Source organism: Triticum urartu, chromosome 6A (assembly GCF_056163025.1).
Source record: "Triticum urartu cultivar PI428250 chromosome 6A, HENAU_Tu73, whole genome shotgun sequence".
Classification (NCBI taxonomy): domain Eukaryota; kingdom Viridiplantae; phylum Streptophyta; class Magnoliopsida; order Poales; family Poaceae; genus Triticum; species Triticum urartu.
The window spans coordinates 197,278,443-197,350,531 of NC_141878.1; the positions used below are offsets into that span (position 1 = coordinate 197,278,443).

The 72,089-nt window shown below is 40.9% G+C and overlaps 2 protein-coding genes across 2 annotated transcripts; both read left to right on the plus strand.

Annotated features, from left to right (window-relative positions):
* The first annotated feature begins 4,152 nt into the window (after nucleotides 1-4,152).
* Nucleotides 4,153-51,226, plus strand: LOC147964732 (uncharacterized). Its single transcript, XM_087530134.1, has 5 exons — nucleotides 4,153-4,723; nucleotides 4,834-4,873; nucleotides 50,209-50,380; nucleotides 50,448-50,621; nucleotides 51,200-51,226. Exons 1-5 carry the CDS (start codon nucleotides 4,156-4,158, stop codon nucleotides 51,224-51,226), a joined length of 981 nt encoding a protein of 326 aa, XP_087386260.1. The 5' UTR covers nucleotides 4,153-4,155.
* Nucleotides 51,227-67,259: 16,033 nt separating this feature from the next.
* Nucleotides 67,260-71,041, plus strand: LOC125512326 (26S proteasome regulatory subunit 8 homolog A). Its single transcript, XM_048677414.2, has 9 exons — nucleotides 67,260-67,614; nucleotides 68,354-68,451; nucleotides 68,801-69,025; nucleotides 69,096-69,158; nucleotides 69,240-69,403; nucleotides 69,511-69,667; nucleotides 69,757-69,855; nucleotides 69,947-70,057; nucleotides 70,661-71,041. The coding sequence occupies exons 1-9, from the start codon at nucleotides 67,416-67,418 to the stop codon at nucleotides 70,799-70,801; spliced, it is 1,257 nt and encodes a 418-aa protein (XP_048533371.1). The 5' UTR covers nucleotides 67,260-67,415; the 3' UTR covers nucleotides 70,802-71,041.
* Nucleotides 71,042-72,089: the final 1,048 nt, after the last annotated feature.

Below are 72,089 nucleotides of genomic sequence, written 5' to 3' on the forward strand. Positions count from 1 at the left end.
GAGCATCCGTGGATTTTCCACCAGCCTTTGGCACTCGATGCGGAGCATGGCATTCTCGTCCTTAAGTTTCTTGACGATGACGTCGGTCCTCTACAACAAGGCAGTGGTCTCCTCGTGCTGCTTTGTTGTTCCGGCGATCTACGCCCTCAGCAGGTCGCGCTCGGTGCGGAGCTTCACCTTCTCCTCCCCTAGTCCCTGGATGACGCTGGTAGCACTTTCAAACGAGGCATTCATCTCGTCCTACTGCTTCATCCAGTCGGAGATTCGACCCATCGGGTCATCGAGAATAGCGTGCATGCGCCTATGAGAGTCCTCGCCTGCCCGTGGGCCATTTTACCAGGTTGCTGCTGCACGAGAGGACATCTCTGCTGCATTCGGGGCGCAGCGGTACATCTCAGCTACTTTCGCGGCGTGGCCGGACCAGTCTGCTGCATCGACGGCACGACGGGACCTCTGTGCTACTACAGCCGTGCGGCAGGACATGTCGGTTGCTTTCGCGGCGAGGCGGGACATCTCTCGTGCTTCCGCTTTCATGCTCGCCTCTCCCTGGTAGTAATATCTCGACCCAAAACTCACGCTGGCCATGGCAGACGCAAGGGAACGACGATGAATGACTTGTTTGCTTTTGTGGATGAGGATCGAGTTGAGGAGGAATGTGCAATCATCTTGTAGTAGTATTTATAACTGAGTACTAATATGCTCCTAAGTGGGAAACCATTTAGGTTTTGATCGGTGTGAACAGGTTTGCAATTAAATATAGCGTGGTAGTAATTTGGAATGTGACGGGACGCAGGCTCAAAATTTATTGACAGTTCTATAATTTCTAAGTGTGGCACTATTCTCGGACGACGTAACGTAGGCACGCTTTCTCAGGAGCGTACATGGCGATTGCACCATAGGATGCACCGCAATAAGCGATGTCAGCACACGTCTTGTTCTAACAATCGTGCGCGCTCGTTATTACCATTGCGCATGCTTCTTTTAATTAGAATGTGTGCCCGTCTAGCGCACACACGTTGATCTGTCTAACTGTTTCTATTTGTTGTGGTTAATCGCAAATAGCTCATCTGTGTGAAGTGTATGCCGTCAATCGCAAACATGTTGATCTGGCTGACCGTTTCTATTGTGTTGCCTAATCGCAAACAGTTCATCCGTTTGAAGTGTATGCCCTCAATCGCACACACCTTCATCTGGCTGCCCGTTTCTGTTGTCCCATCTCATCACAAACAGTTAATTCGACTGAACTGTATGCCATATATTGCAAACGCCTTCATTTGGCTGCCCGTTTATGTTCTTCTTCCTCATCAAAAACATTTCATTGAACTGAACCGTATGCCCCGCATCACACACGCAACTAAAATCTGAACCGTGTTTGATGTATCCGCCATCGCAAATGTTTTGCATCTTTTTTAGGTTTTTTTACATCACCGTTTTGCAATTAATGCATCACACATAGTTTCATCGAAGAATCTCTTATCGTAGTGTCGCGTTAGCAGCATCCTGCAGTAGTGTTAGCTCACCATATAAAATTCCATATAGATAGTACTCCCTCAGATGTATACTAGATGCCCCACCCACAAACGAGTCATCATGGTCTTTTGTTGTGAGACGATAGACACTTTTAACAGTGAAACTTCAGGATTTCTCTGGGAACCAAGCAAGGAAATCAACATGATTCCTCAGCGACGTACATATCCTCAAAATTTGTTGCACATCCACGTCCCAGAAATGTTGCCGGAGACACTCCAGATTCCATCCACCATGATCAAAAAGGAAATCTGAAACTCGATTAAACCGACGGTTTCTTTTCGGAGTGATCTGTCGTAGGTCGTTAACCCTAGGTATGCAAGGATCCCGTCACGTATGTACCATAGAGCCATCCACAATTCTCCAAATAATTCCTTCTTTCACTAGCTGAAGGCCATACTCAATGCCTTTCCAGAAGCCAAAGAACAACCAGAAAACATTGTATCCAGAATATTTCCGTTTGGATAATATTTTGCTCAAAGTAGTCGAGCACACAAACTATCCGGGGTTTCAATCATCCACCACGTCTGTCTAGCTAGCAGGGCTTGGTTGAAAGCGCGCATATCTCTGAACCCCGATGCCACCCTTTGATTTTGCAAGGCGCATTTTATCCCAACTGAGCCAAGCCATTTCTCTCTTTCCTTTGCCAACTCCCCATCAATATTGTCTCATCATGCGTGCTAAATTGCCACACACAGAAGCAGGCAATTTGAAGACGCTCATAAAATATGTGGGGATAGCTTGCGCAAAAGACTTAGTTAGAATCTCCTTATTACCCAAGTACATGAAATACTCGCTCCAATCTACTAGCTTCTTACTAATTCTTGCTTCAGTTGTTTCAAACCTACCTTTGTGCATCCTACCTTCTGGCACTATGGAAGGCCCAAATACTTTGGCTCAAAGACATCTTTTCTAATATCTAGGATTCTTTTAATGCCATTTGCCACTGTCTCCGAACAGTTATCAGAAAAAAGGATGGAACACTTTGAAGGGTTAAAAGTTGACCCGTGGCCGCTGCACAAGTGTTCAACAAACCTTTGACAATTGTAGTTTATTGTTCGGAAGCCCGGAAAAATAATTGAAAATCATCCAAAAATAATAAATGAGAGATCACCGGTGCACGTCCACATATCCTTACACCTTACATACTCCCGTCCATAATTGCTTTGTTGACAAGAACAGAGAAAGCATCGGCCACAAAAGAAACAAAAACAGAGATAATGGATCACCATGTCGAAGTCCTCGTGAAGGTGTGAAGGAATTTAAAATTTTACCATTAAACTGCTGGAATTTTTTCTATTTTGGGCCAGCCCAATAGCAGTTTTAGAAATTCCTAATAAATCCTAGAGGCCCACGCAGCCCATTCATGCAAGGCAAGAGGTGGAACTAAAGTTTAGTCCCACATTGCTAGTTTGGTGGGAGTTGGACCTCCTTATAAGGGAGGATGTTTCCCTACATGTATGAGCATGAAAACAAGAGGGACATTCACGCGCGCTCCTCCTTCACTGCCCACCTCGCCACAACACGATGCGCCGCGCCGCGGGTTGAGGGAATGAGCCGAGCCGATGTCTAAATTTTGCCACGCACAACTTGTATACGAAAGGTCACACGGAAGCTCAAAAGATTTTTTCCATAGTGGAGACTGAATGCGAATGGTGCAGCCGAAGTCTCTTCGTCTCACCTTCTGATGCTGCCCTCTCGCCTCTCTCTCCTGTGCCTATAAAAGGGAGGTCGCTCCTCGCCAGAGATACACACCAGAATAACACATTCCTTCTCGCCCCCATGTTTCTGAGCACTGAGCTACTGCTACGTTCTTCCCCATCCTGGCTTGCGGCATGCACCGCAGGTCAGGACAGTAGGCCTCCGAAACCGCACCTCTTTAATTCCTGTACGGGAGAAGGGTGATAAAGTTTTGGGGACGCGACTACTGACTTCTTCGTCACGGACGCCCCGGACTCCGACGAGTACTTCCCCAATGATGACTTCTTCCCTGATGTCGACAACCTCTTCGACGACATGGCTGGCAACGACACCGACCCCAAGACTAGTGCTTCCACTGCTGCTGCACCGTACGTTCTCATGCTCTTTCTGTTTGATGTTCTGCCACAGCTTCTTGCTATAGTGTCTGCTCTAGATATGCTCGATTCTAGTTCATATATTCAGATGCTATTTACCTTCTCTCTATCAGATTGCATGACTTGTTATATCTCTGCTACAATAGTCATTTTTTATCTACTATTTCCGTTAATAAAATCATATGGTAAATTTCTCATATTTCCAACAATTCAAAAACCTAATCAAAGGCAATTTACCTCGAGTGTTTTTGCTGCTTCCATGAGACCTCCTATGTTTGAGGGTATCCACTATAAGAGATGGCGTGTGAGAGCAGTCTTATGGTTTCAAACCATGAGTTGCTATGACACCACTCTTGGCAAACCTGAAGGAGATTATGATGCTCAACAGGAACAAGCTTTTCAGAAAATGGATACTCTGTTTAAGGCTGCTCTCTTGAGTGTTCTTGGTGAGAACATAGTTGATGCTTATGCGTCAATTGACAATGGAAAAGATATATGAGATGCACTCGAGGCCAAGTTTGGGGTCTTGGATGCCGGCACTGAGCTGTACATCATGGAACAATTCTATGACTGCAGGATGACTGAAGAGCGCTCCGTGGTTGAGCAAGCTCACGAGATACAATCATTTGCTAGAGAACTTCAGCACTTCAATTGTATGCTACCAGACAAGTTTGTTGCCGGAGGCATCATCACTAAGCTTCCTCCTTTGTGGAGGAACTTTGCTACCTTACTGAAACACAAGAGACATGAGTTTTCCGTTCCGGATCTTATTGGTACTCTTGATGTGGAAGAAAAGGCGAGAGCAAAAGACACACGTGCTCGAGGTATTGAGGGAGGATCTAGTGCCAATCTGATACAGAAGAAAAATTTCCAGCCCCACAAGTTCAAGAACAAGGGCAAGTTTGATGGTAAATCAAAGTTTGATGGGAAGAACAAGGTTGTACAACACACCAACTTCAAGAAGAAGAATGATAAGAAGAAAGGTGTTTGTCATGTGTCCGAAGATCCTGACCATTGGGCTTCTAGTTTCCCTAATCGTTATGACAAGCATCATCTTGGGAAAGGCGGCAAGACTGCTAATGTTGTCATTGGTGACACTGACATGAAGGATGTTGGGTATGGTATATTTTTATTTCCCACTATTCTTTCAGTATGTCATTCTCCTGATTGGTTGATTGACATGGGTCCTAATATGAATTGCAGTGATATTTCCATGTTTTCGTCTTATTAGACCGCAGGGTCTTCAACCGCGCCGATGAGCAACGGTTCAAGTGCTTCTGTTCATGGTGTTAGCATGGTCGATCTGAAGTTTACTTTGAGGAAGATCATGCGGCTGAAGAACGTGCATTATGTCCCCTCCGTCAATAAAAATCTTGTTAGCAGATCTCTTCTGTGTAGAGATGGCTACAAGCTTGTCTTTGAGTTGAATAAATTTGTAATATCCAAGTATGGAACTTTTGCCAGTAAAGGCTATGAGTCAGGAGGCCTCTTTCGTTTATCCTTGTCAGATGTTTGCAATAAAGTTGTTAATCATGTTTGCAATAATAGTGAATCAAATGTGTGGCATTTACGTCTTTGGCATGTTAACTTTGGTTGCATGTCGCGACTAGCGAAGTTGAACTTAATCCCCAGTTTCACCATTGTCAAGGGATCTAAGTGTCAAGTGTGTGTGCAATCTAAGCAACCTCGTAAGTCTCATATGACTGCGGAAACAAGAAATCTTGCACCACTAGAGCTCATACATTTAGATCTTTGTGCAATGAATGGTGTGTTGACAAAAGGTGGAAAGAAGTACTTTATGATGTTGATGACCCACAAGTATAGGAGATCTATCGTAGTCCTTTCGATAAGTAAGAGTGTCGAACCCAACGAGGAGCAGAAGGAAATGATAAGCGGTTTCCACCAAGGTATTTTCTGCAAGTACTGAAATAAGTGGTAACAGATAGTTTTGTGATAGGATAATTTGTAACGAGCAATAAGTAACAAAAGTAAATAAAGTGCAGCAAGGTGGCCCAATACTTTTGTAGTAAAGGACAAGCCTAGACAAACTCTTATATGATGTAAAGCGCTCCCGAGGACACATGGGAATATCGTCAAGCTAGTTTTCATCACGTTCATATGATTCGCGTTCGGTACTTTGATAATTTGGTATGTGGGTGGACCGGTGCTTGGGTGCTGCCCTTACTTGGACAAGAATCCCACTTATGATTAACCTCTATTGCAAGCATCCGCAAATACAACAAAAGTATTAAGGTAAACCTACCATAGCATGAAACATATGGATCCAAATCAGCCCCTTACGAAGCAACGCATAAACTAGGGTTTAAGCTTCTGTCACTCTAGCAACCCATCATCTACTTATTACTTCCCAATGCCTTCCTCTAGGCCCAAATAATGGTAAAGTGTCATGTAGTCGACGTTCACATAACACCACTAGAGGGGAGACAACATACATCTCATCAAAATATCGAACGAATACCAAATTCACATGACTACTAATAGCAAGACTTCTCCCATGTCCTCAGGAACAAAAGTAACTACTCACAAAGCATAAACATGTTCATAATCAGAGGGGTATTAATATGCGTATAGGATCTGAACATATGATCTTCCACCAATTAAACCAACTAGCATCAACTACAAGGAGTAATTAACACTACTAGCAACCTACTAGCACCAATCCCGGACTTGGAGACAAGAATTGGATACAAGACATGAACTAGGGTTTTGAGATGAGATGGTGCTGATGAAGATGTTGATGGAGATTGCCCTCTCCCGATGAGAGGAGCGTTGGTGATGATGATGGCGATGATTTCCCCCTCCGGGAGGGAAGTTTCCCCGGCAGAACAGCTCCGCCAGAGCCCTAGATTGGTTCCGCCAAGGTTCCGCCTCGTGGCGGCGGAGTTTCGTCCGAGAAGATGGCTTCTTAATTTTTTTCCCATCGAAAGACTCCATATAGCAGAAGATGGCCACCAAAGGGCCACCAGGGGGCCCACGAGGTAGGGGCGCGCCCAGGGGGGTAGGGCGCGCCCCCCACCCTAGTGGGAAGTGTGTGGGCCCCTGGTGAGGTTCTTGTGCTCAGTATTTTTTATATATTTGGAAAACATCATCCGTGAAGTTTCAGGACTTTTGGAGCTGTGCAGAATAGGTCTCTAATATTTTCTCCTTTTCCAGCCCAGAATCCCAGCTGCCGGCATTCTCCCTCTTTATGTAAACCTTGTAAAATAAGAGAGAATAGGCATAAGTATTGTGACATAATGTGTAATAACAGCCCATAATGCAATAAATATTGATATAAAAGCATGATGCAAAATGGACGTATCAACTCCCCCAAGCTTAGACCTCGCTTGTCCTCAAGCGAAAAGCCGAAATCGAAAAATATGTCCACATGTTTAGAGATAGAGGTGTTGATAAAAATAAAATATGGACATGAGGGCATCATGATCATTCTTAGAACATCAACTTATATAATTCTTGTCATATAATCTCTTATGCTAGAGTAATAATTCAATCACAATATCAAGTACGAATCGTAAACTTCATTGAAAACTAACAAACTACAATCTCAGTCGTTGAAGCAACTGCAATTTATCATAACATAGGAAAGAGTCAATGTATAAAAGCTTTTCATCAAGTCCACATACTCAACTATCATATAAACTTTCACAATTGCTGACACTCACGCAATACTTATGGGTATGGAGTTTTAATCGGACACAGAGAAAGATAGGGGCTTACAGCTTTGCCTCCCAACGTTTTACCTCAAGAGTAATGTCAACAGTAATAGTTCATGAAAACTCACATCCAATTAGCCATATATACCAGGATCTTTCCAACATATTGTGCTTGCCAAAGGACAAAATGTAAAAAGGAAGGGTGAAGATCACCATGACTCTTATGCAATGTAGGAGATAAAAGTAAAAGATAGGCCCTTCGCAGAGGGAAGCAGAGGTTGTCATGCGCTTTTATGGTTGGATGCACAAAATCCAAATGCGAAAGAACGTCGCTTTATATTGCCACTTGTGATATGGACCTTTATTATGCAGTCTGTCGCTTTTATTACTTCCATATCACACGATCGTATAAAGCTTATTTCCTCCACACTAATCAATCATACATATTTAGAGAGCAATTTTTATTGCTTTGCACCAATGACAACTTACTTGAAGGATCTTACTCAATCCATAGGTAGATATGGTGTACTCTAATGGCAAGACTGGTTTAAGGGTATTTGGAAGCACAAGTAGTATCTCTACTTGGTGCAATGAATTTGGCTAGCATGAGGGGGAAAAGCAAGCTCATCATGTTGGAAGATCCAAGATAATATAATTCATCTCAAATGTAAAAAAACATAACCCATTATGTTGTCTTCCTTGTCCAATATCAACTCTTTAGCGTGTCATATTTTAATGAGTGCTCACAATCATAAAGGGTGTCCAAGATAGTATATTTATATGTGAAGACCTCTATTTCTTTATTACTTCCTATTAATTGCAACGATGACCAAAACTGTGTTTGTCAACCCTCAACAACTTTTATTCATCATACTCTTTCTATGTGAGCTCCTTACTCTCCATAAGACTCACATGATCCCTTTGTTTCTTTTTATTTCTTTCTCTTTTCTTTTATTCACTTAGGATCATGGCAAAATAATCAAGCCCTTGACTCAACACCAATCTTTATTATATAGCTCACGGACTCGATTACATAGAAGGATAATAAAGCAAAACTCACAACTAGATCATACTAAGAACTTTTATTCTACTAGATCAAGATATTACCAAAAGGATCGAACTAAGAAAAACGGTAAAGATAAAAGTGATGGTGATACGATACCAGGGCACTCCCCCAAGCTTGGCAGTTGCCAACTGGAGTGCCCATACCAGAAACTCAATTCTTCTTTGTTGGTGGAGACGGTGGTGATTTTGTTGATGGCGTAGGCTTGTCATCCTTCTTCCAAGGCATAGGCTCACCATCATAGAAAGATGACCGAGTCTCCGGGATCCTCAAATCTGCAGCCAAACTCATCCTTTTGAATCTATATTCATACTCACAGTTTTGGTTTTGTAGGTCATAGATTTGAGCTTGAAGGTGCTCAATTTTCTCGTGAAGCTTGAAGATGGTCTCCCCGATGTTGTCGGCATCCAGCTTGTGTTTGTTGGTGAATTCTGCAATCATCATGTGGTTGGAGTTGAGTCCACGCTCCACCATCCCTTGACACTTGAAAACTTGTTGCTCCATTGCTTCGAGCCTCGTCTCCATGCTTCCAGTCCCCTTCGGTCCCTTGGCATCACGGATGTGTAGTAACCCATCATGCATCTCAATGGTTTGAGGGTGTCGCTGCACCTCCGCAAGGTAAGGGTTGATGACCTTCTCAAAGAACATGTCCTTGGGAGCACTTGGAGACGCCATGATAATCTAGATCTGTCAGAAAAATAGCTCGAAACAAAGACAGGAGATTTTTGCTTGATATGGGAGTCAAAACCCCCGGGAGATTATATAATGATTTTTTACCGACCAAAATATGTGTTGTGTATGAAAACAGAGTCCGGAGAGCACACGAGGTGCCCACAAGGTAGGGGGCGCGCCCAGTAGGGTAGGGCGCGCCCTCCACCCTCGTGGAGGCCTCGTGTCCTTCTCGGACTGCTTCTTATTTTTCTATTTTTCTAAATATTCCAAGACGGATAAATATTGCCTTAAAAACTGTTTTGGAGTCGGTTTACTTACTGTACCACATACCTATTCCTTCTCGGAGTCTGAAACGTTTCGGAAAGTGTCCCTTATGTATTCCTCCGGGGTTATGGTTTCAATAACATTGGTTTCAACATTTATGGGATTACCTGAGATATAATGTTTGATTCTTTGACCGTTTACCACCTTCGGATTTGTTCCTTCGAAGTTGTTGATTTTTATGGCACCGGAACGGTAGACCTCCTCGATAACGTAAGGACCTTCCCATTTAGAGAGAAGTTTTCCTCCAAAAAATCTTAAGCGAGAGTTGTATAGCAATACATAATCACCTACATTGAACTCACGCTTTTGTATCCTTTTGTCATGCCATCTTTTAACTTTTTATTTAAACAACTTGGGATTTTCGTAGGCTTGGGTTCTCCATTCATCAAGTGAGCTAATATCAAATAACCTCTTCTCACCGGCAAGTTTAAAATCATAATTAAGTTCTTTAATATCCCAATAAGCCTTGTGTTCTAGTTCGAGAGGTAAGTGACATGCTTTTCCATAGACCATTTTATATGGAGACATGCCCATAGGATTTTTATATGCAGTTCTATAGGCCCATAATGCATCATCTAGTTTCTTGGACCAATTCTTTCTAGACCTATTAACAGTCTTTTGCAAAATTAATTTGAGTTCTCTACTACTCAATTCTACTTGACCACTAGACTGAGGATGATAAGGAGATGCAATTCTATGATTAACATCATATTTAGCAAGCATTTTACGGAAGGCACCATGAATAAAATGTGAACCACCATCAGTCATTAAATATCTAGGGACTCCAAACCTTGGAAAAATAACTTCTTTAAGCATTTTAATAGAAGTGTTATGATCAGCACTACTAGTTGGAATAGCTTCTACCCACTTAGTAACGTAATCAACAGCAACTAAAATATGTGTATATCCATTACAGGAAGGAAAAGGTCCCATATAGTCAAATCCCCAAACATCAAATGGTTCAATAACAAGTGAATAGTTCATAGGCATTTCTTGACGTCTGCTAATATTACCAATTCTTTGACATTCATCACAAGATAAGACAAACTTACGGGCATCCTTGAAGAGAGTAGGTCAATAAAAACCAGATTGCAGTACGTTATGTGCAGTTCTATCTCCAGCATGGTGTCCTCCATAAGCTTCGGAGTGACACTTGCGTATGATATGTTCCTGTTCATGCTCAGGTACGCAACGTCTAATAACACCATCTACTCCTTCTTTATAAAGATGTGGGTCATCCCAAAAGTAATGCCTCAAATCATAGAAGAACTTTTTCTTTTGCTGGTATGTGAAACTAGGTGGTATGAACTTAGCAACAATGTAATTAGCATAATCAGCATACCATGGAGCAGTATGAGAAGCATTTATGACATTTAATTGCTCATCAGGAAAGCTATCATCAATAGGTAGTGGGTCATCAAGCACATTTTCTAGCCAAGACAAGTTGTCTGCGACGGGGTTCTCGACTCCTTTTCTATCAACAATATGCAAATCAAATTCCTGTAGCAAGAGAACCCATCTAATAAGTCTAGGTTTAGCATCTTTCTTTTCCATAAGATATTTAATAGCAGCATGATCAGTGTGAATAGTTACTTTAGAATCAACAATATAAGGTCTAAACTTATTGCAAGCAAATACAACTGCTAAGAATTATTTTCAGTAGTAGCATAGTTTCTTTGAGCATTGTCTAGAGTTTTACTAGCATATTGAATAACATTTAGTTTCTTATCAACTCTTTGTCCTAGAACAGCACCTACATCATAATCACTAGCATCACACATAATTTCAAAGGGTAAACTCCAATCAGGTGGCTGAACAATAGGTGCAGAGATCAATGCTTTCTTAAGTATTTCAAATGCTTCTACACAATCATCATCAAAAACAAATGGTATATCTTTTTGTAATAAATTAGTCAGGGGCCGAGAGATTTTTGAGAAGTCCTTAATGAACCTCCTATAAAAACCGGCATGACCAAGGAAACTTCTTATACCTTTGATGTCCTTGGGACATGGCATCTTTTCAATAGCATCAACCTTGGCTTTATCAACTTCAATACCTCTTTCAGAAACTTTATGCCCCAAGACAATACCTTCATTAACCATAAAGTGGCACTTTCCCAATTCAAGACAAGATTAGTTTCTTCACATCTCTGCAAAACTCGATCAAGGTTGCTCAAGCAATCATCAAAAGAAGATCCATAGACAAAAAAGTCGTCCATGAAAACCTCACAAATCTTTTCACAAAAGTCAGAGAATATAGCCATCATGCATCTTTTAAAGGTAGCAGGTGCATTACATAAACCAAAAGGCATACGTCTATAAGCGAAAGTACCAAAAGGGCGGAGTGCTATGTCCGGATCACTAGCGAGAGTGATGATCCCGTTAGGCGCGGGCATCTTGAGCTTCATGTACCCGTAATGGGGTATTGCTTGGAAGATTGTAAACGCTTCTCGCCCTAGCAGAGCGTGATAACCGCTGCTGAACGGAGCCACATGGAACGTGACCTCTTTGGACCTGTAATTATCCGGTGTGCTGAACACCACATCTAGTGTGATTTTTCCTGTACAGCGCGCTTCCCGACTGGGGATTATTCCTCTAAAGGTTGTGCTGCTTCGCTCAATGCGGTTCCAGTCTATTTCCATTTTTTGAAGGGTTTCCTCATAAATGAGGTTCAATCCGCTACCGCCGTCCATGAGTACCTTGGTAAGACGAAAGTCGTCCACTATTGGACTAAGGACCAATGCGGGTGGTGCTCGGGCTGTTCGGAATTTAGGTTCATCACTGGCGTTAAAGGTAATAGCCGTGTCACTCCATGGGTTTATTGTTGCTACTTTGTAGACTTCGGCAAGGCTGCGGAGTGTCCTTTTTCGCATATTATTTGATGCGGAAGTCTCGAAGACTGTTAATACCGTATTGGTGTCTTTGGGGTGGCTTTCTGTGGCCTCCGGAATTAGGAGATCTTCGCCAATTTTGGCCACCTGCCAAAGTATCCAACATGCTCTAAGGCTGTGAGTTGGTGTGGCGTCCTCTGTACTGTGAATTTTACAGGGTCCATTAAGCCATCCTTCCAGTACGGTTCCATGCCCTGTAGAGGGTTTTTGCTTTTTGGTGTTTGACCCGGGTGTCTGGCGAGGATGCACCCTTTTGTTTCGGACTGGGTTTGTATTCAGGGCCGGATCGTCCCAAAATTTTATTTCGGTTTTCCAAGCGCTTTCCATCGCACAGTACTTTCGTACAATGGACGCCAAGTCAGTGAAGCGTGTAATATCACGACGACCTATGGCATTGAGGATTCCCTTGTCTGTGCAATTATTGCAGAAGATTGAGATTGCGTCTTCCTCGCGGCAGTCCCTTATCCTGTTCCTAACCAGGAGGAATCTAGCCCAGTAATGATGTACTGTTTCTTTGGGCTCTTGCCTGATTTGGGATAGATCGCTTATGTTCGGGTGGGTGGGTGGAATTAAATCCGAAGCCTCACCCAATCTAAGGCTCAGAGGCCGAGGAATTTCTGAACTCGAAAATTTGGATTCCTGGATGTTGTCCAATGAATCCAACCCGTCGTCTGACTCTAAGTTCAGGTCTTGAGTGATATCCTCCCCTCCGCGGGTATCCGGCTTGGAGGGATCGGGAATCCGGACGTAGCTAGTCCTTAAGATAGATGAAGGGTCGCCGCACTATCCCTCTACCACGGCAACGTGATGGGTGACTTGGGGAGATTTAATCTCTCTCAGATCGGGTTTAGGCCCAATCTGGTCGTAATCTGTAGCGACTCCCAGAGCGGCGATGCGATCCAAGAGCTCGTTTATGGAGGAGAGCTCCATTGGATCTAACTGCTCGGCGAGTTCCAAGCTGACATGAAGATTGTTTTCGATGGCTCGAGAGGTCATCATCGGCGCAGAAGCCGAACAGGCGGTCATAAGAAAACCACCTAGCCGGAGGGTTTGGCCGACAGCCAAAGCTCCCTTAGCAACGGTGCCGTCTTTAAAGACGGGGCGAGGCATCCTTCCTGATAGCGACGACACAGAGGAACTCTCAATGAAAGCACCAATGTCGGTGTCAAAACCGGCGGATCTCGGGTAGGGGGTCCCGAACTGTGCGTCTAGGCCGAATGGTAACAGGAGGCAAGGGACACGAAGTTATACCCAGGTTCAGGCCCTCTTGATGGAGATAAAACCCTACGTTCTGCTTGATTAATATTGATGATATGGGTAGTACAAGAGTAGATCTACCACGAGATCGGAGAGGCTAAACCTAGAAGCTAGCCTATGGTATGATTGTTGTTCTCTATGTTGTCATATGGACTAAAACCCTCCGGTTTATATAGACACCAGAGAGGGTTAGGGTTACACAAAGTCGGTTACAATGGTAGGAGATCTACATATCCGTATCGCCAAGCTTGCCTTCCACACCAAGGAAAGTCCCTTCCGGACACGGGACGAAGTCTTCAATCTTGTATCTTCATAGTCCAGGAGTCCGGCTGAAGGTATAGTCCGGCCATCCGGACACCCCCTAATCCAGGACTCCCTCAACAGTTATACCTCCTTTCTTAGGAACACAATGAACAGGACTTACCCATCTACTATCAACTATGGGATAGATTATACCTACTTCCAGAAGTTTTAATATTTCCGTTCTTACCACTTCTTTCATCTTCGGATTTAACCGGCGATGGTGATCAACAACGGGTTTAGCATCAGGTTCCATATTAATTTTGTGCCGACATAGAGTGGGACTAATGCCCTTTAAATCATCAACAGTATATCCAATAGCAGCTCAGTGCTTCCTTAGAACTTTCAATAATCTTTCTTCTTCATGTTCTGAAAGGTTGGCACTAATAATAACAGCATATATCTTCTTTTCATCAAGATAAGCATATTTCAAAGTGTCTGGCGATTGTTTTAATTCAAACGCAGGATCACCTTTAGGTGGAGGAGGACCTCCCAGAGTTTCAATAGGCAAATTGTGTTTAAGCAAAGGACGTTGTTCAAAGAAATTTTTATCTATTTCATGTCTTTCATGCATATGAAAATCATTCACATGGTCTAGCAAATATTGTTCTAAAGGATCAGTAGGTGGTACAACAATAGAAGCAAGACCAATTAATTCATCCTTACTAGGCAATTCTCTTTCATGAAGATTTCTACTAAACTTGGAAAAATTAAACTCATGAGACTCATCACCAAAGCTAACACCAACAATTTGTTTCTTACAGTCTATCTTAGCATTACTATATTCAAGAAAGGTCTACCAAAAATGATGGGACAAAAGTCATCTTGCAGGGAACCAAGAACAAGAAAATCAGTAGGTTATTTTATTTTCCCACACAAGACTTCAACATCTCTAACTATCCCAAATGGTGATATGGTGTCTCTGTTAGCTAGTTTAATAGTAACATCTATGTCTCCTAACTCTGTTGGTGCTACGTCTTTCATAATTTCTTGATATAAGGTGTAAGGAATAGCACTCACACTAGCACCCATGTCACATAAACCATGATAATAGTGATCTCCTATTTTAACTGAGATGACAGGCATGCCAACAACGGGTCTATGTTTATCTTTCTTATCAGGTTTGGCAATTATAGCAGCTTCTTCACAGAAGTAAATAACGTGCACATCCATATCTTCTTCCAAGAGATCTTTAACCATAGCAATACTAGGTTCAACTTTAATTTGTTCATCAAGTTTAGGTGTTCTAATGTAGCTTTCGTTAACCATAGTTGAAACTTTAGCATGTTCCTTTATCCTAACACGGAAAGGTGGTTTCTCAATATAGGCAGAAGGAACAACTGGATCAACATTATAAAGTATAGTTTCTTTAACTAGTACCGGTTCTTTGATTTATTCTTTAATAGGTGGGTGATATTTAAACCACTTCTCCTTAGGGGGTTCAACATGAGTAGCAAAATATTCACAAAAGGAGGCTACTATTTCAGAGTCAAGTCCATATTTAGTGCTAAACTTTTGAAAAGCATCAGTATCCATAAAAGATTTAACACAGTCATACTTAAGTTTAATACCTGACTCTTTACCTTTGTCGAGTTCCCAATCTTCAGAGTTGCATTTAATTCTTTCCAAAAGATCCCACCGGAATTCAATAGTCTTCTTCATAAAGGAACGAGCACAATAAGTATCAAGCATGGTTTGATCATTACGAGAAAGACGAGCATAAAAATTCTGGATAATAATTTCTCTTGAGAGCTCATGATTGGGGCATGAATATAACATTGACTTAAGCCTCCCCCAAGCTAGAGCGATACTTTCTCCTTCACGAGACCAAAAATTATATATATAATTCTGATCACGATGAACTAGATGCATAGGATAAAAAATTTGGTGGAACTCCAATTTCAAACGATTCCAATTCCATGATCCAATATCATTGCATAGCCTATACCGTGCCAATGCTTTTCCCTTTCAAAGATAAAGGGAAAAGCTTCTTCATAACTTTATCTCCGGGTAAAACTGCAAGCTTAAACAATCCGCAAATTGGTTCCACATATATCAAGTGCATATTAGGATGTTCGGTTCCATCTTCTGCATAAGGATTAGCTAGCAGTTGTTCTATCATACCTGAAGGAATTTCACCATCAATATTTTCAGTAGGTGCAGTAGGTTGAGGTGTAGCTAATTATGGTTCCGGACAAGGTGAAGATACCCCGAACAAACCCCTCAAAGGATTGTTTTCCATAGTAACAAGTAACAATAAATTTCAGCACACTATATAAATGTTTCCTTACCAAAGGCACTTCAGTCCCCAGCAATGGCGCCAGAAATAGCCTTGATGACCCACAAGTATAGCGTATCAATTGTAGCTCTTTTTGATAAGTAAGAGTGTCGAACCCAACGAGGAGCAGAAGGAAATGACAAGTAGTTTCAGTAAGGTAGTGTCTGCAAGTGCTGAAATTGTAAGTAGCAAAGTAGTTTGATAGCAAGATAATTTGTAACGAGAAAGTAACAATAGTAGTAACAAAAGTGCAGCAAGGTAGCCCAATCCTTTTGTGGCAAAGGACAGGCCAAAACTGTCTCTTATGATAAGCAAAGCATTCTTGAGGGTGCACGGGAATTTCATCTAGTCACTTTCATCATGTTGGTTCGATTCGTGTTCGCTACTTTGACAATTTGATATGTGGGTGGACCGGTGCTTAGGTGTTGTTCTTACTTGAACAAACCTCCTACTTATGATTAACCCTCCTGCAAGCATCCACAACTATGAGAAAAGTATTAAGAATAAATTCTAACCATAGCATTAAACTTTTAGATCCAATCGGTCACTTACGGAATAGCGCATAAACTAGGGTTTAAGCTTCTGTCACTCTCACAACCCATCATCTAATTGCTACTCCACAATGCATTCCCTTAGGCCCAAATATGGTGAAGTGTCATGTAGTCAACATTCACATGACACCACTAAGGGAATCACAACATACATACTATCAAAATATCGAACACATATCAAATTCACATGATTACTTGCAACATGATTTCTCCCGTGACCTCAAGAACAATGGTAACTGCTCACAAATGATAAACATGCTCATGATCAGAGGGGTATTAAATAGCATATTGGATTTGAACATATAATCTTCCACCAAATAAAACATAGTAATCAACTACAAGATGTAATCAACACTACTAGTCACCCACAAGTACCAATCTATAGTTCCGGTAACAAGATTGAACACAAGAGATGAACTAGGGTTTGAGAAGAGATGGTGTTGTTGAATATGTTGATGGAGATTGCCCTCCACAAGATGGTAGACTGGTTGGTGATGATGACGACGATGATTTCCCCCTCATATTCATCTATTCAACCAACAGAAAGAACTTCAAAGAGTGCCCAAAAGTTTCTACCGGAGAGTCAAGACGAAAACGTGTGCCAACCCCTATGCATAAGTTCACAAGGTCACACAAGTCACAAGTTGAACACCAAAACATATATCAAGTGGATCACGTGAATATCCCATTGTCACCACAGATAAGCACATGCAAGACATACATCAAGTGTTCTCAAATCCTTAAAGACACAATCCGATAAGATAACTTCAAAGGGAAAAATCAATTCATCACAAGGAGATAGAGGGGGAGAAACATAATAAGATCCAACTATAATAGCAAAGCTCGCGGTACATCAAGATCGTGCCATATCAAGAACACGAGAGAGAGAGAGAGATCAAACACATAGCTACTGGTACATACCCTCATCCCCGAGGGTGAACTACTCCCTCCTCATCATGGAGAGTGCCGGGATGATGAAGATGGCCACCGGTGATGGATCCCCCCTCCGGGAGGGTGCCAGAACAGGTTCCCGATTAGTTTTTGGTGGCTAGAGAGGCTTGTGGCGGCGGAACTCCCGATCTAGGTTATTTTCTGGAGGTTTCAGTATTTATAGGAATTTTTGGCGTCGGTCTCACATTAGGGGGGGTCTCCGAGTCGTCCACGAGATACGGGGACGCGCCCATGGGGTAGGGCGCGCCCTCCACCCTCATGGATGGCTCGGGACTCTTCTGGCCCAACTCTTTTACTCCGGGGGCTTCTTTTGGTCCATAAAAAATCATCAAAAATTGGCATGTCAATTGGACTCCGTTTGGTATTCCTTTTCTATAGAACTCAAAAACAAGGAAAAACAGAAACTGGCACTGGGCTCTAGGTTAATAGGTTAGTCCCAAAAATCATATAAAATAGCATATAAATGCATATAAAACATCCAAGATTGATAATATAATAGCATGGAACAATCAAAAATTATAGATACGATGGAGACGTATCATAGGTTTAGGGGTAGATAATTGTGGTTCTGATCGAGGTGAAGGTACCCCGAACAAACCCCTCAAAGGATTGTTTTCCATAGTAACATGTGACAATAAATTTCAGCACACTATAATAATGTTTCCTTACCAAAGGCGCTTCACTCTCCGGCAACGACGCCATAAAATAGACTTGATGACCCACAAGTATAGGGTATCAATTGTAGCTCTCTTCGATAAGTAAGAGTGTCAAACCCAACAAGGAATAAAAGGAAATGACAAGTGGTTTTTAGCAAGGTAATGTTTGCAAGTGCTGAAATTATAAGTAGCAGAGTAGTTTGATAGCAAGGTAATTTGTAACGTGGAAGTAACGATAGTAGTAAAAAAGTGCAGCAAGGTAGCCCAGTCCTTTTGAGGCAAAGGATAGGCCAAAATGTTTTCTTATGATAAGCAAAGTGTTCTTGAGGGTACATACACGGGAATTTCATCTAGTCACTTTCACCATGTTGGTTTGATTTCTGTTCACTACTTTGATAATTTCATATGTGGGTGGACCGGTGCTTAGGTGTTGTTCTTACTTGAACAAACCTCCTAATTATGATTAACACTCCCGCAAGCATCCGCAACTATGAGAAAAGTATTAAGAATAAATTCTAACCATGGAATTAAACTTTTGGATCCAATCGGTCCCTTCCGGAATAGCGCATAAACTGGGGTTTAAGCTTCTGTCACTCTCGCAACCCATCATCTAAATGCTACTCCACAATGCATTCCCTTAGGCCCAAATATGGTGAAAAATCATGTAGTCGATGTTCACATGACACCACTAAGGGAATCACAACATACATACTATCAAAATATTGAACACATATCAAGTTCACATGATTACTTGCGACATGACTTCTCCCGTGACCTCAAGAACAAAAGTAACTACTCACAAATGATAAGCATGCTCAAGGTCAAAGGGGTACTAAATAGCATATTCGATCTGAACATATAATCTTCCACCGAATAAACCATATAGTAATCAATTACAAGATGTAATCAACACTACTAGTCACCCACAAGCACCAATCTATAGTTCCGGTAACAAGATTGAACACAAGATATGAACTAGGGTTTGAGATTAGATGGCGTTGTTGAAGATGTTGATGGAGATTTCCCTCCCCAAGATGGGAGAGTTGTTGGTGATGATGATGACGATGATTTCCCCCTCCGGGAGGGAACTTCCCCCGGCGGAATCGCTCCGTCGAGGGCAAAAGTGCTCCTGCCCAAGTTCCGCCTTGAGACAGTGGCACTCCATCCCAAAAGTCCTCTCTTTATTTTTTTTCTAGGTCAAATGACTTATATACCAGAAGATGGGCACCGGAGGTCGGCCTGGGTGAGCACAACCCACCAGAGCACGCCTGGGATCCCCGGCGCACCTAGGTGGGTTGTTCCCACCTTGTGGGCCACCCATGGTAGTTATTTACTCCAATATTCATCATATGATAAAAAATCTCCGTGAAGTTTTAGCTTGTTTGGAGTTGTGCAGAATAGGTGGCCTGGTGTAGCTTTTCCAGGTCCAGATTTCCAGCTGCCAGAATTCTCCCTCTTTGTGTATACCTTGCATAATCAATTACAACATGTAATCAACACTACTAGTCACCCACAAGCACCAATCTAAGGTTCGGGTACAAAGATTGAACACAAGAGATGAACAAGGGTTTGAGAGGAGATGTTGTTGTTGAATATGTTGATGGAGATTGCCCTCCCAAGATGGGATAGTTGTTGGTGATGATGATGACTATGATTTCCCCCTCCGGGAGGGAGGTTCCCCCGACGGAATCACTCCGCCGGAGGGCAAAAGTGCTCCTGCCAAAGTTCCGCCTCAAGACGACGGCGCTTCATCCTGAAAATCCTCCCCTCATTTTTCTAGGTCAAAATGACTTATATACCAGAAGAGGGGCACCGGAGGTAGGCCGAGGAGGGCACAACCCACCAGGGCGCGCCCAGTTGAGTTGTGCCCAGCTGGTGGGCCCCCTCTGGTAGTTATTTCATCCAATAATTCTTAAATATTCTGTAAAAAATCTCCATGAAGTTTTAACTCATTTGGAGTTGTGCAGAATAGGTGGCCTGACGTAGCTTTTTCAGGTCCAGAATTCTCATGTCTACTACGCAACTTTATTCTTGTAGACATGTGTTGGGCCTCCAAGCGCGGAGTTTTGTAGGACATTAGCAATTTTCCCTCAAGTCGATGACCTAAGGTTTATCAATCCATTAGAGGTGTAGGATGAAGATGGTATCTCTCAAACGACCCTGCAACCAAATACAAGAAATCTCTTGTGACCCCAACAGACCCAATACAATGGCAAATTGTATAGGTGCACTAGTTCGGCGAAGAGATGGTGATAAAAGTGTAATATTGATGGTAGAAATATATTTTCATAATCTGAATAAATAAAAACAACAAGGCAGCAAATAGTAAACGGGCACAAAAATGGTATTGCAATGCTTGAAAATGAGGCCTAGGGTCCGTACTTTCGCTAGTGCAATCTCTCAACACTGCTAATATAATTGGATCATATAACCGTCCCTCGACGTGCACCGAAGAATCACTCCAAAGTTCCTATCTAGTGGAGAACATAAGACGGAATCATTTGTAGGGTACGAAACCACCTCAAAGCTATTCTTTCTGATCAATCTATCCTAGAGTTCGTACTAAAATAACACGAAGCTATTCTTTCCGATCGATCTAACCAAGAGTTCATACTAAAATAACACCAAAGCAAATTCAGATTCATAATATTCAATCCAACACAACGAACTTCAAAGAGTGCCCCAAGATTTCTATCAGAGAAACAAAGACAAGAACGTGCATCAACCCCTATGCCTAGATTACCCCAATGTCACCTCGGGAATCCGCGAGTTCAGTGCCAAAATATATATCAAGTGAATCAATACGATACCCCATTGTCACCACGAGTATTCATATGCAAGACATATATCAAGTGCTCTCAAATCCATAAAAGTATTCAAATCGATAACAACGAAATCTCAAAGGGAAAAACTCAATTCATCACAAGAAGATAGAGAGGGGAAAACACCATATGATCCGACTATATTAACAAAGCCCGCAATACATCAAGATCGGGACATATCAAGAACATGAGTGAGAGAGAGAGAGATTAAACACATAGCTACTGGTGCAAACGCTCAGCCCCGAGGGTGGACTACTCCCTCCTCATCGTGGTTCCCACCGAGATGATGAAGATGGCCACTGGTGATGATTTCCCCCTCCGGCAGAGTGCCGGAACAGGGTCTAGATTGGTTTTCAATGGCTACAGAGCCTTGCGGTGGCAGAACTTCTGATCTAGGTTAACCCTGAGGGTTTCTGGAATTTTTGGGAATTTATAGGGTAAAGAGGGGGTGCGGGAGGCCACCGAGGTGGGCACAACCCACCTAGGCGCGACCGGGGCCCCAGGAGCGCCCTGGTGGGTTGTGCCCCCCTCGGGGCACCCCCAGGTGCTGCTTTGGCCTATCCTGGGTGTTCTGGTCCATAAAAATTCTCCAAAAAGTTTCGCGGTGTTTGGACTCCGCTTGATATTGATTTTCTGTGATGTAAAAAACAAGCAAAAAACAGCAACTGGCACTGGGCACTGGGTCAATAGGTTAGTCCCAAAAAATGATATAAAATTCCTATAAAATGATAGTAAAACATCCAAGAATCATAATATAACAGCATGAATACTTCATAAATTATAGATATGTTGGAGACGTATCAGCATCCCCAAGCTTAATTCCTACTCGTCCTCGAGTAGGTAAATGATAAAAGAAATAATTTATGAAGTGTGAATTCTAGCAAAGTGCATAAGTTTGATCAATGATAATTTCAATCACTTTTCCTAGCATCATAACAACAATTATTTCTTATAAAACTTCTCATGTTAAAGTAGCAACCAATTCACATGTTAAGGTTCAGACAATGAACTCTGTTGAAACTCAACAACCTATGTTCTCAGTCACCAAGCAATTGCAATTCAACTTATTCAACAGAGTCTAAGTAAGAGCTCCACATACTCAACCATCATATAGTATTCTATGATTGCTAACACTCACCTCATACTCATGAGCAAAACGTTTCAACCGGACACATAGAAAGATAGGGGCTTATAATTTTGCCTCACAACGTATTCACCTCAAGGGTGATGTCAACAATAATAACTCATGCTACCCATATCCAACTGGATATATGTGCCTAGATCTTTCCTCGCCACATGATGCTTGCCAAAAGAGAAAAATAAAAAGGAATAGAGAGAAGAACTTTGACTCTTTGCATAAGAGTAAATACATAAAAGTAAAAGATAGGCCCTTCGCAGAGGGAAGCAGAGGTTGCCATGCGCTTATTTGTTTGTATGCTCAACCCCTTAGTGCAAAAGAATGTCACATTGTATTGCCCCTTACGATAGCAACCTTTATTATGCAGTCTGTCGCTTTTATTATTTGCCATCACAAGTTCGTACGACGCTCAATTTTCTCTTACACTAAATGATCTAACACTTTTAGAAGCAATTTTTATTGCCTTATTGCACCGATGACAACTTACTTGAAGGATCTTGCTCAATCCTTAGGTAGGTATGGTGGACTCTTGAAAATAAGATTTGGGTTCAAGGGTTTTTGGATGCACAAGTAGTATCTCTACTTGGTGCGGAGTTTTTGGCTAGCAAATATGGGGGGCAAGCACCACATATTGAAGGATCTATGACAATATAACTTCTATATAAATATGAAAAAACATAAACCATTATGTTGTCTTTCTTGTCCAACATCAACAATTTTGGCATATAATATTTTGATGGGGGCTCATAATCACAAAAGATTTCCATGATAGTGTATTTGCATGTGAAACTCTCTTCCTTATACTAATTATTTGTGAGTTGCTTGTATGACCAATATTGTGATTGTCAAACCTCAAAAGATTTCACTTTCTAAACCCAATGTGAAGCTACCACTAGGCATGATATGATTTCAACTACATGACATTCAATTTATTTAACAATTTACTCATAGGATATAAGTGAAGCACAAGAGTAAATGACAAGCTACTCCAAAAAGATAAAAGTGAAGATCATGAGCATAATATTTATTTCTCTCAAATTAATTTAATTGAATCAAGATAGAATTTATTAAAAAATGCTAAAGCACACCATGCTCAACAAGATATAAGTGAAGCACTAGAGCAATTCTATAGAAAAGAGCTTCGTTGACGGGATGTGCGTGCCGCTTACCTAGCCTCCCTGGCAACTATTTCAGGACTCTATTTTATTTTTAAAACTTCCATATCTAAGTATTTTATTAAAATAGAAAGAAAAAACAAAATAAAAATGGCATTCTAAGAATAGCACACATCATGTGAAGAAGCAAAAACTTAGGCTCAACCGGTACTAACCGATAATTGTTGAAAAAGAAAGGTCGGATGCCTACCGGGGCATCCCCAAGCTTAGATGCTTGAGACTTCTTGAAATATTATATTGGGGTGCCTTGGGCATCCCCAAGCTTGAGCTTTTTTGTCTCCTTAATTCCTCTCATATCACGGTTTTCCTAAATCTCAAAAGCTTCATCCACACAAAAACTCAACAAGAACTCGTGAGATAAGTTAGTATAAACCAATGCAAAAACCTTATCATTCTCTAATGTATAAAATCACTAAAATTATTATTAAACATTGCACACTAAATTCCTCTGCATATTTAATACTCATATCCTCAAACAGAATCATTAAACAAGCAAGCATATGCAAACATAATAGCAATCTGCCAAAACAGTACAGTCTGTAAAGAATGCAAGAGTATCAATACTTATTAAAATCCAAAGATTATGAAAAATTACCACACTGTATAAAATTTATCAGATCTTATTTTGAAAGAAGTTTCAACATTTTATCACATTCTAACTTTTCTAGGGAATTTTTTCAACAGCGGTAAACTTTCTGTTTTCAAACAGCAACATGTAGACTTGTAAAATAAGCATAGTAAAGGATATCAGTGCCACTTTTATTGAAATAAAAGATGCAAAAAATTATTCTAAATAACAGCAAGAAAATCCTAACAAAATAAATTGATGCTCCAAGCAAAACACATATCATGTGATGAATGAAAACATAGCTCCAAGTGAGGTTACCGATAATGTTGGAGACGAAAGAGGGGATGCCTTCCGGGGCATCTCCAAGCTTAGTTGCTTGGATCTTCCTTGAATATTACCTTAGGGTGCCTTGGGAATCCCCAAGCTTAGGGTCTTGTCACTCCTTATTCTCCTCATATCGACATCTTACCCAAAACTTGAAAACTTCAATCACACAAAACTTAACGGAACTTTGTGAGATAGGTTAGTATGATAAAGAGCAAACAATTTCTCTTTCGTTCTGTCAAAGACAAGATTCATAATTGTTTCCACACAATTCCTACTGCAGCATATCATTTCCACAATTTATATTGAGCAATATAAGCCCTAGAAACTAGAAAACAAGCAAACAATGCATTGAAAACAGAATCTGTAAAAAACAGAACAACATGTAGTAATTTCTACTCTAACCATACTTCTGCTACTCCAAAAATTCTGAAAATTTAGGAAAGCCTGGGAAATTTGTCTATTAATCTTCTGCGAAAAGAATCAGCATTTTATCACACTTCTGTTAAAAATTATAATTGTTTCCTGAGCACAAAAGTTTCTATTTTTCAGCAAGATCAAATCAACTATCACCGTAAGCCATCCCAAAGGTCTTACTTGGCACTTTATTGAAATGAAAGCAAGAAAACATGATTAATACATTAGTTTAATCATGTGAAGACACAAAAATAGTAGGGGTAAATGTTGGGTTGTCTCCCAACAAGCGCTTTTCTTTAATGCCTTTTAGCTAGGCATGATGATTTCAATGATGCTCACATAAAAGATAAGAAATGAAACATGAAGAGAGCATCATGAAACATATGACTAGCACATTTAAGTCTAACCCACTTCCTATGCATAGGGATTTTATGAGCAAACAACTTACAGGAACAAGAATCAACTAGCATAGGAAGGCAAAACAAGCAAAACTTCAAGATCGTTAACACATAGAGAGAAAACTTGATATTATTGCAATACCTACAAGCAAATGTTACTCTCTCATAATAATTTTCAGTAGCATCATGAATGAATTCAACAATATAACTATCACATAGAGCATTCTTTTCATGATCCACAAGCATAGAAATTTTATTACTCTCCACATAAGTATATTTATTCTCATGAATAGTAGTGGGAGCAAACCCAACAAAATAACTATCATGAGAGTGAAAATTAAAATCATGATGACAAGTTTCATGGTTATAATTATTCTTTATAGCATACATGTCATCACCATAATCATCATAGATAGCAACTTTGTTATCATAGTCAATTTAAGCCTCATCCAAAATGGTGGATTCATCACTAAATAAAGTCATGACCTCTCCAACTCCACTTTCATCATTATAATCATCATAAATAGGATGCATGAAATCATTATAACAAAATTCCACATCAAAACTTGGGGGACTAAAAATATCATCTTCATCAAACATAGCATCCCCAAGCTTATGGCTTTGCATATCATTAGCATCATGGATATTCAAAGAATTCATACTAACAACATTGCAATCATGCTCATCATTTATACCAAACATTCTATTGAATTCTTCTTCTATCAATTGAGCATTATTTTCCTTTCCATCATTTTCATGAAATACATTATAAAGATGAATAATATGATGCAACCTCAGTTCCATTTGTTTGTAGTTTTCTTTTATAAACCAAACTAGTGATAAAACAAGAAACTAAAAGATTTGATTACAATATCTAAAGATATACCTTCATGAACTCACCTCCCCAGCAACGGTGCCACAAAATAGCTTCATGTCTACTATGCAACTTTATTCTTGTAGACGTGTTGGGCCTCCAAGCGCAGAGTTTTGTAGGATAGTAGCAATTTCCCCTCAAGTGGATGACCTAAGGTTTATCAATCCGTGAGAGGTGTAGGATGAAGATGGTCTCTCTCAAATGACCCTGCAACCAAATACAAGAAATCTCTTGTGTCCCCAACACACCCAATATAATGGCAAATTGTATAGGTGCACTAGTTCGGCGAAGAGATGGTGATAAAAGTGTAATATTGATGGTAGAAATATATATTTTATAATCTGAATAAATAAAAACAACAAGGTAGCAAATAGTAAACGGGCACAAAAATGGTATTGCAATGCTTGAAAATGAGGCCTAGGGTCCGTACTTTCGCTAGTGCAATCTCTCAACACTGCTAATATAATTGGATCATATAACCGTCCCTCAACGTGCACCGAAGAATCACTCCAAAGTTCCTATCTAGCGGAGAACACAAGACGGAATTGTTTGTAGGGTACGAAACCACCTCAAAGCTATTCTTTCCGGTCAATCTATCCTAGAGTTTGTACTAAAATAACACGAAGCTATTCTTTCCGATCGGTCTAACCAAGAGTTCATACTAAAATAACACCAAAGCAAATTTAGATTCATAATATTCAATCGAACACAAAGAACTTCAAAGAGTGCCCCAAGATTTCTATCGGAGAAACAAAGACAAGAACGTGCATCAACCCCTATGCATAGATTACCCCAATGTCACCTCGGGAATCCGCGAGTTGAGTGCAAAAACATATATCAAGTGAATCGATACGATACTCCATTGTCACCACGGGTATTCATATGCAAGACATATATCAAGTGCTCTCAAATCCATAAAAGTATTCAATCTGATAACAACGAAATCTCAAAGGGAAAAACTCAATTCATCACAACAAGATAGAGAGGGGAAAACACCATATGATCCAACTATATTAACAAAGCCCATGATACATCAAGATCGTGACATCTCAAGAACACGAGAGAGAGAGAGAGAGAGATTAAACACATAGCTACTAGTACAAACCCTCAGCCCTGAGGGTGGACTACTCCCTCCTCATCGTGGTGGCCGCCGGGATGATGAAGATGGCCACCGGTGATGATTTCCCCCTCCGGCAGAGTGCCGAAACGGGGTCTAGATTGGTTTTCGGTGGCTACAGAGCCTTGCGGTGGCGGAACTTCTGATCTAGGTTAACCCTGAGGGTATCTGAAATTTTTGGGAATTTATAGGGTAAAGAGGGGGTGCGGGAGGCCACTGAGGTGGGCACAACCCACCTGGGCGCGCCTGGGCCCCCAGGCGCGCCCTGGTGGGTTGTGCCCCCCTCGAGGCACCCACCAGGTGCTGCTCTAGCCCATCCTGGGTGTTCTGGTCCATAAAAATTCTCCAAAAAGTTTCGCGGTGTTTGGACTCCATTTGATATTGATTTTCTGCGATGTAAAAAACAAGCAAAAAACAGCAACTGGCACTGAGCACTTAGTCAATAGGTTAGTCCCAAAAATGATATAAAGTTGCTATAAAATGATTGTAAAGCATCCAAGAGTGATAATATGACAACATGAATACTTCATAAATTATAGATACGTTGGAGACGTATCAAATTCCAGCTGCCCGTATTATCCCCCTTTGTGTGAACCTTGCATATTATGAGGGAAAAGGCATTAGAATTACTCCATAAAACATTTTTATGCATAAAAACATAATAAATAACAGTAGGAAAACATGATTCGAAATGGACGTATCAACCGTCGAGGGTCTGTATCTTTCTGCAGAGCTTCCAGGCAAGCAAACCCCCCTTGATCATTCTGGTATCACCCATTTCTTTCCCTCTCATGCTTGCATTAGAACTACTACTGCTTTTATATGATCCTATTCTGATGCATATCCTGTGTTTTCTCACCTGCTTTCATACATTACCCGTTTATCCTAAACTGCTTAGTATAGGTTGGCTAGTGATCCATCAGTGACCCCTCACCTTGTCCCAGTTGTCCCGCTTTATGTTTGATGACTCAAGCAACATGATGGACGACCAGCCCCCGACACCGCACATCACCCCCCCCCCTTAGTTGTACGACTCTGCAGCGTCACTATCGAGTGCCAAGGGTGATACCTCGTCAGCATTTCCGATGTTAACCCTGTAGTGTAGCTATTCGGTCGTGGTCATCGAGGGTGATTCCCCCTTCACCACTCCCGATAATGACTCAGTCGTGCAACCCTTCAAGTGTGGACCATCGAGGGTGATTCCTCCAAGTCTAGCTTGAGGGTTACATTGAGTGGGAATCCATCGAGGGCGATTCCTCGGGTTTCTCCCCTTGCTGTCTTGGACACACAGTTACTTTGACTTTACCATAGAACCATGACTGAAGTTGGGTCGGCCCCGAGGGGTACCCGCGAGAGAATTGTGATGTCGGGTTGACCGTGAGTGTACTCGCGAGTTGATGTGTAGTCGGGTTGATCTAGAGGATACCCACGAGTTTCCCATGCGGCATGGCCGGGCATTCTTAGCCCTTGTCGCAAGTCCGTGAGACGGGGTGACGAGACCACATATCGTGGATCATTGATCGTTATCGCGCTCTCCCAAGACACCAACGATTTGGATATTTGATCCGAGGCCCCTGGCCTTTTTTGCACTGAGCACCACACGGGAATAAGTATGGGCACTCTATGTCGTATGTATCAGTCGAAGCTCTTCAGACGTCAGCGACTGTGTGGGGCGTGCTACCTCTTGATCACTGTGTTGGTTTTCCCTTGAAGAGGAAAGGGTGATGTAGCAAAGTAGTGTAAGTATTTCCCTCAGTTTTTGAGAACCAAGGTATCAATCCAGTAGGAGACTACACGCAAGTCCCTCATACCTACACAAACAAATAAGAACCTCGCAACCAACGCGATAAAGGGGTTGTCAATCCCTTCACGGTCACTTACGAGAGTGAGATCTGATAGAGATAATAATAATAAGATAAATATTTTTGGTATTTTTATGATATAGATTGAAAGTAAAGATTGCAAAATAAACGGTGCCAGAAATAGCTTTTTGACGGGAGATTAATATAAAGGAGAATAGACCCGGGGGCCATAGGTTTCACTAGTGGCTTCTCTCAAGATAGCATAAGTATTACGGTGGGTGAACAAATTACTGTCGACAAATTGATAGAAAAGTGCATAATTATGAGAATATCTAGGCATGATCATGTATATAGGCATCGCGTCCGCGATAAGTAGACCGAAACGATTCTGCATCTACTACTATTACTCCACACATCGACCGCTATCCAGCATGCATCTAGAGTATTAAGTTCATGAGAACAAGGTAATGCATTAGGCAAGATGACATGATGTAGAGGGATAAACTCAAGCAATATGATATAAAACCCATCTTTTTATCCTCGATGGCAACAATACAATACGTGCCTTGCTGCCCCTGCTGTCACTGGGAAAGGACACCGCAAGATTGAACCCAAAGCTAAGCACTTCTCCCATTGCAAGAAAGATCAATCTAGTAGGCCAAACCAAACTGATAATTCGAAGAGACTTGCAAAGATAACCAATCATACATAAAAGATTTCAGAGAAGAATCAAATATTGTTCATAGATAAACATGATCATAAACCCACAATTCACCAGATCTCGACAAACACACCGCAAAAAGAGTTACATCGAATAGATCTCCAAGAAGATCAAGGAGAACATTGTGTTGAGATCCAAAGAGAGAGAAGAAGCCATCTAGCTAATAACTATGGACCCGAAGGTGTGAGGTAAACTACTCACACATCATCGGAGGGGCCATGGAGTTGATGTAGAGGCCCTCCGTGATCGATTCCCCCTCCGGGGGAGCTCCGGAAAAGGCCCCAAGATGGGATCTCTTGGGTACAGAAGGTTGCGGTGGTGGAAATAGGGTTTCATGGTGCTCTTGGATGTTTTCGGGGTATATGAATATATATAGGAGGAAGAAGTAGGTCGGTGGAGCCACGAGTGGCCCACGAGGGGGGAGGGCACGCCCAGGGGGTAGGCGCGCCCCTGCCTCATGGCCTCCTCGTTGGTTGCTTGACGCCCACTCCAAGTCCCCTGGATCACATTTGTTTCAAAAATAACTCTCCCGAAGGTTTATTCCGTTTGGATTCTGTTTGATATTCCTTTTCTACGAAACACTGAAATAGGCAAAAAAACAACAATTTGCACTGGGCCTTGGGTTAGTAGGTTAGTCCCAAAAATAATATAAAAGTGTATAAATAAGCCCATTAACATCCAAAACAGACAATATAATAGCATGGAACAATCAAAAATTATAGATACGTTGGAGACGTATCAAGCACCCCCAAGTTGAATTCCTACTCGTCCTCGAGTAGGTAAATGATAAAAACAGAATTTTTGATGTGGAATGCTACCTAGAATAATTCTCAATGTAATTTTCTTTATTGTGGCATGAATGTTCAGATCCGAGAGATTCAAGACAAAAGTTTAATATTGACATAAAAATAATAATACTTCAAGCATACCAACTAAGCAATCATGTCTTCTCAAAATAACACGGCAAAAGAAAGTTTATCCCTACAAAATCATATAGTTTGGTCATGCTCCATTTTCGTCACACAAATATGCTCTCATGTTGCACAACCCCGATGACACGCCAAGCAATTGTTTCACTTTAGTAATCTCAAACTTTTTTCAACTTTCACGCAATACATGAGCGTGAGCCATGGATATAGCACTATGGATGGAATAGAATAATGATAGGGGATTATGTGGAGAAGACAAAAAAGGAGAAAGTCTCACATCGACGAGGCTAATCAACGGGCTAGGGAGATGCCCATCAATTGATGTCAATGCAAGGAGTAGGGATTGCCATGCAATGGATGCACTAGAGCTATAAATGTATGAAAGCTCAACAAAAGAAACTAAGTGGTGTGCATCCAACTTGCTTGCTCACGAAGACCTAGGGCATTTGAGGAAGACCATTGTTGTAATATACAAGCCAAGTTCTATAATAAAAAATTCCCACTAGTATATGAAAGTGACAAAACAAGAGACTCTCTATCATAAAGATCATGGTGCTACTTTGAAGCACAAGTGTGGAAAAAAGGATAGTAGCATTGTCCCTTTTTTGGCCTTTATTTTTTTAGCCTTTCTTCTCTTTTTTATTTTTTATTTGGGACAATGCTCTATTAATGATGATCATCACACTTCTATTTATTTACAACTCAATGATTACAACTCGATACTAGAACAAAACATGACTCTATATGAATGCCTCCGGCGGTGTACCGGGAAGGGCAATGAATCAAGAGTGACATGTATGATAAATTATGCATGGTGGCTTTGCCACAAATACGATGTCAACTACATGATCATGCAAAGCAATATGACAATGATGAGGCGTGTCATAAATGAAACGGTGGAAATTTGCATGGCAATATATCTCGGAATGGCTGTGGAAATGCCATAATAGGTAGGTATGGTGGCTGTTTTGAGGAAAATATAAGGAGGTTTATGTGTGATAGAGTGTATCATATCACGGGGTTTGGATGCACCAGCGAAGTTTGCACCAACTCTGAAGGTGAGAAAGGGCAGTGCACGGTGCCGAAGAGGCTAGCAATGATGGAAGGGCGAGAGTGCGTATAATCCATGGACTCAACATTAGTCATAAAGAACTCACATACTTATTGCAAAAATCTACAAGTCATAAAAAACCAAGCACTATGCGCATGCTCCTTGGGGATAGATTTGTAGGAAAAGACCATCGCTCGTCCCTGACCGCCACTCATAAGGAAGACAATCAAAGAACACCTCATGTTTCAAATTTGTTACACAACGGTTACCATACGTGCATGATACGGGACTTGCAAACTTCAACACAAGTATTACTCAAATTCACAACTACTCAACTAGCACAACTCTAATATCACCACCTTTATATCAAAACAATTATCAAGTATCAAACTTCTCATAGTATTCAATGCACTTTCTATGATAGTTTTTATTATACCCATCTTGGATGCCTATCATATTAGGACTAGTTTCATAACCAAAGCAAATTACCATGCTGTTCTAAAGGACTCCCAAAATAATATAAGTGAAGCATGAGAGATCAATAATTTCTATAAAATAAAACCACCACCATGCTCTAAAAGATATAAGTGAAGCACTAGAGCGAAATTATCTAGCTCAAAAGATATAAGTGAAGCACATAGAGTATTCCAATAAATTCTAATTCATGTGTGTCTCTCCCAAAAGGTGTGTACAGCAAGGATGATTGTGGTAAACTAAAAAGCAAAGACTCAAATCATACAAGACGCTCCAAGCAAAACACATATCATGTGGTGAATAAAAATATAGCCTCAAGTAAAGTTACTGATAGAAGAAGACGAAAGAGGGGATGCCTTCTGGGGCATCCCCAAGCTTAGGCTTTTGGTTGTCCTTTAATTTTATCTTGGGGTGCCATGGTCATCCCTAAGCTTAGTCTCTTGCCACTCCTTGTTTCATAATCCATCAAATCTTTACCCAAAACTTGAAAACTTCACAACGCAATACTTAAACAGAAAATCTCATGAGCTCCGTTAGTAAAAGAAAACAAACCACCATCATAAGGTACTGTAATGAACTCATTATTTATTTATATTGGTGTTAAACCTAATATATTCCAACTTCTCTATGGTTCATAACCTCCGATACTAGCCATAGATTCATCAAAATAAGCAAACAACACACGAAAAACAGAATCTGACAAAAACAGAACAGTCTGAAGTAATCTGTAGGTTTAGAATACTTCGGTAATCCCAAAAATTCTAAAATAAATTTATGGACGTGAGGAATTTATATATTAATCATCTTCAAAAAGAATCAACTTAATCTCACTCTCCAGTAAAAAATGGCAGCAAATCTCGTGAGCGCTAAAGTTTCTGTTTTTTACAGCAAGATCGCAAAGACTTTCCCCAAGTCTTCCCAAAGGTTCTACTTGGCACAAACACTAATTAAAAGCATAAAACCACATATACACAGAGTCTAGATGAATTATTTATTACTAAACAGAACCAAAAAGCAAGAAACAAAAATAAAATTGGGTTGCCTCCCAACAAGCGCTATTGTTTAACGCCCCTAGCTAGGCATAAAAGCAAGAATATATCTAGGTATTATCATCTTTGGTATGCAATCCATAAGTGGCTCTCATAATAGATTCATAAGGTAATTTAATTTTCTTTCTAGTAAAGTGTTCCATGCCTTTCCTTAACATAAATTGGAATCTAATATTCCCTTCCTTCATATTAATAATTGCACCAATCGTTCTAAGGAAAGGCCTACCAAGAATAATAGGACATGTAGGATTGCAATCAATATCAAGAACAATGAAATCTACGGCACATAATTACTATTTTCAACAATAAGAACATCATTAATCCTTTCCATAGGTTTCTTAATAGTGGAATCCGCAAGGTGCAAATTTAAAGAACAATCATCAAATTCACAGAAACCTAACACATCACACAAAGTTTTTGGAATCGTGGAAACACTAGCACCCAAATCACATGAAGCATAGCATTCATGATCTTTAATATTAATTTTAATAGTAGGTTCCCACTCATCATAAAGTTTTCTAGGGATAGAAACTTCCAATTCAAGCTTTTCTTCATAAGATTGCATTAAAGCATCAACGATATGTTTAGTAAAAGCCTTATTTTGATTATAAGCATGCGGAGAATTTAGCATGGATTGCAAACAAGGAAATACAATCTATTAAAGAACAATTATCATAATTAAATTCCTTGAAATCCAAAATAGTGGGTTCATTGCTATGTAAAGTTTTGACCTCATCAATCCCACTTTTACCAATTTTAGCATCAAGATCTAAAAACTCCGAATCATTGGGGCACCTTTTAACTAAAGTTGACTCATCTCCAGTCCCATCATTATCAAGATTAATATTGAAAAACAAAAATTTAATAGGAGACACATCAATCACTTTTATATCTTCATCCTTATTATCATCAAAACTAGAAGAACACACTTTCACAAAGCAATCTTTTTTAGCACGCATCCTAGCGGTTCTTTCTTTGCACTCATCAACGGAAATTCTCATAGCTTTGAGAGACTCATTGATATCATGCTTAGGTGGAATAGATCTAAGTTTCAAAGAATCAACATCAAGAGAAATTCTATCCACGTTCCTAGCCAACTCATTAATCTTAGACACTTTTTCTTCAATCAAGGTATTGAAACTATTTTGTGAACTAATAAATTCTTTAATATTAGATTCAAAATTAGAGGGCATCTTATTATAATTTCCATAAGAATTGTTGTAGGAATTACCATAATTATTAGAGGAATTACTAGGAAACGGCCTAGGATTAAAATTACCTCTATACGTGTTATTACCAAAATTGTTCCTACCAACAAAATTCACATACATAGATTCATTATTATTCCCAATCAAAGTAGACAAAGGCATATCATTAGGATCAGAAGAAACACTCTTATTAGCAAACAATTTCGTAAGTTCATCCATCTTTCCACTCAAAACATTGATTTCTTCTATTGCATGCACCTTTTTACTAGTAGATCTTTTAGTGTGCCATTGAGAATAATTAACCATAATATTATCTAGGAGTCTAGTAGCTTCTCCTAAGGTGATTTCCGTAAAAGTGCCTCCCATGGCCGAATCTAAAAGACTTCTAGAAGCAAAATTCAATCTGGCATAAAGTTTTTGTATAATCATCCAAAGATTCAAACCATGTGTAGGGCAATTACGTATCATTAATTTCATCCTCTCCCAAGCTTGTGCAACATGTTCATGATCAAGTTGCTTAAAATTCATAATATAGTTTCTAAGAGAGATGATCTTAGTGGGAGGAAAATACTTAAGAGATGAAAGCATCTTTGCACTTATTCCATGAATCGATACTATTTCTAGGCAAAGACGAAAACCAAGTTTTAGCATGATCTCTAAGCGAAAACAGGAATAGCTTAAATTTAACAATATCATTATCCACATCTTTCTTCTTTTGCATATCACACAAATCAACAAAGTTGTTTAGATGGGTAGTGGCATCTGATAATCCCCAAGTGCAGGGAATCATCGTAGCAATTTCCAGAGGTGGAAGTGATAAGTATGGAGTGTCGAACCCACAAGGAGCTAAAGGTAATATCAATATTCTCTGAAGCCCTATCTGCCACTGATACGACTCTACGTACACTGAACGTTTTCTTCCAAATAGAAACGAGAAATAAAACTACGTTGTGGGTATGAAGAGGATAACTTTGCATGATATCGGAGAGATAAAATATAAAAGTAGGGGCCGTTATCATAAAGTTAGAATATATTACTAAATATTATAAATAGCGAGTGTGGAATAATGGTGGATCGGTGTGCGGAATTGTCCTAGGAAATTGTTAACAAGACCGGTAATCACTATTGCAGTTTCATATGAGGGAGAGGCATAAGCTAACATACTTTCTCTTCTTGGATCATATGCACTTATGATTGGAACTCTAGCAAGCATCCGCAACGTCTAAACATCATTAAGGTAAAACCCAACCATAGCATTAAAGTATCAAGTCCACTTTATTCCCATACGCCATGTCCCGCTTATCCGTGTTTGTGTTTCCGTCACTCACGCAACGCAGATAATAAGCAAACCATGGACATATTGCAACACCCTACAGCAGGAATCTCTCACGCTTGCGCGACACAGTGGGCACCATAGGACAGCATCAAAGTAAAACATACAACTCATACCAATCTAGATCATCAATCAACCCAAAGACAAAGGATATCTACTCAAAACATCTTAGGATGGCAACACATCATTGGATCATAATATGTGGCATAAAGCACCATGTTCAAGTAGGGATTACAGCGGGGTGCGGGAGAGTGGACCGCATTAAAGAGATGAGGGTGATGATGATGATGGTGATGTTGATGAAGACGATCACTGCGGCAAAGATTCCCCTCTCGATGGCACTCCGGTGCCACCAAGAGAGAGGAGGAGAAGTTCTCCCCCTTGTGCTACCTCCTCCATGGCCTCCCGCCTGGATGGATAGAGGTTCCCCCTCTGGTCCTTGGCCTTCATGGTGATGATGGCCCCTCCGGGGTCGTCATCCATGCCCTCCGGTGATGATGGCCCCCTTCGGCAGGGTGCCAGAGAGGGCCTAGATTGATTTCTCGTGGCTACAGAGGCTCGCGGTGGCAGAACTTCCGATCTAGGTTAATTTCTGGAGGTTTCTGTATATATAAGAGGTTTTGGTGTCAAGAACAAGTCAGGGGGTCTCCGGGCTGTCCACGAGGTAGGGGGCGCGCCCAGGGGGTGGGCGCGCCTCCCACCCTCGTGGGCAGCCCGGGACTCTTCTGGCCCAACTCTTTTACTCCATGGCCTTCTTCTAGTCCAAAAATAAGCTCCGTCAAGTTTCAGGTCAATTGCACTCCGTTTGGTTTTCCTTTTCTGTGATACTCTAAAAGAAGGAAAAACAGAAACTGGCACTGGGCTCTAGGTTAATAGGTTAGTCCCCAAAACCATATAAAATAGCATATAAATGCATATAAAACATCCAAGGTTGATAATATAATAGCATGAATACTTCATAAATTATAGATACGTTGAAGACGTATCAGCATCCCCAAGCTTAATTCCTGCTTGTCCTCGAGTAGGTAAATGATAAAAGAAATAATTTATGAAGTGTGAATGCTAGCAAGTGCATAAGTTTCATCAATGATAGTTCCAATCACTTTTTCTAGCATCATTATATATCATAACAGTAGCTCATTTTCATAAAACTTTTCTTGATCAAGTAACATGCTATTCACATGTTAAAGTATAGATCATAAACTTTTCTTGAAACTAACAAACTATATTCTCAGTCATCAAACAATTGCAATTCATTTTATTTTCAGGAAGGGTCTATGTCAGAACTTTGATTTAGCAAACTCCACATACTCAGCTATCATTTAATCTTTCACAATTGCTAACACTCACGTGATATTTATGGGTTCAAAGTCTTAATCGGATACACAGAAAGATAGGGGCTTATAGATTCGCCTCCCAACCTTTTACCTCAAGGGTAATGTCAACAATAATAGTTCATGATAACTTACGTCCAATTGGATATATATATATATATATATCAGGATCTTTCCAACACGCAGTGCTTGCCAAAGGATAAAATGTAAAAAGGAAAGGTGCAGCAGATCACCATGACTCTTGCATAAGGGTAGAATATAAAAGTAAATGGTAGGCCCTTTGTAGAGGGAAGCAGAGGTTGTCATGCGCTTTTATGGTTGGATGCACAAAATCTTAATGCAAAAGAACGTCACTTTATATTGCCACTTCTGATATGGACCTTTATTATGCAGTCCGTCGCTTTTATTTCTTCCACATCACAAGATCGTATAAAGCTTATTTTCTCCACATTAATAGATTATACATATTTAGAGGGCAATTTTTATTGCGTGCACCGATGACAACTTACTTGAAGGATCTTACTCAATCCATAGGTAGGTATGGTGGACTCTCATGGCAAAACTGGTTTAAGGAATGTTTGGAAGCACAAGTAGTATCTCTACTTGGTGCAAAGAATTTGGCTAGCATGAGGTGTAAAAGCAAGCTCAACATGTTGGATGATCCAAGACAATATACTTTATTTCGGATATAAGAAAACATAACCCATTACGTTGTCTTCCTTGTCCGACATCAACCTTTTAGCATGTCATATTTTAATGAGTGCTCACAATTACAAAAGATGTCCAAGATAGTATATTTATATGTGAAATCTCTCTTCCTTCAATATTCTTTCATGAATTGTTCAAGTGACAATTCTACGTTTGCTAACTTTCAATAAGTTTACTACCTATACTTATTCTGTGTAAAGTCATTACTCCCCATGGTATAAGCATATCAAACATATATAAATTCAGATTTATGATATTCAATTCATTCAACCATTTACTCATAGGATATATGTGAAGCACGTGAGCAAATGACAAACTACTCCAAAAAGATATAAGTGAAGGACACAGAGTAGTCAAATAATTAACTAGCCATGGGAGGATTCTTTTTCATTCAAGATTTCAGATCCAATGATTTTATTCAAACAGCAAGTAAAATTGAAAATACGCTCCAAGCAAAACACATATCATGTGACGAATAAAAATATAGCTCCGAGTAAGGTATACCGATAGTTTTTGAAGACGAAAGAGGGGATGCCTTCCGGGGCATCCCCAAGCTTAGGTACTTGAGTCTTCCTTTAATATTACCTTGGGGTGCCTTGGGCATCCCCAAGCTTAGGGTCTTTCCACTCCTTATTCTCCTCATATCGATATCTCAACCAAAGCTTGAAAACTTCAATCACACAAAACTTAACGGAACTTCGTGAGATAGGTTAGTATGATAAGGAGTAAACCATTCACTTTGGTACTGTCAAAGACAAGGATCATAATTGTTCTCACACAATGCTTACTGTACCATATCATTTCTACAATTTATATTGAGGAATATAAGCCAAAGAAACTAGAAAACAAGCAAACTATGCAATGAAAACAGAATTTGTCAGGAACAGAACAGTCTGTAATGATCTGGACACCAACCATACTTCTGCTACTCCAAAAATTCTGAAATAAATTGGTGGACGTGATGAATTTGTCTATTAATATTCTGAAAAAATAATCAACTCAATCGCACTCTTCTGTAACAAATGGCAGGTAATCTCGTGAGCGCAAAGTTTCTGTTTTTTACAGCAATATCACATTAACTTTCACCCAAGTCTTCCGAAAGGTCTTACTTGGCATTTTATTGAAACAAAAGATATAATACATGATTAATACATTATCTTAATATTGAGAACACACAAAAACAGTAAGGGTAAATATTGGGTTGTCTCCCAACAAGCGCTTTTCTTTAATGCCTTTTAGCTAGGCATGATGATTTTAATGATGCTCAAATAAAAGATAAGAATTGAAACATAAAGAGAGCATCATGAATAATATGACTAGCACATTTAAATCTAAACTACTTCCTACACCTAGGGATTTTGTGAGCACACAATTTATAGGAACAAGGATCAACTAGCATAGGAAGGAAAAACAAGGATAACTTCAAAACTTTAAGCACATAGAGAGGAAATTTGATATTATTGTAACTCCTACAAGCATATATTCCTCCCTCATAATAATTTTCAGTAGCATCATGAATGAATTCAACAATATAAGCATCACACAAAGCATTCTTTTCATCATCTACAAGCATATAAATTTTACTACTCTCCACATAAGCAAAATTCTTCTCATTCGGAATAGTGGAATCATTACTAACTAAAGTTGACACTCTTCCAGATCCACTTTAGATTATAGTATTATTCATACTCCAAAAGATATAAGTGAAGTTCATGGATCATTCTATAAAACCATACTCAAAAGATTTAAGTGAGGCACAAAGAGCAATTCTATAAGATCGTGCTTAAAAGATATAAGTGAAGCACATGAAGTATTCTATAAATTTATGAAGGGACATCTCATACTAGCATGGTTCTTAAAGAAAAAGAAAAACACAAAGGACACAAATCATGTGAACAAAACAAAAACCAAGGTATACCGATATTTGTTGAAGAAGAAAGATGTGATGCCAACAGGGGCATCCCCAAGCTTAGATGCTTGAGTATCCTCTGAAATATTTACTTGGGGTGCCTTGGGCATCCCCAAGCTTGAACTCTTTCCTCTCTTTATTCTTCTCACATCAGTAACTCCTCGTTCTTCGAACACTTCATCCACACAAAACTTTAACAAAAACTTTGTGAGATCCATTAGTATAACAAAGCAAATCACTACCTTTAGGTACTGTTTCAAACTCATTCCAATTTCATATTAGAACTATATCTACTGTAATCCAACTTCTCTATGGTCCATACCCTCCGATACTAGCCATAGATGCATCAAAATAAGAAAACAACACACGAAAAACAGAATCTGTCTAAAACAGGACAGTCTGTAGTAATCTGGAGGTTTAGTAAACTTCTGTAACTCCAACAATTATGAAATAAATTTGAAAAATTGAAAATTTTGTACAGAAGTAATGTACAAAAAGTTTCATACCCATTTGACTTTCTAGTAAAAATGTAAAATCACGCGCTACAGACAAAGTTTCTAATTTTTGTTCTGCACATAGTAAGCAAGCAATCTAATCATCCTACAACCAAAGCTTGGCACATTATTTTTATAATACAAAGGATATATATAAGGGGATAATTATTTACAGAGAAACTTCCATGAAAAAATCTACATTGTTTCCGTGAGCATGAACACAAGTGCTCAAGGTCGACCCTCACTTCTTCCATGCATAACTTTCCAATCACTTCTCTTTTTGAAAAACTTTTTAGGCATGAGAGGCAAGTAATTTTTTTGTATGTTTCACCCACAACTAAACAGAAACAAAAAAGGAAAAACAAAATCTACTTAGTGAAGAAAGCAAACAAGCATAGACAAGAATATGAACCCCGCTCTATTGCTCCCCGGCAACGGCGCCAGAAAAGAGCTTGATAATCCCCAAGTGCAGGGAATCAACGTAGCAATTTCCAAAGGTGGAAGTGATAAGTATGGAGTGTCGAACCCACAAGGAGCTAAAGGTAAGATCAATATTCTCTCAAGCCCTATCTTCCACTGATACGACTCTACGTACACCGGACGTTTGCTTCCAACTAGAAACGAGAAATAAAATACGTTGTGGGTATGAAGAGGATAACTTTGCATGATATCGGAGAGATAAAATATAAAAGTAGGGGCTGTTATCATAAAGTTAGAATATATTACTAAATATTATAAATAGCGAGTGTGGAATAATGGTGGATCGGTGTGCGGAATTGTCCTAGGCAATTGTTAACAAGACCGGTAATCACTATTGCAGTTTCATATGAGGGAGAGGCATAAGCTAACATACTTTCTATTCTTGGATCATATGCACTTATGATTGGAACTCTAGCAAGCATCCGCAACTTCTAAACATCATTAAGGTAAAACCCAACCATAGCATTAAAGTATCAAGTCCACTTTATTCCCATACGCCATGTCCCGCTTATCCGTGTTTGTGTTTCAGTCACTCACGCAACGCTGACAATAAGCAAACCATGGACATATTGCAACACCCTACAGCGGGAATCTCTCACGCTTGCGCGACACAGAGGGCACCATAGGACAGCACCAAAGTAAAACATACAACTCATACCAATCTAGATCATCAATCAACCCAAAGACAAAGGATATCTACTCAAAACATCTTAGGATGGCAACACATCATTGGATCATAATATGTGGCATAAAGCACCATGTTCAAGTAGGGATTACAGCGGGGTGCGGGAGAGTGGACCGCGTAAAAGAGATGAGGGTGATGATGATGTTGATGTTGATGAAGACGATCACCGCGGCAAAGATTCCCCTCTCGATGGCACTTCGGTGCCACCAAGAGAGAGGAGGAGAAGTTCTCCCCCTTGTGCTACCTCCTCCATGGCCTCCCCCTGGATGGGGAGAGGTTTCCCCTTTGGTCCTTGGCCTTCATGGTGATGATGGCCCCTTCGGGATCCTCCTCCATGCCCTTTGGCGATGATGCCCCCCTCCGGCAGGGTGCCAGAGAGGGCCCGGATTGATTTCTCGTGGCTACAGAGGCTTGCGGTGGCGAAACTTCCGATCTAGGTTAATTTCTGGAGGTTTCTGTATATATAAGAGGTTTTGGCATCGAGAACAAGTCAGGGGGGTCTTCGGGCTGACCACGAGGTAGGGGGGCGCGCCCAGGGGGTGGCACGCCTCCCACCCTCGTGGGCAGCCCGGGACTCTTCTGGCCCAACTCTTTTACTCCATGGCCTTCTTCTGGTCCAAAAATAAGCTCCGTCAAGTTTGAGGTCAATTGGACTCCATTTGGTTTTCCTTTTCTACGGTACTCTAAAACAAGGAAAAACAGAAACTGGCACTGGGCTCTAGCTTAATAGGTTAGTCCCAAAAACCATATAAAATAGCATATAAATGCATATAAAACATCCAAGGTTGATAATATAATAACATGAATACTTCATAAATTATAGATGCGTTGAAGACGTATCAGCATCTTCACTAGGAAGGCCGTTAAACGGATCTTTCATGACAAGATTCAACAAAGCGGCATTAATTTCACAAGATTCAGCATCGGCAAGAGGAGCAATCGGAGTGCTAATAAAATCATTATTGTTGGTATTGGAAAAATCACACAATTTAGTATTATCTTGAGCCATCGCGACAAACAATCCAACACACAAGCACACAAGAAGCAAGCGAAAAGAGGCGAATGGAAGAGAGAAGGGGAACGGGAAAAGAGGGTGAATAAAACGGCAAGGGTGAAGCGGGGAGAGGAAAACGAGAGGCAAATGGCAAATAATGTAATGCGAGGGATAAGAGTTTGTGATGGGTACTTGGTATGTCTTGACTTGTGCATAGATCTCCCCGGCAATGGCGCTAGAAATCCTTCTTGCTACCTCTTGAGCACTGCGTTGGTTTTCCCTTGAAGAGGAAAGGGTGATGCAGCAAAGTAGCGTAAGTATTTCCCTCAGTTTTTGAGAACCAAGGTATCAATCCAGTAGGAGACTACACGCAAGTCCCTCGTACCTACACAAACAAATAAGAACATCGCAACCAACGCGATAAAGGGGTTGTCAATCCCTTCACGATCACTTATGAGAGTGAGATCTGATAGAGATAATAATAAGATAAATATTTTTGGTATTTTTATGATATAGATTGAAAGTAAAGATTGCAAAATAAATGGTAATAGAAATAGCTTATTGACAGGAGATTAATATAACGGAGAATAGACCCGGGGGCCATAGGTTTCACTAGTGGCTTCTCTCAAGATAGCATAAGTATTACGGTGGGTGAACAAATTACTGTCGAGCAATTGATAGAAAAGTGCATAATTATGAGAATATCTAGGCATTATCATGTATATAGGCATCACGTCCGCGACAAGTAGACCGAAACGATTCTGCATCTACTACTATTACTCCACACATCGACCGCTATCCAGCATGCATCTAGAGTATTAAGTTCATGAGAACAGAGTAATGCATTAGGAAAGATGACATGATGTAGAGGGATAAACTCAAGCAATATGATATAAACCCCATCTTTTTATCCTCGATGGCAACAATACAATACATGCCTTGCTGCCCCTGCTGTCACTGGGAAAGGACACCGCAAGATTGAACCCAAAGCTAAGCACTTCTCCCATTGCAAGAAAGATCAATCTAGTAGGCCAAACCAAACTGATAATTCGAAGAGACTTGCAAAGATAATCAATCATACATAAAAGATTTTAGAGAAGAATCAAATATTGTTTATAGATAAACTTGATCATTAACCCACAATTCATCGGGTCTCAAAAAACACACCGCAAAAAGAGTTACATCAAATAGTTCTCCAAGAAGATCGAGGAGAACATTGTATTGAGATCCAAAGAGAGAGAAGAAGCCATCTAGCTAATAACAATGGACCCGAAGGTCTGAGGTAAACTACTCACACATCATCGGAGGGGCCATGGAGTTGATGTAGAGGCCCTCCGTGATCGATTCCCCCTCCGGTCAGCGGCGCTGGAAGAAGAAGGGTCAGCGGCGAGGAGGCTGAGCTGCCAGTAAGTAGCAGTGAAGGTTTGAACTTGGAAAGCAAGGAGGAACAATGGAAATGTGGCTTTCGATGGGAGGGAGGGGGCGAGGAGATAGATATTTCCGCGGTAGCAGAAAAATTCGCTCGGTGCAGCGAGAAACTGGCGCGCAAGTGTGGTTCAAGCGCGGGTGGTGGACTGTGGACGACGAAGCTTCCTGCGTAAGCTAGACAAGACGGTGCACCAAGATATTTTGTGTCGCATCCCACAAGATTCTTGCTAGTAAACTGTTTGTGATATACCTGATTTTTTTCATTATGTTTTGAAAGACAAAATGGTGTTACAGAGAGAAAATATGGTGTTTGAATTGCTAGAACATTTATGTACAGTGAACATGCAACTACATGAGTGTCATGTTTAAATTTGGAATTATTCCGAGTTTATTTGGCATTTTTATGCATTAATTGAGTTTCCAGGCATCTAATGTGCATAATTCAAATTTGAACTACAAGCACGTGCTCCAGTGCACCAAAGTTTGTTGAAAAATCACATGTGTGCCTTTGGGTGAATTTATAGGTCCCATGCAAGAATGGGAATGAAATTCAAACATCTGAGCGTCGTGGCTCAGCCGGGAACATTGAGAAACTTGGTTTTTAAATTTCTGTAAATTCAAACTCGCCTAAAAATCATGAAACTTGGCATGGTGTCATTTCATGGCACCAACATGCTGTGGTAAACAAATTGGACGCATTTTGACAAGCTTTGGTATAAGCTTCTTGCAAACCGGAGCTTCTCTCAAGAAGGCTCGTGGTTCCGAGAGGGAACGTGTCACCTTCGTGTGCGAAACGACATACATTGCCTTCTCCCGCCTTAATTTTTTTACACAAGCAGCTTAGACCAAATAGGAGTTTTGCGCTAAATTTTGGAGTTATTCCGGGTTCGTTTGGCCTTTTTTATACATTAATTGAATTTCTAGGCATCTAATGTGCATAATTCAAATTTGAACTACAAGCACATGCTCTAGTGCACCAAAGTTGGTTATTGAAAAATCACATGTGTGCCTTTGGGTGAATTTATAGGTCCCATGCAAGAATGGGAATGAAATTCAAACATCTGAGCGTCGTGGCTCGGCCGGGAACATTGAGAAACTTGGTTTTTAAATTTCTGTAAATTCAAACTCGCCTAAAAATCATGAAACTTGGCATGGTGTCATTTCATGGCACCAACATGCTGTGGTAAAAAAATTGGATGCATTTTGACAAGCTTTGGTATAAGCTTCTTGCAAACCGGAGCTTCTCTCAAGAAGGCTCGTGGTTCCGAGAGGGAACGTGTCACCTTCGTGTGCGAAACGACATACATTGCCTTCTCCCGCCTTAATTTTTTTACACAAGCAGCTTAGACCAAATAGGAGTTTTGCGCTAAATTTTGGAGTTATTCCGGGTTCGTTTGGCCTTTTTTATACATTAATTGAATTTCTAGGCATCTAATGTGCATAATTCAAATTTGAACTACAAGCACATGCTCTAGTGCACCAAAGTTGGTTGTTGAAAAATCACATCTGTGTCCTTGGGTGAATTTCTAGGTCCCATGCAAGAAATGGGAATGGAATTCAAACATCTGGGTGTCGTGGCTCGGCCAGAAATATTGAGAAACTTGGTTTTTTAATTCCTGTAAATCCAAAACACGCCAGAAAATCATGAAATTTGTCATGGTGTCATGACATGGCACCAACATATTGTGGTAATTTTTTTGGCCCAATTGGGACAAGCTTTGGTATAAGCTTCTTGCAAACCGGAGCTTCTCTCAAGAAGGCTCCTAGTTCCGAGAGGGAACGTGTCACCTCCGTGTGCGAAACAACATACACTGCCGTGTCCCACCTTAATTTTTTTACACAAGCAGCTTAGACCAAATAGGAGTTTCGTGCTAAATTTTGAAATTATTCCGGGTTCGTTTGGCCTTTTTATATATTAATTGAATTTCTGGGCATTTAATGTGCATAATTCAAATTTGAACTACAAGCACATGCTCTAGTGCACCACAGTTGGTTGAAAAATCACATGCGTGTCCTTGGATGAATTTCTAGGTCCCATGCAAGAAATGGTTATGGAATTCAAACATCTAGGCGTCGTGGCTTGGCCAGAAATATTGAGAAACTTGGTTTTTTAATTCCTGTAAATCCAAAACACGCCTGAAAAATCATGAAACTTGTCATGGTGTCATGACATGGCACCAACATGCTGTGTTAATTTTTTTGGCCGAATTGGGACAAGCTTTGGTATAAGCTTCTTGCAAACTGGAGCTTCTCTCAAGAAGGCTCGTGGTTCCGAGAGGGAATGTGTCACCTCCCTGTGCGAAACGACATACACTGTCTTCTCCTGCCTTGATTTGTTTACACATGCAGCTTAGACCAAATAGGAGTTTCATGATAAATTTTGGAATTATTCTGGGTTTGTTTGGCCTTTTTTATACTTTAATTGATTTTCCAGACATTTAATGCACATAATTCAAATTTGAAGTACAAGCGCATGCTCCAGTGCACAAAAGTTAGACGAAAAATCATTTATGTGTACTTAGGCGAATTTCTAGGTCCCATGGAAGAAGTGGGAATGGAATTCAAACATCTGGGCGTCTTGGATCGGCCGAAAACATCGAGAAACTTGGTTTTAAAATTCCCGTAAATCCAAAACTCGCCTGGAAATCATGAAACTTGGCATGGTGTCATGACATGACACCAACATGTTGTGGTAATTTTTTTGTCCGATTTGCAATGGCGCACACATTAACAATCAACAAAGTCATTTTGGAACAAGTGTTGTCACATTACAAATCGGAAACACAAGTATTATTGAAACCGTGAGCTTTCTACTTACCATTTACGTGTCGCCACATGTCCCCTTTTTTATTGGCTAGGAGGTGCCATGCGGGGTAGCTATTTGAGTATGGGAGGCGTGCGATCAGACCCCTGCGCATGCTCATCGGGAGGAGAGCCCTTTGACCTCTATCCGCGGCCCACCTCCCTCCAAACTTTTCCATTAATGGCGCCTGTGCCCCTGTTTCATGGCATCGCTATGTCTCACTCGACTGAGATTTAAGAGAGAAAAAAGAAAATCTGAAAAGAAAGTTTTGCACGGATCTTGATGTAAGATCTGACGGACCTATATAGCATCGAGTACGACTTATAACAAGACTTATGAATATAAGGATGGTGACAGTGGATAATAATTGGCTTACATATTTAGGAAGATAATTAAAAAAGCCACATGCGGCAACGCCCGAAATACACAAGGGCAAAAGAAGAAGGAAGACAACGATCTGGCTCGCTGATCTCTACTTTTTTGACGCATTGCTGCATGCCGTGGGAATTAGTAGTCTCTGCGGCGAGCGGCGATGAGCTCTTTCGTGTCCTCAAGACGCTGCTTGAGAGCATCCGTGGATTTCTCCACCAGCCTTTGGCACTCGATGCGGAGCATGGCATTCTCGTCCATAAGTTTCTTGACGATGATGCCGGTCCTCTACAACAAGGCAGTGGTCTCCTCGTGCTGCTTTGTTGTTCCGGTGATCTACGCCCTCAGCAGGTCGCGCTCGGTGCGGAGCTTCAACTTCTCCTCCCCTAGTCCCTGGATGACGCTGGTAGCACTTTCAAACGAGGCATTCATCTCGTCCTACTGCTTCATCCAGTCGGAGATCCGACCCATCGGGTCATCGAGCATAGCGTGCATGCGCCTATGAGAGTCCTCGCCTGCCCGTGGGCCATTTTACCAGGTTGCTGCTGCACGAGAGGACATCTCTACTGCATTCGGGCCGCAGCGGTACATCTCAGCTACTTTCGCGGCGTGGCCGGACCAGTCTGCTGCATCGACGGCACGACGAGACCTCTGTGCTACTACAGCCGTGCGGCAGGACATGTCGGCTGCTTTCGCGGCGAGGCGGGACATCTCTCGTGCTTCCGCTTTCATGCTCGCCTCTCCTTGGTAGTAATCTCTCGACCCAAAACTCACGCTGGCCATGGCAGACGCAAGGGAACGATGATGAATGACTTGTTTGCTTTTGTGGATGAGGATCGAGTTGAGGAGGAATGTGCAATCATCTTGTAGTAGTATTTATAACTGAATACTAATATGCTCTTAAGTGGGAAACCGTTTAGGTTTTGATCGGTGTGAACAGGTTTGCAATTAAATATAGCGTGGTAGTAATTTGGAATGTGACGGGACACAGGCTCAAAATTTATTGACAGTTCTATAATTTCTAAGTGTGGCACTATTCTCGGACGACGTAACGTGGGCACGCTTTCTCAGGAGCGTACATGGCGATTGCACCATAGGATGCACCGCAATAGGCGATGTCAGCACATGTCTTGTTCTAACAATCGTGCGCGCTCGTTATTACCATTGCGCATGCTTCTTTTAATTAGAATGTGTGCCTGTCTAGCGCACACATGTTGATCTGTCTAACTATTTCTATTTGTTGTGGTTAATCGCAAATAGTTCATCTTTGTGAAGTGTATGCCGTCAATCGCAAACATGTTGATCTGGCTGACCGTTTCTATTGTGTTTCCTAATCGCAAATAGTTCATCCGTTTGAAGTGTATGCCCTCAATCGCACACACCTTCATCTGGCTGCCCGTTTCTGTTGTCCCATCTCATCACAAACAGTTAATCCGACTGAACTGTATGCCATATATCGCAAATGCCTTCATTTGGCTGCCCGTTTATGTTCTTCTTCCTCATCACAAACATTTCATTGAACTGAACCATATGCCCCGCATCACACACGCAACTAAAATCTGAACCGTGTTTGATGTATCCGCCATCGCAAATGTTTTGCATCTTTTTTAGGTTTTTTTACATCACCGTTTTGCGATTAATGCATCACACATAGTTTCATCGAAGAATCTCTGATCGTAGTGTCGCGTTAGCAGCATCCTGCAGTAGTGTTAGCTCACCATATAAAATTCCATATAGATAGTACTCCCTCAAATGTATACTAGATGCCCCACCCACAAACGAGTCATCATGGTCTTTTGTTGTGAGACATAGACACTTTTAATAGTGAAACTTCAGGATTTCTCTGGGAACCAAGCAAGGAAATCAACATGATTCCTCAGCGACGTACATATCCTCAAAATTTGTTGCACATCCACGTCCCAGAAATGTTGCCGGAGACACTCCAGATTCCATCCACCATGATCAAAAAGGAAATCTGAAACTCGATTAAACTGACAGCTTCTTTTTGGAGTGATCTGTCGTAGGTCGTTAACCCTAGGTATGCAAGGATCCCGTCACGTATGTACCATAGAGCCATCAACAATTCTCCAAATAATTCCTTCTTTCACTAGCTGAAGGCCGTACTCAATGCCTTTCCAGAAGCCAAAGAACAACCAGAAAACATTGTATCCAGAATATTTCCGTTTGGATAATATTTTGCTCAAAGTAGTCGAGCACACAAACTATCCGGGGTTTCAATCATCCACCATGTCTGTCTAGCTAGCAGGGCTTGGTTGAAAGCGCGCATATCTCTGAACCCCGATGCCACCCTTTGACTTTGCAAGGCGCATTTTATCCCAACTGAGCCAAGCCATTTCTCTCTTTCCTTTGTCAACTCCCCATCAATATTGTCTCATCATGCGTGCTAAATCGCCACACACAGAAGCAGGCAATTTGAAGACGCTCATAAAATATGTGGGGATAGCTTGCGCAACAGACTTAGTTAGAATCTCCTTATTACCCAAGTACATGAAATATTCGCTCCAATCTACTAGCTTCTTACTAATTCTTGCTTCAGTTGTTTCAAACCTACCTTTGTGCATCCTACCTTCTGGCACTATGGAAGGCCCAAATACTTTGGCTCAAAGACATCTTTTCTAATATCTAGGATTCTTTTAATGCCATTTGCCACTGTCCTCGAACAGTTATCAGAAAAAAGGATGGAACACTTTGAAGGGTTAAAAGTTGACCCGTGGCCGCTGCACAAGTGTTCAACAAACCTTTGACAATTGTAGTTTATTGTTCGGAAACCCGGAAAAATAATTGAAAATCATCCAAAAATAATAAATGAGAGATCACCGGTGCACGTCCACATATCCTTACACCTTACATACTCCCGTCCATAATTGCTTTGTTGACAAGAACAGAGAAAGCATCAGCCACAAAAGAAACAAAAACAGAGATAATGGATCACCATGTCGAAGTCCTCGTGAAGGTGTGAAGGAATTTAAAATTTTCCCATTAAACTGCTGGAATTTTGTCTATTTTGGGCCAGCCCAATAGCAGTTTTAGAAATTCCTAATAAATCCTAGAGGCCCACGCAGCCCATTCATGCAAGGCAAGAGATGGAACTAAAGTTTAGTCCCACATTGCTAGTTTGGTGGGAGTTGGACCTCCTTATAAGGGAGGATGTTTCCCCACATGTATGAGCATGAAAACAAGAGGGACATTCACGCGCGCTCCTCCTTCACTGCCCGCCTCGTCACAACACGCTGCGCCGCGCCGCGGGTTGAGGGAATGAGCCGAGCCGATGTCTAAATTTTGCCACGCATAACTTGTATACGAAAGGTCACACGGAAGCTCAAAAGATTTTTTTCCATAGTGGAGACTGAATGCGAATGGTGCAGTCGAAGTCTCTTCGTCTCACCTTCTGATGCTGCCCTCTCGCCTCTCTCTCCTGTGCCTATAAAAGGGAGGTCGCTCCTCGCCAGAGATACACACCAGAATAACACATTCCTTCTCGCCCCCATGTTTCTGAGCACTGAGCTACTGCTACGTTCTTCCCCATCCCGGCTTGCGGTATGCACCGCAGGTCAGGACAGTAGGCCTCCGAAACTGCACCTATTTAATTCCTGTACGGGAGAAGGGTGATAAAGTTTTTGGGGACGCGACTACTGACTTCTTCGTCACGGACACCCCGGACTCCGACGAGTACTTCCCCAATGATGACTTCTTCCCTGATGTCGACAACCTCTTCGACGACATGGCTGGCAACGACACCGACCCCAAGACTAGTGCTTCCACTGCTGCTGCACCATACGTTCTCATGCTCTTTCTGTTTGATGTTCTGCCACAGCTTCTTGCTATAGTGTCTGCTCTAGATATGCTCGATTCTACTTCATATATTCAGATGCTATTTACCTTCTCTCTATCAGATTGCATGACTTGTTATATCTCTGCTACAATAGTCATTTTTTATCTACTATTTCCGTTAATAAAATCATATGGTAAATTTCTCATATTTCCAACAATTCAAAAACCTAATCAAAGGCAATTTACCTCGAGTGTTTTTGCTGCTTCCATGAGACCTCCTATGTTTGAGGGTATCCACTATAAGAGATGGCGTGTGAGAGCAGTCTTATGGTTTCAAACCATGAGTTGCTATGACACCACTCTTGGCAAACCTGAAGGAGATTATGATGCTCAACAGGAACAAGCTTTTTAGAAAATGGATACTCTGTTTAAGGCTTCTCTCTTGAGTGTTCTTGGTGAGAACATAGTTGATGCTTATGCGTCAATTGACAATGGAAAAGATATATGAGACGCACTCGAGGCCAAGTTTGGGGTCTTGGGTGCCGGCACTGAGCTGTACATCATGGAATAATTCTATGACTGCAGGATGACTGGAGAGCACTCCGTGGTTGAGCAAGCTCACGAGATACAATCATTTGCTAGAGAACTTCAGCACTTCAATTGTATGCTACCAGACAAGTTTGTTGCCGGAGGGATCATCACTAAGCTTCCTCCTTTGTGGAGGAACTTTGCTACCTTACTGAAACACAAGAGACATGAGTTTTCCGTTCCGGATCTTATTGGTACTCTTGATGTGGAAGAAAAGGCGAGAGCAAAAGACACACGTGCTCGAGGTATTGAGGGAGGATCTAGTGCCAATCTGGTACAGAAGAAAAATTTCCAGCCCCACAAGTTCAAGAACAAGGGCAAGTTTGATGGTAAATCAAAGTTTGATGGGAAGAACAAGGTTGTACAACACACCAACTCAAGAAGAAGAATGATAAGAAGAAAGGTGTTTGTCATGTGTCCGAAGATCCTGACCATTGGGCTTCTAGTTACCCTAATCGTTATGACAAGCATCATCTTGGGAAAGGCGGCAAGACTGCTAATGTTGTCATTGGTGACACTGACATGAAGGATGCTGGGTATGGTATATTTTTATTTCCCACTATTCTTTCAGTATGTCATTCTCCTGATTGGTTGATTCACATGGGTCCTAATATGAATGTATGCAATGATATTTCCATGTTTTCGTCTTATCAGACCGCAGGGACTTCAACCGCGCCGATGAGCAACGGTTCAAGTGCTTCTGTTCGTGGTGTTAGCATGGTCGATCTGAAGTTTACTTTGAGGAAGATCGTGCGGCTGAAGAACGTGCATTATGTCCCCTCCGTCAATAAAAATCTTGTTAGCAGATCTCTTCTGTGTAGAGATGGCTACAAGCTTGTCTTTGAGTTGAATAAATTTGTAATATCCAAGTATGGAACTTTTGCCGATAAAGGCTATGAGTCAGGAGGCCTCTTTCGTTTATCCTTGTCAGATGTTTGCAATAAAGTTGTTAATCATGTTTGCAATAATAGTGAATCAAATGTGTGGCATTTACGTCTTTGGCATGTTAACTTTGGTTGCATGTCGCGACTAGCGAAGTTGAACTTAATCCCCAGTTTCACCATTGTCAAGGGATCTAAGTGTCAAGTGTGTGTGCAATCTAAGCAACCTCGTAAGTCTCATATGACTGCGGAAACAAGAAATCTTGCACCACTAGAGCTCATACATTTAGATCTTTGTGGAATGAATGGTGTGTTGACAAAAGGTGGAAAGAAGTACTTTATGACGTTGATGACCCACAAGTATAGGGGATCTATCGTAGTCCTTTCGATAAGTAAGAGTGTCGAACCCAACGAGGAGCAGAAGGAAATGATAAGCGGTTTCCACCAAGGTATTTTCTGCAAGTACTGAAATAAGTGGTAACAGATAGTTTTGTGATAGGATAATTTGTAACGAGCAATAAGTAACAAAAGTAAATAAAGTGCAGCAAGGTGGCCCAATCCTTTTGTAGTAAAGGACAAGCCTAGACAAACTCTTATATGATGTAAAGCGCTCCCGAGGACACATGGGAATATCGTCAAGCTAGTTTTCATCACGTTCATATGATTCGCGTTCGGTACTTTGATAATTTGGTATGTGGGTGGACCGGTGCTTGGGTGCTGCCCTTACTTGGACAAGCATCCCACTTATGATTAACCTCTATTGCAAGCATCCGCAAATACAACAAAAGTATTAAGGTAAACCTAACCATAGCATGAAACATATGGATCCAAATCAGCCCCTTACGAAGCAACGCATAAACTAGGGTTTAAGCTTCTGTCACTCTAGCAACCCATCATCTACTTATTACTTCCCAATGCCTTCCTCTAGGCCCAAATAATGGTGAAGTGTCATGTAGTCGACGTTCACATAACACCACTAGAGGAGAGACAACATACATCTCATCGAAATATCGAACGAATACCAAATTCACATGACTACTAATAGCAAGACTTCTCCCATGTCCTCAGGAACAAAAGTAACTACTCACAAAGCATAAACATGTTCATAATCAGAGGGGTATTAATATGCGTATAGGATCTGAACATATGATCTTCCACCAATTAAACCAACTAGCATCAACTACAAGGAGTAATTAACACTACTAGCAACCTACTAGCACCAATCCCGGACTTGGAGACAAGAATTGGATACAAGAGATGAACTAGGGTTTTGAGATGAGATGGTGCTGATGAAGATGTTGATGGAGATTGCCCTCTCCCGATGAGAGGAGCGTTGGTGATGATGATGGCGATGATTTCCCCCTCCGGGAGGGAAGTTTCCCCGGCAGAACAGCTCCGCCAGAGCCCTAGATTGGTTCCGCCAAGGTTCCGCCTCGTGGCGGCGGAGTTTCGTCCGAGAAGATGGCTTCTTAATTTTTTTTTCCCATCGAAAGACTCCATATAGCAGAAGATGGCCACCAAAGGGCCACCAGGGGGCCCACGAGGTAGGGGCGCGCCCAGGGGGGTAGGGCGCGCCCCCCACCCTAGTGGGAAGTGTGTGGGCCCCTGGTGAGGTTCTTGTGCTCAGTATTTTTTATATATTTGGAAAACATCATCCGTGAAGTTTCAGGACTTTTGGAGCTGTGCAGAATAGGTCTCTAATATTTGCTCCTTTTCCAGCCCAGAATCCCAGCTGCCGGCATTCTCCCTCTTTATGTAAACCTTGTAAAATAAGAGAGAATAGGCATAAGTATTGTGACATAATGTGTAATAACAGCCCATAATGCAATAAATATTGATATAAAAGCATGATGCAAAATGGACGTATCAACTCCCCCAAGCTTAGACCTCGCTTGTCTTCAAGCGAAAAGCCGAAATCGAAAAATATGTCCACATGTTTAGAGATAGAGGTGTTGATAAAAATAAAATATGGACATGAGGGCATCATGATCATTCTTAGAACATCAACTTATATAATTCTTGTCATATAATCTCTTATGCTAGAGCAATAATTCAATCACAATATCAAGTACGAATCGTAAACTTCATTGAAAACTAACAAACTACAATCTCAGTCATTGAAGCAACTGCAATTTATCATAACATAGGAAAGAGTCAATGTATAAAAGCTTTTCAGCAAGTCCACATACTCAACTATCATATAATCTTTCACAATTGCTGACACTCACGCAATACTTATGGGTATGGAGTTTTAATCGGACACAGAGAAAGATAGGGGCTTACAGCTTTGCCTCCCAACGTTTTACCTCAAGAGTAATGTCAACAGTAATAGTTCATGAAAACTCACATCCAATTAGCCATATATACCAGGATCTTTCCAACATATTGTGCTTGCCAAAGGACAAAATGTAAAAAGGAAGGGTGAAGATCACCATGACTCTTATGCAATGTAGGAGATAAAAGTAAAAGATAGGCCCTTCGCAGAGGGAAGCAGAGGTTGTCATGCGCTTTTATGGTTGGATGCACAAAATCCTAATGCGAAAGAACGTCGCTTTATATTGCCACTTGTGATATGGACCTTTATTATGCAGTCTGTTGCTTTTATTACTTCCATATCACACGATCGTATAAAGCTTATTTCCTCCACACCAATCAATCATACATATTTAGAGAGCAATTTTTATTGCTTTGCACCGATGACAACTTACTTGAAGGATCTTACTCAATCCATAGGTAGATATGGTGTACTCTAATGGCAAGACTGGTTTAAGGGTATTTGGAAGAACAAGTAGTATCTCTACTTGGTGCAATGAATTTGGCTAGCATGAGGGGGAAAAGCAAGCTCATCATGTTGGAAGATCCAAGATAATATAATTCATCTCAAATGTAAGAAAACATAACCCATTATGTTGTCTTCCTTGTCCAATATCAACTCTTTAGCGTGTCATATTTTAATGAGTGCTCACAATCATAAAGGGTGTCCAAGATAGTATATTTATATGTGAAGACCTCTCTTTCTTTATTACTTCCTATTAATTGCAACGATGACCAAAACTGTGTTTGTCAACCCTCAACAACTTTTATTCATCATACTCTTTCTATGTGAGCTCATTACTCTCCATAAGACTCACATGATCCCTTTGTTTATTTTTATTTCTTTCTCTTTTCTTTTATTCACTTAGGATCATGGCAAAATAATCAAGCCCTTGACTCAACACCAATCTTTATTATATAGCTCACGGACTCGATTACATTGAAGGATAATAAAGCAAAACTCACAACTAGATCATACTAAGAACTTTTATTCTACTAGATCAAAATATTACCAAAAGGATCGAACTAAGAAAAACAGTAAAGATAAAAGTGATGGTGATACGATACCGGGGCACTCCCCCAAGCTTGGCAGTTGCCAAGTGGAGTGCCCATACCAGAAACTCAATTCTTCTTTGTTGGTGGAGATGGTGGTGATTTTGTTGATGGCGTAGGCTTGTCGTCCTTCTTCCAAGGCATATGCTCACCATCATAGAAAGATGACCGAGTCTCCGGGATCCTCAAATCTGCAGCCAAACTCATCCTTTTGAATCTATATTCATACTCACAGTTTTGGTTTTGCAGGTCATAGATTTGAGCTTGAAGGTGCTCAATTTTCTCGTGAAGCTTGAAGATGGTCTCCCCGATGTTGTCGGCATCCAGCTTGTGTTTGTTGGTGAATTCTGCGATCATCATGTGGTTGGAGTTGAGTCCACGCTCCACCATCCCTTGACACTTGAAAACTTGTTGCTCCATTGCTTCGAGCCTCGTCTCCATGCTTCCAGTCCCCTTCGGTCCCTTGGCATCACGGATGTGCAGTAACCCATCACGCATCTCAATGGTTTGAGGGTGTCGCTGCACCTCCGCAAGGTAAGGGTTGATGATCTTCTCAAAGAACTTGTCCTTGGGAGCACTTGGAGATGCCATGATAATCTAGATCTGTCAGAAAAACAGCACGAAACAAAGACAGGAGATTTTTGCTTGATACGGGAGTCAAAACCCCCGGGAGATTATATAATGAATTTTTACCAACCAAAATACGTGTTGTGTACGAAAACAGAGTCCGGAGAGCACACGAGGTGCCCACGAGGTAGGGGGGCACGCCCAGTAGGGTAGGGCCACCCTCGTGGAGGCCTCGTGTCCTTCCCGTACTGCTTCTTATTTTTCTATTTTTCTAAATATTCCAAGACGGATAAATATTGCCATAAAAATTGTTTTGGAGTCGGTTTACTTACCGTACCACATACCTATTCCTTTTCGGAGTCTGAAACGTTCCGAAAAGTGTCCCTTATGTATTCCTCCGGGGTTACGGTTTCAATAACATTGGTTTCAACATATATGGGATTACCTGAGATATAATGTTTGATTCTTTGACCGTTTACCACCTTCGGATTTGTGCCTTCGAAGTTGTTGATTTTTATGGCACCGGAATGGTAGACCTCCTCGATAACGTAAGGACCTTCCCATTTAGAGAGAAGTTTTCCTCCAAAAAATCTTAAGCAAGAGTTGTATAGCAATACATAATCACCTACATTGAACTCACGCTTTTGTATCCTTTTGTCATGCCATCTTTTAACTTTTTCTTTAAACAACTTGGGATTTTCGTAGGCTTGGGTTCTCCATTCATCAAGTGAGCTAATATCAAATAACCTCTTCTCACTGACAGGTTTAAAATCATAATTAAGTTCTTTAATAGCCCAATAAGCCTTGTGTTCTAGTTCGAGAGGTAAGTGACATGCTTTTCCATAGACCATTTTATACGGAGACATGCCCATAGGATTTTTATATGCAGTTCTATAGGCCCATAATGCATCATCTAGTTTCTTGGACCAATTCTTTCTAGACCTATTAACAGTCTTTTGCAAAATTAATTTGAGTTCTCTACTACTCAATTCTACTTGACCACTAGACTGAGGATGATAAGGAGATGCAATTCTATGATTAACATCATATTTAGCAAGCATTTTACGAAAGGCACCATGAATAAAATGTGAACCACCATCAGTCATTAAATATCTAGGGACTCCAAATCTTGGAAAAATAACTTCTTTAAGCATTTTAATAGAAGTGTTATGATCAGCACTACTAGTTGGAATAGCTTCTACCCACTTAGTAACGTAATCAACAGCAACTAAAATATGTGTATATCCATTACAGGAAGGAAAAGGTCCCATATAGTCAAAGCCCCAAACATCAAATGGTTCAATAACAAGTGAATAGTTCATAGGAATTTCTTGACGTCTGCTAATATTACCAATTCTTTGACATTCATCACAAGATAAGACAAACTTACGGGCATCCTTGAAGAGAGTAGGCCAATAAAAACCAGATTGCAGTACCTTATGTGCAGTTCTATCTCCAGCATGGTGTCCTCCATAAGCTTCAGAGTGACACTTGCGTATGATATGTTCCTGTTCATGCTCAGGTACGCAACGTCTAATAACACCATCTACTCCTTCTTTATAAAGATGTGGGTCATTCCAAAAGTAATGTCTCAAGTCATAGAAGAACTTTTTCTTTTGCTGGTATGTGAAAGTAGGTGGTATGAACTTAGAAACAATGCAATTAGCATAATTAGCATACCATGGAGCAGTATGAGAAGCATTTATGACATTTAATTGCTCATTAGGAAAGCTATCATCAATAGGTAGTGGGTCATCAAGCACATTTTCTAGCCTAGACAAGTTGTCTGCAACGGGGTTCTCGGCTCCTTTTCTATCAACAATATGCAAATCAAATTCCTGTAGCAAGAGAACCCATCTAATAAGTCTAGGTTTAGCATCTTTCTTTTCCATAAGATATTTAATAGCAGCATGATCAGTGTGAATAGTTACTTTAGAATCAACAATATAAGGTCTAAACTTATCGCAAGCAAATACAACTGCTAAGAATTCTTTTCAGTAGTAGCATAGTTTCTTTGAGCGTTGTCTAGAGTTTTACTAGCATATTGAATAACATTTAGTTTCTTATCAACTCTTTGTCCTAGAACAGCACCTACAACATGATCACTAGCATCACACATAATTTCAAAGGGTAAACTCCAATCAGGTGGCTGAACAATAGGTGCAGAGATCAATGCTTTCTTAAGTATTTCAAATGCTTCTACACAATCATCATCAAAAACAAATGGTATATCTTTTTGTAATAAATTAGTCAGGAGCCGAGAGATTTTTGAGAAGTCCTTAATGAACCTCCTATAAAAACCGGCATGACCAAGGAAACTTCTTATACCTTTGATGTCCTTGAGACATGGCATCTTTTCAATAGCATCAACCTTGGCTTTATCAACTTCAATACCTCTTTCAGAAACTTTATGCCCCAAGACAATACCTTCATTAACCATAAAGTGGCACTTTTCCCAATTCAAGACAAGATTAGTTTCTTCACATCTCTGCAAAACTCGATCAAGGTTGCTCAAGCAATCATCAAAAGAAGATCCATAGACAGAAAAGTCGTCCATGAAAACCTCACACATCTTTTCAAAAAAGTCAGAGAATATAGCCATCATGCATCTTTTAAAGGTAGCAGGTGCATTACATAAACCAAAAGGCATACGTCTATAAGCAAAGGTACCAAAAGGGCATGTAAAAGTAGTCTTTGATTGATCTTTGGCTGACACAGATATTTGAGAGAAACCAGAATAACCATCCAGAAAGCAAAAATGTGTATGTTTAGATAATCTTTCTAGCATTTGATCGATAAAAGGTAAGGGGTAATGATCCTTTTTAGTAGCCTTATTTAATTTGCAGAAATCAGTTACCATCCTATAACCTGTAATAATTCTTTGAGGAATCAATTCATCTTTATCATTAGGAACAACAGTAATACCTCCCTTCTTAGGGACACAATGGACAGGGCTTACCCACTGACTATCAGCAACGGGATAAATTATACCTGCCTCAAGGAGCTTTAGTATCTCCTTTCTTACCACTTCTTTCATTTTGGGATTCAGCCAGCGTTGATGATCACAAACTGGTTTAGCATCTTCTTCCAAATTAATTTTATGTTGACATAGAGTGGGACTAATGCCCTTAAGATCATCAAGAGTATACCCAATAGCAGCACGGTGCTTCTTCAGAGTTTTCAATAATCTCTCTTCCTCGTGCTCTGAAAGGTTAGCACTAATAATAACATGATATATCTTTTTCTCATCAAGATAAGCATATTTAAGAGTATCAGGTAACGGTTTAAGCTCAAACATGGGATCGCCCTTGGGTGGAGGAGGATCCCCTAGGATTTCAACAAGTAAATTGTTTTTCAGAATAGGTTCATGTTTAAAGAATACTTCATCTAATTCCCTTCTTTCATTCATAAACATATCGTTTTCATGGTCTAGCAAATATTGTTCTAAAGGATCACTAGGAGGTACGGCAATAGAAGCAAGACCAATAATTTCATCCTTACTAGGTAATTCTTCTTCACGGTGTTGTCTACTAAATTTGGAGAAATTAAATTCATGAGTCATATCATCTAAACCGACAGTAACAACATCTCTTTTGCAATCTATGGTGGCGTTAACAGTATTTAAGAAGGGTCTACCAAATATAATGGGACAAAAGCTATCTTGTGGGGAACCAAGAACAAAACCACATTTCTAGGTTTATCTTTATCACGGGGTTTAGCAATTCTAGCAGTTTCATTACAGAAATAAATAACATGCCCATCAATATTATCAGACAAGAGATCTTTAACAATAACAATATTAGGTTCAACTTTAACTTGCTCGGGAGGTGTATATGTTTTGATATTGCTTTTACGAACCACAGTTGAAGCTTTAGCATGATCCTTTATCCTAACAGGGAAAGGGGGTTTCTCAACATAAGAAGTAGGAACAATAGGATCATTATAAGTAATAGTCTTTTCTTCAACTTTAATAGCTGCAACTACTTTTACTTCTATGGGAGGATGATATTTAAACCACTTCTCCTTGGGGAGATAAACATAAGTAGAAAAAGATTCACAAAAAGAAGCTACTATCTCAGAGTCAAGTCCATATTTAGTGCTAAATTTACGAAAAATATCGGTATCCATAAAAGATTTAACACAATCAAAAATAGGTGTCATACCTGACCCCTTACCATTGTCGAGGTCCCAATCTTCAGAGTTGCGTTTAATTCTTTCCAATAAATTCCATTTGAATTCAATAGTCTTCATCATAAAAGAGCCAGCACAAGAAGTATCAAGCATGGTGTGATTGTTACCAGAAAGCCGAGCATAAAAATTTTGAATAATCATTTCCCTTGAGAGCTCATGATTGGGGCATGAATATAACATTGATTTAAGCCTCCCCCAAGCTTGAGCGATGCTTTCTCCTTCACGAGGCCAAAAATTATATATATAATTGTGATCACGATGAACAAGATGCATAGGATAAAATTTCTGATGAAATTCCAATTTCAATCGTTTGTAATTCCAAGACCTCATATCATCACATAGCCTATACCATGTCGATGCATCTCCCCTCAAAGATAAGGGGAAAACCTTCTTCTTAACAACATCTCCGGGTACACCTGCAAGCTTAAATAATCCACAAACTTCATCCACATATATCAGATGTTCATCAGGATGTTTTGTTCCATCTCCTAAAAAAGGATTAGCTCGCAGTTTTTCTATCATACCCGCAGGAACTTCAAAGCAAGCATTTTCATTTTCATATTCATTTCCAGTAGGTTCAGTAGGTTGAGGAGCATCTCTTTGCTCTACTGGTCGGGGTGAAGATACCCGGAACAAGCCCCTCAGAGGATTACTTTCCATAGTAATAAGTGACAGTAAATTTCAGCACACTATATAAAATTTTCCTTACCAAATTCCACCTACCAAAGGCGCTTCACTCCCCGGCAATGGCGCCAGAAAATAGTCTTGATGACCCACAAGTATAGGGGATCTATCGTAGTCCTTTCGATAAGTAAGAGTGTCGAACCCAACGAGGAGCAGAAGGAAATGATAAGCGGTTTCCAGCAAGGTATTTTCTGCAAGTACTGAAATAAGTGGTAACGGATAGTTTTGTGATAGGATAATTTGTAACGGGCAATAAGTAACAAAAATAAATAAAGTGTAGCAAGGTGGCCCAATCCTTTTGTAGTAAAGGATAAGCCTGGACAAACTCTTATATGATGTAAAACGCTCCCGAGGACACATGGGAATATCGTCAAGCTAGTTTTCATCACGTTCATATGATTCGCATTCGGTACTTTGATAATTTGGTATGTGGGTGGACTGGTGCTTGGGTGCTGCCCTTACTTGGACAAGCATCCCACTTATGATTAACCTCTATTGCAAGCATCCGCAAATACAACAAAAGTATTAAGGTAAACCTAACCATAGCATGAAACATATGGATCCAAATCAGCCCCTTACGAAGCAACGCATAAACTAGGGTTTAAGCTTCTGTCACTCTAGCAACCCATCATCTACTTATTACCTCCCAATGCCTTCCTCTAGGCCCAAATAATGGTTAAGTGTCATGTAGTCGACGTTCACATAACACCACTAGAGGAGAGACAATATACATCTCATCAAAATATCGAACGAATACCAAATTCACATGACTACTAATAGCAAGACTTCTCCCATGTCCTCAGGAACAAAAGTAACTACTCACAAAGCATAAACATGTTCATAATCAGAGGGGTATTAATATGCATATAGGATCTGAACATATGATCTTCCACCAATTAAAACAACTAGCATCAACTACAAGGAGTAATTAACACTACTAGCAACCTACTAGCACCAATCCCGGACTTGGAGACAAGAATTGGATACAAGAGATGAACTAGGGTTTTGAGATGAGGTGGTGCTGATGAAGATGTTGATGGAGATTGCCCTCTCCCGATGAGAGGAGCGTTGGTGATGATGATGGCGATGATTTCCCCCTCCAGGAGGGAAGTTTCCCTGGCAGAACAGCTCCGCCAGAGCCCTAGATTGGTTCCGCCAAGGTTCCGCCTCGTGGCGACGGAGTTTCGTCCGAGAAGATGGCTTCTTAATTTTTTCCCATCGAAAGACTCCATATAGCAGAAGATGGCCACTGGAGGGCCACCAGGGGGCCCACGAGGTAGGGGGCGCGCCTAGGGGGGTAGGGCGCTCCCCCCACCCTTGTGGGAAGTGTGTGGGCCCCCTGGTGAGGTTCTTGTGCTCAATATTTTTTATATATTTGGAAAACACCATCCGTGAAGTTTCAGGACTTTTGGAGCTGTGCAGAATAGGTCTCTAATATTTGCTCCTTTTTCCAGCCCAGAATCCCAGTTGCCGGCATTCTACCTCTTTATGTAAACCTTGTAAAATAAGAGAGAATAGGCATAAGTATTGTGACATAATGTGTAATAATAGCCCATAATGCAATAAATATTGATATAAAAGCATGATGCAAAATGGACGTATCAGACGTTAATTAATGACTCCACTAGATACTGCCATGTGTATCTTCTGATCTAAGGATGAGGCTTTGAACTATTTCAAGATCAATAAAGCTGAAGTGGAAAACCAACTTGATCGAAAGATCAAGAGGCTTAGGTCCGATCGTGGTGGAGAGTTTTTCTCAAATGAATTTGATTCCTTCTGTGCCGAACATGGTATAATCCATGAGAGGACGCCTCCCTATTCACACCAGTCAAATGGGGTAGCCGAAAGAAAGAACCGTACTCTAACTGATTTGGTTAACGCCTTGTTAGACACATCGGGTCTTTCCAAGGCATGGTAGGGGGAGGCGATATTGACTGCATGTTATGTCCTAAACCGAATTCCCACAAAGAACAAAGAGATAACCCCATTCGAGGAATGGGAGAAGAAAAGGTTAAAACTATCTTATTTACGAACCTGGGGTTGTTTGGCGAAAGTCAATGTGCCAATTCCAAAGAAGTGTAAGCTTGGACCAAAAACTGTGGATTGTGTTTTCCTGGGATATGCTTTTCATAGCATTGGCTATAGATTCTTGGTTGTAAAATCTGAGGTACCTGACATGCATGACGGAACAATCATGGAGTCTAATGATGCGACTTTCTTTGAAGATATCTTTCCCATGAAGGATATGGCTACCTCATCAAATCAGGAGATGCCTAGTTCATCAAATTAGGAATTAGTTATAATTACTGAACCTACCATTTCGATGGAACACTTTGAAAATTATATGGAGGATAACAATGAAGTTCCTACTAGGAGCAAGAGACAGAGGACTGCAAAGTCTTTTGGTGATGATTTTCTTGTGTATCTCATAGATAACACTCCCAGTTCTATTTCAGGGGCCTATGCATCTGAGGATGCTGACTACTGGAAGGAAGCGGTCCGTAGTGAGATGGATTCCATCTTGGCAAATGAAACTTGGAGATAATTGATCGTCCTTATGGGTGCAAAGTGCAAATGGGTATTCAAGAAGAAGTTTAGGCCAGATGGTACTATTGAGAAGTACAAGGCACGACTCATGGCTAAGGGTTATACGCAAAAAGGAAGGTGAAGACTTCTTTGATACTTACTCACTTGTGGCTCGACTGACCACTATTCGAGTACTACTTTCACTAGCTGCCTTACATGGTCTTCTAGTTCATCAAATGGATGTTAAGACTGCTTTCCTAAATGGAGAGTTGTATGTGGAAATTTATATGGAACAATCGGATGGGTTTGTAGTAGATGGTCAGGAAGGAAAAGCGTGTAAGTTGCTGAAGTCTTTGTATGGACTTAAGCAAGCACCCAAGCAGTGGCATGAGAAGTTTGAAAGAACTTCAGCAGTTGCAGGCTTTGTTGTAAACGAAGCTGATAAATGTGTGTACTATCACCATGGTGGGGGCGAGGGAGTTATCATTTGCTTGTATGTTGATGACATACTGATTTTTGGAACAAATCTAAATGTTATTAAGGAGGTCAAGGATTTCCTATCTTGTTGTTTTGAGATGAAGGATTTAGGAGTGGTTGATGTCATTCTGAACATCAAGTTGTTGAGAGACGATGATGGTGGGATTACATTGCAACAATCTCACTGTGTGGAAAATATCTTGAGTCGCTTTGGCTACATGACTGCAAGCCCTCTCCAACACCATATGATGCTAGTGTGTTTGCTTCGAAAGAATCAAAGAATTGCTAGAGATCAGTTGAAATATTCTCAGATTATTGGCTCGCTTATGTACTTAGCCAGTGCTAAAAGACCTGACATCTCTTTTGGTGTTAGCAAACTGAGCCGGTTTGTCTCAAAATTAGGAGATGTGCATTGGAAAGCTCTAGAGAGAGTTATGCGTTACTTAAAAGGCACTGCGGGTTATGGAATTCACTACATTGGGTACCCTAAGGTACTGGAAGGGTATAGTGACTCAAACTGGATCTCAGATGCTGATGAGATAAAGGCCATGAGCATATATGTATTCACTCATGGAGGTGGCGTTGTTTCTTGGAAGTCTTGCAAGCAGACCATCTTAACGAGGTCAACAATGGAAGCAGAACTCACAGCACTGGATACAACTATGGTCGAAGCAGATTGGCTTCGCCGGCTCTTTAATGACTTGCCGGTAGTTGAGAAACCTGTACCGGGTATCCTTATGAACTGCTACAATCAAACCGTGATCACGAAAGTGAGCAGCTCAAAGGATAATATAAAGTCATCAAGACACGTTCAGAGAAGGTTGAAGTCTGCCAGAAAAATGAACAACTTCGGAGTTATTGCATTGGATTATATCCAAACGTCTAAAAATCTGACAGATCCTTTTACTAAGGGTCTATCACGTAATGTGATAGATAATGTATCGAAGGAGATGGGTATGAGACCCACAATATGAGTTGTTCATAGTGGTAACCTAGTCCATGTGATCAGAGATCCCGTGAATTAGATGTGGAGACAAGCTGTTGGCCAACTGAGAGGAGAGTATCCTTACTATTAACAATACCACTCCATGAAGATGCAATACTCTCCTAATCTGCATGGCAGGTTGATGTATATCTTAATGTGTTCTAAGTGGCTCATTCAACCAGACATGTTGTCCTGCAGAACATCTTTTAAAGAACACACCTATATGAGTCTGATTGTTAAACGTCGCAATCTATAAGAGTAGGGTGCTCTCTAGTAAACTCATGAAAGGTCTCGGGGGTATGACGCATAAGCTCCACCCACGGGGAAGACCCACGGTAGCCTAGTATCGGTCAAGGCTCAGTCCACTGTTCAAGTTGCTTACTAGTGTAGCATAGAGTTCTAGGTGGAAGTTCAACTTAATAGTCTCCACTTCAGTACCGGTATATAAAACATTATTTTGGAACCAAAGGCAAATTTTGTGTGCCTCTAGAATCTGATGGGGGATTGCTGGAATTTTGTCTATTTTGGGCCATCCCAATAGCAGTTTCAGAAATTCCTAATGAATCCTAGAGGCCCACGCAGCCCATTCGTGTAAGGCAAGAGGTGGAACTAAAGTTTAATCCCACATTGCTAGTTTGGTGGGAGTTGGACCTCCTTATAAGGGAGGATGTTTCCCCACATGTATGAGCATGAGAACAAGAGGGACATTCACACGCGCTCCTCCTCCGCCGCACACCACGCCTCGTCACGCCGCGTCGCGCCGCAGGTTGCCGGAATGAGCCGAGCCGATGTCTAAATTTTGCCACACATGACTGGTATACAAAAGCTGATTTTTTTTCCGATGGTGGAGACTGAATGTGAACGGTACATTCCTTCAGCTGCTGGCTGTTCGCTTTGTCTCCGTCTCTTCGTTTCACCTTCCGACGCTGCCCTCTCGCCTCTCTCTCCTATGCCTATAAAAGGTAGGTCGCTCATCTCCATAGATACATACCAGAATAACACATTCCTCTCGCCCCCACGTTCCTGACCACCGAGCTACTGCTATATTCTTCCCCATCCCGGTTTGCGGCGTGCACCGTAAGTCAGGACAGTAGGCCTCAGAAACCACACCTCTTTAACTCCCGTACGGGAGAAGGGTGGTAAGGTTTTTGGGGAGCGCTTCGCGCAACTACTGACTTCTTCGTCATGGACGCCCTGGACTCCGACGACGACTTCTTCCCTGACGTCGACAACCTCTTCGACGACATGGCTGGCAACAACAACCCCAAGACCAGCGCTTCCGCTGCTGCTGCACCATACGTTCTCATGCTCTTTCTGTTTGATGTTCTGCCACAGCTTCTTGCTATAGTATCAGCTCTAGATATGTTCGGTTCTAGTTCATATATTCAGATGCTATTTACTTTCTCTCTGTCAGATTGCATAACTTGTTATATCTCTGCTACAATAGTCATGTTTTATCTACTATTTCCGTTAATAAAATCATATGATAAATTGCTCATATTTCCAACATAAACTTCATCGAGTATCTCACTGAACAAACACATGTCATTATCCATGAAATCCACTGATGTGAGAACCCCCACTTAAGGAGGGCCTTCTCCAAAAACTCCCAATCCACCCCATCATAAGCCTCGGAAAGATCAAGCTTGTAAGCACAACATGCCGGTGAATTAGCCTTCAGATTTTGGATATAATCAATGCACTCAAAAACAATGATAGAATTATCTGAGATCAACCATCCTGAAATAAATGCACTTTGGTTCTTCGATATTAACTCTGACAAAATGGGAAGCAATCGGTTAACCAAACACTTATATATATAAATAATATATATATATATAATATATATATATGACATTACAAGCTAATTGACCTAAAATCCTTTAGCCCCTTCGGATGTGGAACTTTGGAATTAGAACAATCGCCGTATCATTCACCTCATCGGCCCTATGGTCCAGTATCAAAGAAGTCCAATGCAGCAGCAATAATTTAACCCTTCAATATCCTTTTTATTCGTCGTTTTGCTCAAATTTTGTGCCAATGCTCTTAAGCATGGCTATCTTATACACTACTATGTTAAATCAAGTTTGGGCAATTCGTGTTTGGATTGCTTTGTTATAGGGTCACCTATCCCTATCGATTTGAACTTTGAATAGTCACAAAAAAAATTCCCGCTGCAACACACAGAGTTTTTTATATGTATTGTTCATTGTTTTTCTGATATAAAATGCACACAGAGTTTTGATTTTACCGCGTGCAATGAATCAGTGACTGTCACGGACTCGGCTCCATCATTGTCCAGAGTCCACACACTTGACCGACTCGGCCTCACATCCTCGCAGGAACCGACTATAATGAAAGGAACATAGCGAGCCAGCGGCACCAGACCGGACCAGACCCAACCCAAACAACCCACTCCGCTTCCGGGCCGAGAAAAAAAAAAGCTTTCTTCTTCCGCCGCAAGAAGAAAGAGGCCGAGGAATAAAGCTTTCGTCGACCGCAAGCAGAAGAAACCAAACCAAACCCCAGCTCCATGGCGACGGTGGCGATGGACATCTCGAAGCCCCCGCCGGCCGCGTCCGGCGACGAGTCGGCCAAGGGCGCGCGTGGCGGAGGCGAGGGGTTGCGCCAGTACTACCTGCAGCACATCCACGACCTGCAGCTCCAGATCCGCCAGAAGACGCACAACCTCAACCGCCTCGAGGCCCAGCGCAACGACCTCAACTCCCGAGGTGACCTTACTCGATTCTTCACCTAGCGCCGCCCCCAAACCCTAGCGACATCGGCTTTTTCGTGAACCATTGGATCGCATTAGTCGAACCCTAGCTTTGCTCCGTGCGCATAATCTTAGCAAAATGTGCAATATTTAGTCTAGTCACTGGGCAACCGGTGATTGGCTGTGCCGATATGTAGAGCTTCTAAAAAAAATTCACCTTTCCTTAATAATAATCTAGGTTGGAAGATGCCCTGTTATTTTCTAGTTAGTGTGATTTTGTTTTGAACCACAAAAGGAACAGAACACTGTTTATCTCATGCCTTAAATCTTTCTCTTCAATAGCTAGATTCTCCCAATTTTATCCATTTATTCAATATTGCTTTTTTTGGCTGAGAAATTTGTGTTTTTGTTACTCTAATGCATACTCTTGGTACCAATAATCCAAAACATGACTATTTTTCAATAGCTAGATTCTCCCAATTTTATCCATTTGTTCAATATGGCTTTTTCTGTGAGAAATTTGTGTTTTTGTTACTGTCATGCATACATACTCTTGGTAGGAATAATCCAAAACATGACTTTTCTTGAACAACTGGACTGTGCAATTGAGCCATGACAATGTATAGCAGCATAGGAATACTATTAAGGATTCAAGTTACTCTTCCTATCTTGGTTCAATGAGTGGCGCTTCTTCTTTGCATGAGCTATTCATCTAGTGCTTCCTCTAAATTGGCTCGATTTTTTTTGTGTTGCAGTTAGAATGCTTAGGGAAGAGCTACAGTTACTCCAAGAGCCAGGCTCTTATGTTGGTGAGGTGGTGAAGGTCATGGGCAAATCAAAGGTTCTAGTTAAGGTAAATTATTTCTTCTTTTACACATTGCCTAATACTATTGTACTTTATCTGTATGACAAAGGTACAAGTTGTAAGATCTCATCAGTGCTCTTTATTAGTTGGGCTTATGACTTATTTAAGATTTTCAAATGAATTCAAACATCACACATACACAGTGAGGAGGAGTGATAGGCTGCTTCCTTTATTAGCTTTTGGCTGTTAGTCTGCTGGAGATATTTTTATTGTCTTGGTGATTGTGCTCTATTCATGTTTTTTGCCGCTCTTTTGGGTTTATTGGTCTGGCAGTCTGCTCTGAGTTATAATGTTTTCGCCATCAAAGTGTCTCTAACTTTCAGATGTAATTGTTCAGGTGCATCCAGAAGGCAAATATGTAGTAGATATTGATAAGAGCATCGATATCACAAAAATCACACCTTCAACAAGAGTTGCTCTTCGGAATGATAGCTATATGCTTCATTTGGTCCTTCCAAGCAAAGTTGATCCACTGGTCAATCTTATGAAAGTTGAGAAGGTCCCAGATTCTACATATGATATGATTGGAGGTCTTGATCAGCAAATCAAGGAGATCAAAGAGGTCTGTTTAGAATTTGGATGCGTTGTCATTGTATCGTGTTTGCCATCTGACTCATGAACTCCATTTTCAGGTCATCGAGCTTCCTATCAAACATCCTGAGTTATTTGAGAGCCTTGGAATTGCGCAGCCAAAGGTTTGATTGTTTAGAAGAATTGTCTTAATTAGTTCATTCATTGATATACCTAGCAGAAAATTTTACTCTCTTCTTTTGCAGGGTGTCCTCCTTTATGGACCACCAGGGACAGGCAAAACATTACTGGCACGTGCAGTTGCTCATCACACCGACTGTACCTTCATCAGGGTATCTGGTTCTGAGTTGGTTCAGAAGTATATTGGTGAGGGCTCCCGGATGGTTCGTGAACTCTTTGTTATGGCTAGGTAAGCTAAGTAAAAGGTTAACAGCTAGAATTATTTGCCTTTGATATGAAATATGTTCCACGTGCATCCTCCGTTGATGGGCTAATTGTTTGGTTAAATTATTGCAGGGAGCATGCACCATCTATTATATTCATGGATGAAATAGACTCCATTGGATCTGCTAGAATGGAGTCTGGAACTGGCAATGGTGATAGTGAAGTGCAACGGACCATGCTTGAGCTTCTAAACCAACTTGATGGTTTTGAAGCATCAAACAAAATTAAGGTATGCTGTACTTAATAATTGTTGTTTCTGTGTCTTAAATATATATATGGAGCAACACTATCATGATGCCCTGTATGTGTTCGGTGCAGGTTCTGATGGCAACAAACCGCATAGACATCTTGGATCAAGCCCTTTTGAGGCCTGGCCGCATAGACAGGAAGATTGAATTTCCAAATCCTAATGAGGATGTATGTGCTTCATACTTTTTAACATATAATGCTTGATGATTCTGCATGATTTTGTTTGGGCTGACAATGTGCTTAATCTTTTGCCCTTCAGTCACGAGGTGATATCTTGAAGATTCATTCAAGAAGGATGAACTTGATGCGTGGAATTGATCTGAAAAAGATTGCGGGAAAGATGAATGGCGCTTCCGGAGCTGAGCTAAAGGTTGGTTTAGTCTACATAAATCTCTGGTCATTATATGCTACGTCATGTTTCAGTTTTCTCAATTTGGGTCTGTTTAGTGCCTTTGCTTATATAACCAAAAAATATAATTGAACAATGTTTAATCTCTTGCAAAAAATGAATATTGCACCATGCACCTGAGCTTTGATTGCTGAGAAGCATGCTCATGTTATAGTCTCCTCCTGCTGATCCATTTTTGGAACCTGTTCATGAATGATCCCTTCTGAGGGCCGTTCCTAGTTCTTCTATGTAGCTCTGCACCTATTAACCTAACACCAGATTAGTTTTAATTATGGTTTCGAGGGCCTGAATAGTTGGTTAACTGTATGTTGTTAGCTGTTTGTTGAGTTCGAATTTGGTTTCTGAAAGAACAAGCAGAATGGTCTGTTTAAATATCTCTCCGCATTATCTGGTTAGCAACATTTTTGTATATATACGCAGAAGTAGTATATTAAGACTTTACTTAAAAACACTTTGCATTTTTTGCATTTCCTTGTTCACGGCTGACAACACCATCATGTGCACAACATCCCTGCTCCTTTCATATGAAGTTGTTCACTCTGGTTTCTGTCCTTTGTTATTCAGGCGGTCTGCACCGAAGCCGGAATGTTTGCTCTCCGTGAGAGAAGGGTGCACGTAACGCAGGAGGACTTCGAGATGGCGGTGGCCAAGGTGATGAAGAAGGACAATGAGAAGAACATGTCCTTGCGGAAGCTGTGGAAGTGAGGACCCGACCTTTCGCCTTGCTGAGGCTGTGGAAGCAAGGACAATGAGAAGAATGTCCTTGCGGAAGCTGTGGGAGCTTTCTCCGCCTTGCTGAGGCTGTGGAAGCGTGTAACTGCACGTTGCTGGACTTGTACTTTTAACTTATGTCGTTCCATGGTTAACAAAGTTTTTAAGATACGCATGTGGTAGCATAATTAACTACGTATAAATGTTTGATAATCGAACTCGTTGAATTAGCTACGCAATCTGCCTGCATATGGTCTGTTTTCTTACCACGTATAGGAGTATCTACGTACGAGTTGCAGCCGTGCCTGTGCTGTGAATGTTAATAACTTCTTTGTATAAACTTTGAAGAGTTTGACTCAAGAAACCTAATATGGAGGGAGTATTTAGTTAACGAGGTATTTAGTTGCAAAGTTTGACTTCACTGGTATTTAGTTAACGAGGTGGAGGTGCTACAAAGCCTTCGATCCATAGAAGCTAGACTAGAGAAGCTACTTCCCCGTTCCAAAATAATGACAAGTTCTAGAAAAAAGTATCAGTATCCAATACATTAGATTCAATCGCAAAAAGTATTATGTATTGTAGATATTGAAATCTTGTCAAACATACATTTTTGATAAAAGATGTTATTCATTCAACATAATGTAGCATCAAAAATATAATCTGAGTACACATTCCGTGTCTTCATAACCACACAACCAACGCAACACACAAACACAAACGATCACGCCGGCAACGAGCAGACCGTGTCTTCATAACCACACAACCAACGCAACACACAAACACAAACGATCACCCCGGCAACGAGCTAAGTCATGCAAGACCAAAGCTACGCCTGGGGGAAAGGAGAAAAGAAAAAACTCGAAGGAATGAAAAACATTGATCGACGATATACAACAATGACCATCGGTGCCAAACATCTCTTGACAACACAAGGACCAAGAGAAAAGTTCTTCAAAAACGATGCCTCCAAGGAGAGAACTACTAGCAAGCGTCGCCGTCGTTAGATCCAACCACCAAGGTCACATCGTGGGTTGTCAAACATACATAAGATTGACTTGCATGAAAATTGATGCACCTAATATTCTAGAATGGAGGGAGTAAAAGAGAACAATTGGATTGCCTATGAGCTAGTTTGCGACATGCACAAACAGGTTTTGTACATCTTTGAAAATATGATAGTATGTTGAAGTGTCCAACTTTTGTCGACGAAAGTTGATCGATGGTCCTGCAGTACCGAGTTTGGGCGATTTTTGCACTGATGTCGTTGGTCGGCTAAATTATA

Coding starts and splice junctions, on each gene's coding strand:
- LOC147964732 (XM_087530134.1), top strand. CDS start 4,156: ATGGAACAATTCTATGACTGCAGGATGACTGAAGAGCGCTCCGTGGTT. Junction 4,724..4,833: donor CATGAAGGATGTTGGGTATG/GTATATTTTTAT, acceptor TCGTCTTATTAG/ACCGCAGGGTCTTCAACCGC. Junction 4,874..50,208: donor GCCGATGAGCAACGGTTCAA/GTGCTTCTGTTC, acceptor CGAATGGTGCAG/TCGAAGTCTCTTCGTCTCAC.
- LOC125512326 (XM_048677414.2), top strand. CDS start 67,416: ATGGCGACGGTGGCGATGGACATCTCGAAGCCCCCGCCGGCCGCGTCC. Junction 67,615..68,353: donor CAACGACCTCAACTCCCGAG/GTGACCTTACTC, acceptor TTTGTGTTGCAG/TTAGAATGCTTAGGGAAGAG. Junction 69,026..69,095: donor AAATCAAGGAGATCAAAGAG/GTCTGTTTAGAA, acceptor CTCCATTTTCAG/GTCATCGAGCTTCCTATCAA.